The sequence below is a fragment of the Taudactylus pleione genome, unplaced genomic scaffold (assembly GCF_031769625.1).
Source record: "Taudactylus pleione unplaced genomic scaffold, aTauple2 ptg000012l, whole genome shotgun sequence".
In the NCBI taxonomy this organism is placed as follows: domain Eukaryota; kingdom Metazoa; phylum Chordata; class Amphibia; order Anura; family Myobatrachidae; genus Taudactylus; species Taudactylus pleione.
Window position 1 is genome coordinate 19,174,992 of NW_028284415.1, and position 72,089 is coordinate 19,247,080.

General features: G+C 44.9%; 1 protein-coding gene across 1 annotated transcript; it reads left to right on the forward strand.

The window, feature by feature from the left end:
* The first annotated feature begins 6,547 nt into the window (after positions 1–6,547).
* On the forward strand, positions 6,548–47,411 carry LOC148542508 (bMERB domain-containing protein 1-like). The gene is made up of 6 exons (XM_088468473.1): positions 6,548–6,777; positions 21,903–22,023; positions 35,749–35,822; positions 37,806–37,920; positions 39,589–39,662; positions 45,592–47,411. Exons 1-6 carry the CDS (start codon positions 6,699–6,701, stop codon positions 45,714–45,716), a joined length of 588 nt encoding a protein of 195 aa, XP_088324599.1. The 5' UTR covers positions 6,548–6,698; the 3' UTR covers positions 45,717–47,411.
* The last annotated feature ends 24,678 nt before the right edge of the window (positions 47,412–72,089 follow it).

A 72,089-nucleotide genomic window follows, 5' to 3' on the forward strand; every position in this document is an offset into this window, starting at 1 on the left:
AGTTCTCTGGCCTGATTGGTCCTCGGACCATTAGGTGAGAGGCTGCCAGGTGGCTTGGGTTCCTGTTCCAATTCTAGTATCCTTGCATTGCTCCGGTCCATGATTCCTAGTGTTTCTAATCTGCCAGTACCTGTATTACCTATGAGTCGTGGTATCTTGAAGCCTCCCCATGTCCTGCACTCTTCAGTTAATACCCTGGGCCCCGTGCCAGATCTACAGAATACCAGAACCGGGACAAAAACATGACATTGGCATCTATCTTAAATGTTCAAAATATGAACTATTACCTCATACTTATATTTTGCTAGATATAAGACATATTTGCAATAGTAAGGACAAGCTATGACAAAATCGGTCTTTATTTTATTTGTAAAGTACTTTTTTTTTTAAATTTATTGCTGGAGCAGGGTAATTCTATTTTTATATACATACATATGCAATACTTGCCCACTTTTCTAGAATGCTGAGAGACTCGTACATTTTTATTGAGTCCCATGAACTCCCAGAAGTGTGGGGCACCTCCCACTTCTTAGTGAAATGGGTGCAATGGGGAAGGTGGATTGCGTCATCATAGCATGTCCCACAAGCGTGATGTTTGTTTTTTTTGCATTGTGTTCTCAAATGTCTACTCTCCTTCATTCACATTACATATCCATACACACCTAAGTTCCTGTATAACACACAGAAAGGTAAATAAGATGGATGGTGTGTTAATAAGCTATTGATTGAACAGATGGAATGAATTATAATGATCTGTTAATGGCTCTTCAGTTTTCAATCACAGCCAGCTAGCCATGTAGATACTCTCACTATAATAACCAATTTAAAAGCATGAATTATAACAAGGGAATTTCATCTTCATACAATACGGTTTCTAAAGCATTTGCAACTGTGCCGTAAGAATTAGCCTGTTAATAAATCAGTATCTACTTGCAGCTCTATAAATCATACTTTAAAGCAGTTCTTTTTAGAAAAGAGCCTCCATAAACATGCAGATATTGTATTATTATTATTATCCTCATTCATATGTATATATTTTTCTAACTTACTTGGTGTCTGGATGGGTGCAACACATTGATGATATCATCACTCTCCGCCCACCATGGAGGAACATTGGGGTGAAGGATATGTTCTACAAGCAAATGGCTGGCTCTCTCCAGCTGACTGATGGATATTTGAGCAGCTGTGAGCTCGAGGGTAAGGGCCATGCTGATTTACTGGAGGTGTGTGCTCTATGACAGGGCAAATGCTGTATTACAGGGGATCTGTGCCCAAGGATGTGTGCTGCATTACAGGGGATGGCTGACGAATTCAATTAACCTGGTGGAAGGGAGAGGGGTCATTCAAGAGGCTCGAAAATTTAATTTACGACCGTAATGCGGATGTTTTACTGTGTAGCTACAGGTTACATGCGGTAACATGGCATTACTTTTTATCTTTCAAATCTGCATCAGACATATTTATAGACCACTAAGTTTTGACCACATCACAGGCTCCGAAACTGGAAGTGTTAAATACATTGGGCCATACAGAGGTAAAAACATCCACAATTACCTAGTACTAATTTTGATAAACCCCAGGTTACCCACTTTCTGGATCCAATTAATCACTCAACTGTACTTCAGCTGACACGGTTGCATACTATCCTGTGATTAGGGAGGCTCTCCACAGGGATTGCGCTGATTGGTTCCTGCTTCTGATAAATTTCAGCCAGCCCTACACTTCCTGCCAGTGATATTGTCTGACTTCCAGAGTATGTATTTGTCCCTGTGCTCAGAAGCCTGAGTTTTAGCCGGTCTCGCCTTGCTCTGCATTTCCTGTGTTCTGTTCCTGAACCTGTGGTCCTGATTCAGAAGTCGTCCTCGTTTATTGTGCTGTTGTTTCACCTGCTCATGTTCTTGCTATTGGTATCACCCAGAGCAATGACTTCTGCAGCCGCAGCCTATCTCTCCGCAGCCCGCTGCATTTCCACAACCTTGTTTAAGACACGTATGTGATCAGTTGCATCAAGCCAGCCATGTCATCCACCTCGCTGCCTCAGGCTTGTGTTCTGCAGCCCGCGGCATTTCCACATTACAGCCTAAGTCTTAGCCGTGTCAGTCGGTGTTCAGCCGCTTCATGCCAGCAGTGTTCTCCACATTGCTGCCTCCAGCTTGTGTTTAAAGCCATACCTCATTTGGTAGCTTGTCGCACCTCAGCTTTCAAAGCCGCACTGTGTTGTTCCTGTCGCACCTTGGCCCTCAAGGCCGCACCGTGTTGTTCCTGTCGCACCTTGGCCCTCAAGGCCGCACTGTGTTGTTCCTGTCGCACCTTGGCCCTCAAGGCCGCACCGTGTTGTTCCTGTCGCACCTTGGCCCTCAAGGCCGCACCGTGTTGTTCCTGTCGCACCTTGGCCCTCAAGGCCGCACTGTGTTGTTCCTGTCGCACCTTGGCCCTCAAGGCCGCACCGTGTTGTTCCTGTCGGACCTCGGCCCTCAAGGCCGCACTATGTTGTTCATGTCGCACCTCGGCCCTCAAGGCCGCACCGTGTTGTTCTTGCCACACCAGAAATCTTGTCTGTCAAGTTCTTGTCCATAAACCCTGCATTACCACTGTCCAGATCACTCCTGCTGCACAGCTTGTACTGGTTGTCTACCCGTTTCATGCCTGGCAACCCAGCTGCACCATAGTCCCTAGATATACCTGAGATCACAGTCTGCCGCTGCTAGTGTACCTTGTCCATTACTTCTGTACAAGTAACCATCCGCCTGCAGTCTCACTCCAGCTAGTTCTAGTAGTGGGACAGCCACTTCTCAGTTCTGCCTTGATTCTATTTAGCAGTCCTGCGTTCTCTCGTCAGTTGTATAAGCCTCTACTGCTGGAGGTTTAAATCCAGGCGGCCACCTAAGTACCATTGTGAGTATAAATCACTAAGGGAACAACGGATTGCTGTTATTGATGGAAGATCCTCTTGTTGGCTCTAGAGTTCTTACACAACCGTGCGAGAACCGTAACAAACGGTATCTTATAAATGGGCAGATCTAGGCTTATGTTTAGTGCGAGTGTACTATTTATCTGTATAATGTAAGTATATTAACTTCAATCATGTTAAAATTACACACACACACACACATATGATAGGGTGAGTATATGTTATGGAGATTTGGCACTTCACAGTTGCTCTAGATTTTAAAAAGGTGTTTTTGGATCATCAAAATAAGGTATTGTGACGTATTGCCAGAGATGGCGCTGTTGAACAGCAGATTCTGTGTGGGGCACAAGAGATCCACCTCACACAGAGGAGAAAAGGAGTGTGGGAACACACCTAGAGGTGCGACCCTTTGCACAGACAGAACTCATTCTGCTAGTAAGTCATTTAGGGTGAGGAGGCATGAGCCTAGACCTGTGGGAGACAGGGAAGGCCATCAAACTCTGGGACTCAGCCATGTGAATGCGAATAGGCTGGAGCCTATGTTACCTGCAAGGAAGCAGGCCAGATTGTGAGGTTGTACATGTGAGCAGCTGTGGCAGCCAAAGCCAAGCCAGGCTGGCGCCTGTGATATACAGTACTTGTGAGAGACAGGACTGGAGAGACTTTGAGCAACTTTATGTTTACAGATTAGCTGCTCAAGGAAAGTGAGGGCTCAAGAAGTGAGATAGTTGCCCTGAGTGAGGACTAGGTTTTTGTTGTTTTGTTTTCTGTTTGATTCAAGCTGATGCCAGTAAAGCAATATATTTGAAATAACAAAAAGTAATCACCCAGCACTTAGAGTGAAATCAGCAATAAGATTTTAAAAACTACATGGTGGTAGATAATTCCGAGATCTCAGTTGCATATATTTTCAAAAATATGGCTAAGCCTGCAGGCCGCGTCACGGCGTCTCTGATACTGGAGATCCCTATTAATTGGTCTGGGGTGCAGAACCCCAAAAACGCTGGCGAAGGTCAGCCATCTAAAGCAATATATTTACCTGGAAAGATGTGTGTGGACCCTCCCAACCTCACTTGCCTCCAGGCGACTGGGATGAACTTACGCCCCTGTCAGATCTCGATAACATTGAGGAGTTAATTGAGCCCCCTTTATTACCTATGACAGTAGACCACGCAGAGCATTATGAATGAACTGGCTGCTTAACTTATGATTGATGATATAAAGATCCAGATCAGTACTGGAGTAGTTGTGCCTTTATGTAAAATCGGTAGTCAGAAAAGCCATAATTTAAATTATAGCTCTTACTATAAAAGCTTTTATTACCCATTCACTCTATGGTCTCATTCAGTATTTCTGAAGAATTTGGATGAGCTTTAAAGAAAATACAATGCAAGCACATTGCTCTGAAAATCTTGCATGTATTAGGATCAATAATGTTGAAAAGAGTGGCAGTATAATCTACAGGTCAGCCCTGAGCGTTGGATTTTCTATGACCTGGTATTCATCGAAACAGCAAATATATGCAGACACTATGACTACTTAACTTTCTGCCTGCACAATTTGCACAGCTACTTCATTATATTCTGCTCCACATGGTGTGCTGCATAAGCTAATTTGGTAACCCTGAAGAAACCCTTAACTTTAGTTAATAATTTTATCATTATATTAATAATGGCTGTTTGTTGGAAGATAAAGAGCTAAAGATTGTAAGTTGTACTTATAGTATAATTGACATTATGGTATTAAAGCTGCAATATCATCAGATTTTATTTCTTTGTATAAAAAGTTAGGTACAATATAAGCATGCATCTTACAGTCACGGGTGTAGCTATATAGGGGCATATTCAACTAGGTGTGAGAGTAGCAAAAATCCCGCACTTGCAGGGTTTTCCTGTAGATGCAGGATTTTTGTTATTCAGTTAGGTGCAGGGTTTTTCATTTTTTGAGCGGCGGAAGTTTTTTTTTCTTGCAGTCCCAGAGTATGACCAATTTTTCTTAAAATCCCAATTTTTAGGAAAAAACGGTCAAGAATTGCTGTCAGCTCTGGGACCCCCGTGCCCCCCCCCAATGAATAATTATGCAACTGAAGTTTTCAATTAGCTTAGTCAGTAATTACTCACCTTTCAAAGTGGTGTATTCCTCCAGCGTCAGACTTCTGCAGCAGCGGTGTATGTAAGTATGTGTGACTGTAGTATGTATGAGTGTTTGTAGTTTGCGTGAGTGTCTGTAACTATGAGTGTGTGACACCCGGGTGTGTGTAACTCCCTGGAGGCAGCAGCAGGGAGAACTACATCTCCCAGCAGCCCCCTCCCCTTCCAGCAGCCCCTTCGCCTCGCAACAGCCATCTCCCTAGTGCAAGGATGGAGGGGATCTTTTTTATTTCTTGCACTTCAGGGTTTTCTAAGCATATTAGGTATGATGTCCACAAAGGTTTTTGCGGTTCAAGCCTCGCTCGCAATTAAATATGCCCAATTGTGGGTGCAGGGGAGTTATCAGTGGAAACAGTTAACACATTTATCAGTGAAAATGGCACACTCTAAAATTAGCCCATAATTGTTTTTAAATGATGGTAAAATGGGGGTAGTATAAGAAATAGACAGTAATTAGATAGACAATGTCTAGGTAGACACCAGATGTTACAGTCAATAGTTAAGGTGCCCACACACATAGCAATATTTTACCCGATCTGGCAGATTCCGACGCATTGGAATGACAGATCGTGTAAAATATGCCAAAATCGTGAGGAAATCGTGTGCCCCCTCTCACGATCACGATGCGCGTCCCCGCTGGTCGCACTTCGCATCGACAGATCTGACGTGCTGTAGGGCAGATCTGACAATCTAGGAGGCGATGCACTGTGAAAGTCTGGATACAGGAGAGGTCGTATGAAGATTGGACACCAAATTGTGTGCAGATCATGTGGAGATCGTGTGCAGAGCTGCCGGGGAGAGTTTCAAGGGAAATCGTACACAAATCGTACACATCGGCTGATCGTGTGCACATCGGTATGTGTGTGGGCACCATTAGACAGACAAAGGGTCGACAGGGACAAAAGTCAGACACACTAAAGTTCGACATGTAAGAAAGAAGGTCGACAGGTACAAGAGTTGACACGGTCAAAAGTTTGACATGAAAATGGTAGACACAAAGATGATTGACATTTTTTTTTTAGCCCTAATCTTAACCATAACCCTCTCCTTGGTGCTTAACCCTACCCCTCCCTTCTGGTGCCTAACCTTAACCATGGGGGTAAGTGTTTACCCCTCCAGTAGATGCCTAACCCTAAAAAAAAATGTGTTGACCATTTTGTTTCGAACTTTTGACCATGTCGACCTTTTGTACCTATCGACCTTCTTACATGTCGAAATTTAGTGTGTCTGACTTTTGTCCCTGTCTAACTATTGACTGTCTAACATCAGGGGTCTATCTAGACATTGTCTATCTAATTACTGTCTATCTATAGTCCAGAACCCTGGTAAAAGTCCTCTCTGTTACTGCAATATAAACAGTTCTTTACGCAGACTGTCAGCAGGTGCATTGAATGCCCACTAGAGGGAGCCTACGAGACACCAGCATCTGGTGCTTAGCATCCCTCAGTATCGCACAGCTGCTAAATCTCCAATGGTTTGGCAGCAGCCAAGCAAATGTCAGCACTGTCCCCCTCCTCCTTACTTATTCACTCTGTCCTTCTGCCATGTAGTTATTTGTCTCCTTCCAGTGATGCTCTGTCCAGGGGACCTCTGACTACATACCACATAGATATAATCGGGGGAAGCCATTGCTGAAAATGGAGAAGGAATGCAAGGCATCAAAGCAGTACGGATCACTAGAATCCACTGTTTGGAAACCCAGTGAGCAAGCCACAGGTAAGAAGCACGTGCCTGTCATTACCTGTACCTGTATCATTTCCTATCCCACCCTATGCCTCACTGCAGATGAATTGTGATTGCATGCCCTTTGCACTGCCTTGTCTCAACGCAATTCCTGCATGTCAGACTTCTTTTGAATGTTTAAAACAATATATCTGAAGTATATATTTAAAAAAGTACAATATGATGATAGATGCTTTTTACTTGACGTAGTAAAATAAACATAACCTATAAACACGTATCAAGCCTTTGTTACATACCCAACATATATGCATAAAAGTCACCCAAAAAATATTTTGATGTAATGAGTGGAGTTGTCCTTACATGGCGTGGATGTCCTACTGAGTAGTTCAAGCCAAGCATTTAGCATCTGAAGCCAGTCAGCTCTGCACAACTGCATTCATTCATAAAAGCGCTCTACAGCACTCCCTGGTCACGTGCAGTCATCTCATGAATGAGGAAGAATGGATGGACAGAATTGTAATGCTGGTATTTACCCAGTGATTCAGTATCTGGAAGACTTGCTGCAGATTATAGCAATATAAAGCACAGCATAGTATTGGCTATAAGAGACTTGGTAATGCTTTTATTTATGCTAATGTGTGATTGTCACTGCTATTTGTTTTTATGTTCACGTACTTTCATTTATAGGAGTAGCAATATTTTCATTTTCGTACAGAGGCCATGTTAATAAACAGCCAGCCCTTATATGAGGGGCTCCTATAAACCTACACATTTTGCTCAGTAACAGCATTGAAAATGCCAACTGTGATACAATGGTGCACACTATGTAAATAATATAGAACTCAGAATAAACCATTCTCCTATTAGGGCAACCTGAATTTGGCTAATGGGGATAACAGGACACTTACATGTCTGCTGCGATATTTTTGGTTGCAATACATGCAGCTTCTAACCTGGTGTATAGGTTAATTGGTGCACAGATATGGACATCTTTATCATCTCGGAAACTTGTACCAGAACGATGGGATTTGCTTATGTCTCCTAAAAGTTGTATTTTACATATAGGTATGAGTCAGAATCAAATGCATCTCTAAGGACTTAACCCTTTGACTGTAAGAGCCCACACATGCTACTTCAATGCCCTTAGTGCCAGTTGCGGTCACTGCATCTTAATCTGCGGTCAAAATAAAGATCTCTATAGTGAGAACAATATCAGTCCTTGCTGACACTTTCCTGGCTGCTCAGTGGACTATGAACACCAGTGGCAAACACAGGATTTCTAGAGGGGGGTTTCCAAATGCTTGATTTTAGAGCAAGTGTGGCCAGTCTATGAAGATTGCAGAATTAGTACTTACCCAGCTTTAATATGTTACATACAAAATATATTGTGTGTCTTAATTCCAGCATATACAGGACCAGTGATCACAGTAACCCATTATATGTCAAACAGTGTATTGTGTGTCATAATTCCAGCATATACAGGGCCAGTGATCACAATAACCCATTATATGTGTCATACATAGTGTATTGTGTGTCATAATTCCAGCATATATAGGACCAGCGACCACAGTAACCCATTATATGTCATACACAGTGTATTGTGTGTCTTAATTCCAGCATATACAGGACCAGTGATCACAGTAACCCATTATATGTCAAACAGTGTATTGTGTGTCATAATTCCAGCATATACAGGGCCAGTGATCACAATAACCCATTACATGTGTCATACATAGTGTATTGTGTGTCATAATTCCAGCATATACAGGACCAGCGATCACAGTAAGCCATTATATGTGTCATACATAGTGTATTGTGTGTCATAATTCCAGCATATATAGGACCAGCGATCACAGTAAGCCATTATATGTCATACATAGTGTATTGTGTGCCATAATTCCAGCATATATAGGACCAGCGATCACAGTAAGCCATTATATGTCATACATAGTGTATTGTGTGTCATAATTCCAGCATATACAGGGCCAGTGATCACAGTAACCCATTATATGTGTCATACACAGTGTATTGTGTGTCATAATTCCAGCATATACAGGACCAGTGATCACAGTAACCCATTATATGTGTCATACATAGTGTATTCTGTGTCATAATTCCAGCATATACAGGACCAGCGATCACAGTAAGCCATTATATGTGTCATACATAGTGTATTGTGTGTCATAATTCCAGCATATACAGGACCAGCTATCACAGTAACCCATTATATGTGTCATATATAGTGTATTGTGTGTCATAATTCCAGCATATACAGGACCAGCGATCACAGTAAGCCATTAGATGTGGCAGTAGGTCTATCCTGTCTGAGCCGAATGTTTCTCTTCAGATGTGGGCACCATTCCAGAGCAGTGGAGCAAGTCCGGGAGTGTGGGGGAGCGGCAGAAGAACCTAGCACTGCCCTGGACATATATGTACATATTGGTCTCCTTATGTATTATATAGTGTATTATTATACAGTATTAATAATTAACCCTATTGATGGTCTATAGCAGTGCACCCCTAACAGAGCATGTTTTCCACATGACCTAGTTGTTGCACGGGTATATTTATTACTAGCTGACACATTTTAAAAGATCCACAGGTGGTGCTAATCATTTCATTTGTGATACTGAGAAGAACATGCAGCGCTAGTAACATTCTATTATATTACTATTTCTATTGTGGTCATGGTGTGTGCTGGGGAGGGGGGTTTCCAGGCAGACAGAACCCCCCCCCCCCCCCTGCGTTTGACTATGAACACTTCTTGTTTATAGTGTTAGGGCATACTAACAGCACATTTTCCATCTTTGGTTTGACAACAGTTAGAGCTGCACTGCATAACCATTCACCATAATATGATCAAGGGTTATTTCTCAGATGATAATGCATGATATTTGCAAAAAGGTGATTTGTTTCCCATTCTAAATGGTTTTATGAGTCACTGTAGGGGTCCCTGGCTCTAGTGACCCTTTCCAACCTCCTCGAAGTAGAACTTGACTAGGACTATTGAACACTCCTGGCATACAAAATACACCAGCCAAAAATTGGGTTTTGTCTCAAAGCCACAAGTTTTTTGACCAGTCTAATGATGCCACAAAGGTCTCCATACTCACTGAGGGTCTCATTCTGACCTGCTCGCAAGTGCCTATGCGCTCGCAAGCGGGTCGATGTTGAGGCCCTGCGCACTTGCAGCGGCCGCACTGCTCGTGCGCAAGCCCCGGAGCGAGAAATTCTCTCGCTCCGGGGCTCACTACAAAAGGGGCGGCTGTCGATGGTGATCGACAGCTCGCTCCGTTTTGTAAGCGGGGTGGGGGGTGGCTGGCCAAACGGAGGCGTTCCCGAAGGAACTCTATTAGAGCCGAAAGCTCACTGGGGTTTGCGGCAGACAAGACCCTACCACAAGGGTCTCGTTGCAAGCACCGTTGGTCTCGACCATCGCGACCATCAACCTGGTCACTCGCTAAAGCTGTGGGTGGTCACCCACAGCTTAGCGAGCGGCCAGGAGGCCGGATTTTAAATGTGAAGCGGCCGCCCTCATTCAGAGCAAGCGCTCGCATTTTGCAAGCGGCTCTGAATCAGGCCCTGAGTGTCTTACTATTTTTTTTTTTTGTTTGTTTTGATACAAGCTGGAAAAGAAAACCATGTTAATCAGTCTGGAAACTAGTGTCACCCCACAGATTCTTTCAGACACAGTCTTTTATGGCAAAAGCCAAAATTTCCAGCCTGCCAATTTTTCATACATGAAATACTGTTGAACTCATCTCTAGGTTTTAGTATGCATATGTGCAGAGAAAGAAAGTCCATCATTGGTGAAATATAGAGACTAATTACATGACGATTGCAGAGATGATGGGTAATAGGTGTAGTCAGGGCCTAATTCAGCAAGGAACGCACGGATGCAGACGCATGCACCCGTCCGCTGCGAGTATATGCTAATAAATGACCGCAGCACAAGTTGCAGATGCCCAGCCCCATACTAAGCCGCCCATCTCCCTTTACTAACAGCCTGATCAGTACGCAAGATAGCGTAAACATCAGTAACATCGAGAACCATCGGTGACATTAGCATAGTAGTGGTTGACCTGATCTGCCGCATGGATTTGTCCGCTTCCTGCGTACAGCATACGGTATGGCTGCGTATGCCGCCGTACTGCCTTAATTCTGCACACCCCTATAACGGCGTTATAATGCCTGTGTTCGCCTGACCATCCCCTGTCACCACCCACAAACAGCACTACCTGTCAATCAATATCGGAAAGGTCTGCGTACCATAACCCGATTGCACTGGCTAGTTCACGCAAGTGCATTGCAATGCATGCGCAATGCGAAAACATCGGCCAAGTGCGTGCGTTCTCTCCTGTGTGTTCCTTGCTGAATCAGGCCCTCAGTACTAACTCTTTTTCCCTGAGGTTTTGGCATTTAGATTATAGCAAATTTTGGATGGGTTTCTGGTTAAGTGGTTTTGGTGGTTGTTAGTAGGTTTTGGTGGTTGTTTGTAAGCTTAAAGATTGAATGAAGTTTTGGAAGTGCCCTGCAGATACAGGGACAAGTGCTGGATTAACAGTGGGGTGAATGAGGTCCCCACACAGGGTTAGACTGATCCCTGGTGGGCCCCACTGCTTTCTGTGTCTTGGAAAGAGCAGCTCCCAAGTTCCTTTAGCATTACGTCATGTCCTAGGAGCAGAGCCGGATTTAGGGCCTGATTCAGACCCGCTCGCAAGCACAAGTGCTATGCGCTCGCGAGCGGGTCGATGTTAGTCCACTGCGTATGCGCACTCCGGAGCCATCTCCGACGTGCACATGCGTGAGACCCGGCTAGCGACGGGCGCTTCGTCGCTCCGGGTCTCGCACCAAAAGGGGGCGGCTGACGATTTTGATCGACAGCTCGCACCGGTTTGGAGGCGTGGCGTGGGGGTGGCTTCACAAACGGAGGCGTTCCCATGCGAACGCCTGCCATTTGTGGGCAGCCCCACTGACATCACCAGTGATGTCAGTGGGAGAGCTTCCGGCTCTATTAGAGCCAGAAGCTCTCTGGGGCTTGTGGCCACGAGACCCTACCACAAGGGTCTCGTCGCAAGCCCGATGGTCTTGACCATCATCCTGGCCACTCGCAATAGCTGTGGGTGGTCACCCACAGCTATGCGAGTGGCCAGGAGGCCGCTCCAAAGAAGGAAAAAAAACGCCCTGATTCAGAGCGAGCACTCTTTTAGAGCGTTCAGCTCTGAATCAGGGCCTTAGACCTCATGGGTCCCTAGGCAAAATACCAGTTTGGGGCCCCCTCCCTCAAATAATCCATAGCACAATACCTTGGCGTGTGTGCATTGCAATCACGGTCCGTACACAGTGTACCGATAATCGCTCAGCCAATAATTATTAACTATTCAATTTTAAATCAGATTGCACAGCATAAAAATGCCATAAATCCATCTATAGTAGTACTATAGATTGATTTAATTTGTTTTTATGTTGTGCAATCTAATTTAAAATTGAATAGTTAATAATCATGGGCTGAGCGATTATGGAGTAATTTCAGAATAAGGCCGGCTACGAACTTGCACGATATTGGCCCGATTTGACGAAATCGTAATGACAAATCGGAAATATCGTGCAGTGTTTGCCCGAATTGCGCGCTCCCGTGGTCGCATGCAATATCGTGTCATTGGCTGTGCTGAACAGCTAATCACACGATATCACATACGGCGCCATACATATTGATGAAGGACGGAACAAGTGATCATTCCGTCGTTCATTAACTCGTGTAGTGTGTACCAGCAATCGATGCCCAGGGTGAAGGCAAATCGCCATGAACATTGGCACGATTGCTGGTCGCTCAGTTGTGTACCCACCCTAATACAGTACCCTACCTGGCTGGCTACTGTGCTTCCCGGAGATACGGGTCCTTTTGAAGCTCTGCCTGTCCCTCTGGCCTCTGCGTGCTGCTGGTGGGCGGTAGCAAGCCCGATGTTGGAGCTGTGCAGAGGCTGATGTGCATGCTGGGGCAAGCCGGGGCCCAGGGTCAAACGCAGCATTTTCCTGGGTGGGTTTCTAAATATATATATATATATATATATATATATATATCATACAAATTGACACATACACATAAACAGTCTACACACACATATATACAAATTAACATATATATTCACTAAAATATTCACAGTATACACACACTATCACATATACACAATAACACATAGACACTATGACATGAATACATACATACACATAACACATACATATACACTAAAATATACACACACTAATACATATACACAATAACATTCATAGACACTAACACATGAATACATACATACACATAACACATACATATATACTAAAATATACACAGTATGCACACACTAACACATACACAATAACATACATAGACACTAACAAATGAATACATACACACTAAAAGAGTACACATACATAAATTACTTACACTCAACAATACAGGTTGCTAATGGGACAGACACTAGACAGTCCAGACAAGCTTCATTAGGCCCCGTCCCCTTGTGAGGGAATGCCACGATTTGGGGCGGAGCTTGTATTGGCTCCGCAGATATTGTGCCAGTCAGACGGGAATAACTGTGTGGTCCGGACTCTGGAGCTAGCTGAAGCTGGGCAGCGGACCCGGTGACCATCCTCCTCCCCCCTGTCACACACAGTCCCTCTGTGACAGTGCAGGCAGTGAGACGCCCTGAAAATCAGGCGGGACCGTGTGACATCATGACGTCACGTGGTACTCGCGCTGTGCTCCTCTGGGAGCATTTTGACAGGTCAGATTTCTTGGGCCAAAGGGGCCTGTCCACGGGCCCCTTGGATCCTGCCGGGCCCTAGGCGAGCGCCTAGGTTGCCTGGTGGGAAATCCGGCCCTGCCTAGGAGCAGTGCAAAGTCAGCAGCATGAGCTGCACAACAGTTTGTGGCATAATATGAACTGGTAGGTACTAAGTTTATTACATTATGCCTTGGGGCCCCCACAACCCTTCATCCAGTCCTCAGAGGAATATTGCTCCAGGACCTAGTAGTGTCTAATTCAGTCCCTAGCCAATTAGGGATCTGGGCCCCTAGTCAGGCCACTTCAACAAGAAATAATAATTGGTAACATTACCCCCTCTCAATGCCCCTGGTATCAAGCCTTGAAGAGAGCTAAAATGGAAAACTTGTGCGAAGTAAATAATCAGCTTCTAACTTCCATTTATCTAGCACAGTCTTTGAAATAACAGACGCTGATTGGTTGCTTTGGGCAACTATCCCTCTCTATTCATCATCACTTAATTTATACAAAAGCAGGTGACAAATTATACAAAATTAGGTGAAATTGTTATTTAAGTGTCAGCCCCATTCATCAATCATGTAACGCAGGAGATATCACAGATGTCTCCTGGTTACAATTGTGCCTCGATAATTTCCACAATCCCATACTTTAGTATGGGGATGTGGAAATTATGGTATTCATCAGATTCCGAAAATTATGAATTTTCGGAATTTGATGGAGGTACTATCCGCCACTGTGAGGTGGCGAATAGCAGGTGAAACTTACCTGCTTCCAGCTGGACAGGTCCCCCGGCGACTCCCTCCGGCGGTCTGGTGCATCCTCTGGCTCAGGAGGCTGGTCGGACACTGGGCCTGATTCAGACCCACTCGCGAGCGGCTGTCCGCTCGCAAGTGGGTCGATGGTGTGCACTCAGCATGCGCACGACGGAGGGAGCTCCGTCGTGCGCATGCGCGAGACGCGACGAGCGAAGGACTTTCCTTCACTCGTTGTGTCTGATCAAAGGGGGCGTGCTGTCGATGTTGATTGACAGCACGCCCCCTTTGGTGGGCGTGCCGGGGGCGTGCCTCCCAGACGGGGGCGTTCCAAAGGGAACGCCTACCGTCAGAAGCCGGCCCACTGACATCACTAGTGATGTCAGTGGGAGTGATTTTGGCTCTGATAGAGCCAAAATCACTCCAGGGCTTGTGGTCGAAAAACCCGAGGGTGGTGACCCACAGCTATACGAGCGTCCAGGAGGACGCTCCATTTTTATGGAGGACGGCCCTCATTCAGAGCGAGCGCTCTGCTCAGAGCGTCCGGCTATGAATGAGGGCCACTGTGTTCTCCCAGCAGAACACAATAAAGATTGGAAAAAAACTTTTTTTTTTTTTTTTTTTTAATCTGTACTGTGGTCTGCTGGGAGACCATGTGACAGACCAGCAGGATGGAGCCGGAGGCTGCTGCGCGGACAGGTAAGTGCTGAAGGGGGGGGAGGTGAGCGGAGGGGGAGGACACAAACTTACCGCATGTGTAGGCAGTGCTGCGCATGCGCTGGGTTAACGCATTTAACAGCGCATGCACAGCACTGTTTCCAGCTGCGGTAAGTTATACTGGGCATACGCGGCCAGATAAAATGCCTGTCAGACCGACAGACATTTTATCTGGCAGCCGCAGATGTCGCCGGCATACACTGTGAGATTTTTCTCACAGTGTATCAGCCCGACATCCGCGCTCCGCCCCCGGGGGAAGAGACATTTCCCTGTCTGTCTGTTGGCCGCGGCTGGGCATACACTGCCCGATGCGGCCCACAGTTTACCGGGAAATATCGCATCCTACGGGCATGCTGGACAATCCGGCATGCCCGACCGAGCAATATTTAACACTCGGTCGCCCCCCCACACGCTACAATTATCGGGGCGATCCGCCTGATATCGGCGGATCTCCCCGATAATTGTAGCGTGTATGGCCAGCATTAGTGTAGACAGGGATAACTATCTATTTCCTGAAAAGCTGTCATCGCAAAAATGACAGCTTTTCAGAATAGATACTTATGGAGAGGAGGAATGATGAATTCCTCCTGTAATTAGGTAGAACTCCATGCGAATTCTAAACCTAATTACCTCCGGGGAAAGTTTAGTTATGATGAATAGGCCCCTTTGTCACTTTACAATCGTGAAAAAAAGTAAACAAATGACACTATAAAAGACTAATGCAGGGTACATACTGGCAGACATATTGGCACTTCAATTGAATGGCCGATATATCGTGTGCACGTCGACCAGTGAGTACAGACAATATGTCTGTGAACAATGTTGTTCATATATATATTGCGTAGGTTGTGCAGCACAGCCGATGGCAGACATATCTGCTCATCATGCTGTGTGTATGAGCGGTTAGCTGACCGCCCTTACACTTGCTGCAAAGGCCACCGACGCGACCCCCGGCCAGCGGTACTACAGTGATGGTTATTCAGTGTGTGTGTGAACAACCATCATCTGCAGATCAGTTGATCTGCATATATATCTTTCTGGTATGTACCCACTTTAAGAGGTAAGAGGGCCCTGCTCGCAAGCCTGCAATCTATAGGGAATAGAAATGTCAGGTAGGAGGACAAGTGCTATATATTGCAATTTGGTTCAGTCAGATCACTGAGGTTCTTGGTGGGCTATATGACCCAATCACAGTGACATTTATATGTGGACTCTGTGGGTAATTGGGTAGAATAGGTTATGGGACTTGATAAGCTGGTGAAGTGGTTTGTCTTAATTAGCACTTCGATTATTTTGATTTAACCATCTGTGCTCAAGCATGGATATCACTAAAACCAGGACTGTTAAGCTGGCCACACACTAGACCAACTTACAGCCAACCAGCCAACTTGTTAATTGGTTGGAATGAAAATCTGGTAACGTATGGGCGTAAATGATGATCAGCAATTTGCTCCTAAATGCCAGAAAACAGATGAAAATGGTCGTTCAGACAAATTTGTTAAATGTTTTATCTAAACAACTTGTTCAAACAAGTTTTTGCCCATTTTCCAGCATTTGGGAGCAAATTGCTGATTGTCATTTGCTTTCATACCTTACCAGATTTTCAATCCGACCAATCAACTAGTTGGCCGGTTGGACAGATAATCTTTAGATGTGTGGCCAGCTTTAGTGTGCCTTGAGGACCGAGGTTGGGAAACACTGGTATAGACCTTATGGAGAGGTCACATGACTGCCCAAAGTAGAAGTATTACATATTGTTTATCAACAACATGGACCAAGGCTGATAATCATGTGAGGTGAAAAGTACTGATACAATAAAGAGAAACAGAGAGTAGAAAGTGCTCAGATAAAAACATATCACAGCACCATAGGCAAAAAAATGACAACCTATCTAATTATGGGACATACACCATAAACAAATGGTACAGCTTGAATATGTAGCAATAGATAACTTTTTTTGTGAGTCAGGCCTGTTGCTGGTTTTTACTTTGTGCAAGTTAATTGCAGTGAACAGTAAATGAATGAATACCTTGTTCTACTTGCAAATGAGAAACAGTCAAGCAACTGCTATTGAGACAGTGTCTAAGGAAGCCAAGCAGGAATGCAGATGAGTGTCTGCTGAGAGTACAATAATGGCGCATACACACGGGACAATCGTCAATGATAATGATATCGTTGAACGATCTGCCGGGTGTGCTGGATGATCGATATCAATTATCCAGCACACCACCAACGATGGTTGATCACGGGTCCCTATAGTAACCTGGTCGATATCGACCAGGTTGGCCTGCATGCACGGTCAATGGATGATATCTTTATCGTCCATTTGTGCCTGTGCATCGCAGGTCGTTGGTGGGTTGGAGGCAACGAAAAATGCATGATATGTACGATAACGATATGATCGATATCGTGCATTTTAATCGTACCATGTGTACGCACCATAAGAGTACTGTGAAATAAAGAGTGTACCTGGTGGTTCCAGTGAATTACAGGCAGGACAGGGCCATGGCCTGTGGGGACCTGTTTGTTGCTAATGAGATCCCACAGGAGGTGATAAGAAACATTTTACTGGAGATTGATCACAAGTCAATTTGCGTCCAACCACTTGTCAAATTCTTGGATATTAGATAGAAGTGACCTTTGTCTCCAGCAGTGCCCTATGCTGCTCCTCTTTTTTTCTTTTATATTTTTTATTTTAGTGGGGGTAAGACGTCGTTTCCGGCCAAATCAGAACGTCATATCGGCCACATCGCTCGGTGTGTACAGCCAATATACCCGCTTGCGATATCTTCCGGTCGGCCTTGCTGAACATCCAGCCGGACGTTATCGCAAGCGGCCCCATTGCAGGTAATGAAGGACGGAACAAGGTATCGTTCCATCGTTCATTGCCTCGTTCTGATGTGTACCCAGGATCCGATATGTCGGCCCATTGGCTGGGTACACTTCGCTCAGTGTGTGCCCAGCTTTAGGGTCTGAATCAGAGATAGACGCAGTTAGCTGTGCTAAAATATGCAAAAGCCGCAGGTGTCCTAAGTTAAGATACACCCATTAACTTCGTCTGAGGATGCAGCATCAGATCAACTGTGTGACCATCGGACATCTGAGTAACTCAGATAGCTCAGGATATCCGCTTAAATCACACAGCCGGGGACAGTGAAGCTGCGTCCACTGATTTCAGCATGCCTAGAAAACGGGACGGACATGCTCCCGTTTTGTAACGCTTCCTGTTGCCACCCCTAAATGCCAGTAGCATGTCTGTTGTGCTGCGGAGTTTGGGGCAGAGATGTGTGTGTAAACAACAGGTTTATGTACGTCTCTGATTTAGGTCCTGATTCAGAGTTGTACGCTAATCCTGTTACCACTGCGTCTTTTGACGTAGATTCTGTCAGATAATATGCAAATGTTGCAGCTGCCAGGAAAAGTCACAGCATCTGCACACAAAGAAACGGCATCGGTCACAGATCAGATGATCAACGGCCTTCTGAGTAACCCTATGGATACTCACAATGGCCGACTGAACTAAGACGCAGTCGCTGGATGCGAAACTCCTATAAAACTGTTGCGACGTGCTTGCAGTTTTCTAACCACCCCTCCACTACCACCCACACACTAACTGTGAATCACTCTGCGTCTAATTCCTCTCTGCAAGCGACATTGCAGAGGCACCTGGAAGAATGCGCCGTGCGACTTAGATGAATGTGCTGTGCTTCTTCTCACCTCCTGCAGTCTCCCTGGCATCCAGTTTGGTGCAGTGGAATCACAAGGGAGTGTGGGCCACACCGGGTGACACCCTCCAAGGGGGTGACACCAAAAGCCACACTCATACCCCCGCCCTCCCTGCCACCACAATCCTGCCCGCTTACACTTCCACCACCATGCTCATGCCTGCACCCACCCGCCAGTCCGCTCCCAAACCCTCCGCAGGGGTCAAGTCCATCTTCTCTACCCAGAATGCAGGGTGCCACCATGACAGCCTGAATCAGGTGACACTCCATCCACCAACAGGAGACCAGTATGCTATCATGTGACACCTTCAGCCAATCCCTGACTAGCCAGGGTTGTATAAGGATTCTCCCAGCACTAAGCATTTGTCAGTGCAATGTTGTCTAAATTCATAGCCTAGCTGTGTGCTAATTCAGTGAGCTCCTGCAGATTTCTAATCTCAGCCCAGAAACTCCAATTGTATTTTCCACCTTGCTGCACTACTGGCTCCAGTACTCTGGTCCCATTATGGTGATCCAGTATTCCAGTCATATTCTGGTGTTCCAGCAATCTGGTCCCTTTCCAGTGTTCCAGCATTCCGGTCCTATTCTGGTGATCCTGCAATCCAGTCCCATTCTAGTGTTCCATAAATCCGGTCCCATTCCAGTGCTCCTAATGGTTCTAGCCTGGTTGACATACCGAAGCTCATCCTATCAAGTCTATCTGCACGTGTGCCTCAAGCGCCTGTCATCTGGTTCTAATCAAGCTGGCTTTCCCGCAAGTGCCTTTAGTCTCCGGCAGCCATATCTTTCCTACCCGTAACACACAAGTGCACCCCATACACTTCATATTTCTGTCCAAATCATGAGCAGGAACCAGGCTCGTATCCAGGGGTGTTCGAGCGGTGCGGCAGCACCGCTCACCCACAGCTCCTGCATCTGGCTAGCTGGGTGCATGTAATGGCACCCTGTTGCCAGAATCTCTGCAGCAGTGCCGCCTGGAACGTCCTTAGGATGCTCCAGACGGTCACAACGCTGCACTTACAGCATTGCTGTAATAATCCGCTCCCGGGTGCAGGCCACGCCCCCTCCACATTATGTCATATGGAGGGGGCGTGGCCAGCACCGGGCACACTAGCTACGGCACTTGCAGTAACTATTTAAGGCCTCTCAGGTTTTAGGCGCTCGCCCCAGATCCCATTCCAGCCCAGAACTCCAGTCCAGTTCCAAGAACAAACACAAACGTGACAGTACACGATTAGCAAAGTAAGATGCAAAATTCAGGAAAAAGTACGTGATCTGGGTGAAAAGGCAAAAGGCAGGGGTCCTATAGTGTAGGACCTCTCTCTATTGCCTTTTTACCCAGACTACCTACTTGTTCCTGAATTTTGGATCTTAATTTGCTAATAGTGTACTAAGAGCCTGATTCCGAGATGGATGCAAAGTTGGTTTTTGCAAATGGGCAATGGTTTTTCTTCTGCGAACACATCGGAGTCACATTGCGCATGTGCCACTATGGTCCAGTGATGGTAATCGCAGAGCAAATTTGCAAAGTGATGGACAGCCAGGGATCGTTTGTGGGCGGTAATGGGGGTGGTAGCAACTTAAACACAGGTGTGTTGCGACCGTTTCAGGGGGATCGGGGTGTCGCACGCAGTTGTTAAGGTGTCTTAAATCCGTCGGCCGTTCTGCGTGGCTATAGGGTTACTCAGAAGGTTGATGATCGACCAATGTACGTTCGATGGTTGCGTCTTTGTACATAAGCGGTAGACTTCAGATGCAGCAAGTGGGCATCTCAATACAAATCCAAGCGGCTGTGACATCTGCATATTTTAATACAGCAGCTGAGTACGGGTTCGCAGCAGCGATGGCATTTTGCGTCCATCTCTGAATCAGGCCCTAAGTCACTAAAACTGGGCCTGAATCAGACCCGGTCGCAAGCGCTGTGTGCTCGCAACCGGGTCGATGGTGGGCCAGTGCGCATGCGCACGATGGAGCCGGCTCCGTCATGCGCATGCGCGAGACCCGGATAGTGACAGGCACTCTGTCGCTTCAGGTTTCGCAACAAAGGGGGCGAGCTGTCGATGTTGAGTGACAGCTCGTCCCCTTTGGTGGGCGGGCCGGGGGAGTGGCTCCCCAAACGGAGGAGTTCCCATGTGAACGCCTCCGTTTGGGGGCGGCCCCACTGACATCACGAGCCAAAATCTCTCTGGGGCTTGAGGCAACGAGACCCTACCACAAGGGTCTCGTCGCAAGCACGATGGTTGCGATGGTCTTGACCATCACGATCATCTTCCTGGCCGCTCGCTATAGCTGTGGGTGGTCACCCACAGCTATGCGAGCGGCCAGGAGGCAGTTCTAAAAAAAAATAGCCCAGCCCTGATTCAGAGCGAGCGCTCTGTGCACTGTTCATGGAATTGAATGCTATGGAGTTGAACGATTATCAGTAAACTGCGCATGTGTCTAAATCGCACTGCGCATGTACATTACTGTAGTTGCTTGCAGCAACAATCTACTCTCAGTATGATTGACAGTCAGGGAGCGTTTGGGGGAGGTAACGGGGAGTGGCGGCAAAGAATGCATGCATGTTGCAACCATTTTGGGGGCGTGTCACACCCTGCGACTGCGATCCTGTACGGAAGAAATATGACTCAGTTCCCACAGCCATTCTGCGGGACCATATGCTTACTCAGGGCTCAGATAATCAAATGATCTGTGACTGATGCTGCGTCTTTGTACGCAGATGTCGCCACTTTTTATGCAGATGCTAGTTTGCTAATACATCTTCTGGCGGCTGCAACATTTGCATATGTTCGCATAGCTGCAGCGTACAAAAATGCAGCAGTGGCAACAATAGCGTACATCTCTGAATCAGGTCCTAAGTACTTAGCGACTGAGTGAGAGATGTACTATAAGAAAAAGTGGCATGGCGTGGCTCAGTCGCAGAGTCTGTTGTGTGCCCAATGGTGCTATACTGTATTGTGCGATTTCAGGATAGGTTTATGTGGCTACATCTGTAACATCACTCATTTTCCTTTGTACCCCATAGAGGAGTGCAGGAAAATGAGTGGATATTCCCTAACATAATAAGCCATAATGGGTGCAGCTGGACATAAAGGATGATTTAATTGCCACAAATGTATACAATAAAATTATATCAATTGTGATAGTGCCATGTTTTTCTGCCCTAATACCTCTTTTCCCAGGTGAAGACGTTATATCAATGGCAGATTCCACAACCACCGTAGATGATATTGAAGATGAGCTGTTTAAGATTGAGAGGATCCGGGAGATTTTGGTCAGGAGAGAGTCTGAACTTCGATACATGTGAGTACAGTCTAGTTTGCAGAAATAGAGATTGTATAGAGAGTCTTCCGGATGAGGACCTAGCTACTAATTAAGGTAAAGCAAATTCCCACATTTCCCAGGCGTGCTGGTAGAAGAAGGCCACAAAAGTATTTGCAATGTTATGTATGAGAACAGTGTTTCTCAACTTCAGTCCGCAGGAAACCCTATCAATGCATGTTTTCCAGGTCTCGTCATTAAATCACAAGTGAATTGATTTGTAACACCTGTAGATCTTTTAAAATGCTTCAGTCAGTAATGAATGCACTTACGCTTCAGCATGGAGTATGGAATATCATGCACTGTTATTGTTCCCTGAGAGCCAGAGTGTTACATACAGTGGCTTGCAAAAGTAATGCCCTAAAAAGTCAACAAATGTATCTGTATTATAAATGACACACATGGGTATATTTACTAAAGTGCGGGTGTTTAGGAGGGGAGTTGTTGCCCATAGCAATTTTTATTGTCACATTACTAGGCTTTAAACTTGCGATTGGAGAGCAGGGATCTACTGTGGCTCTAGATCAGCCCTGGCAGTCCTCTCTGGGCGCGCGCCTCAGGAGCGTGTGCTAGGGTAAAATGGGTGTGACCTCATCTTCCGTGGTTAAATCTCACAGGGGCGTCCTGTAGGTCACAGGGGCCTGGCCTTGTGGCACGCCCCCGTCTCTCAGTATACCAGAACGCAGGTAGACAGAGCTGCTCGGCCATGCTTTAAGACCGGACTGATCCATCGGCCCTTCTGGCATTTGCCAGAAGTGCCCCAGTCCAGCCCTGACTGAGGGCAAGGTTTAGGCACTAGGGGGAGAGTTATATACAGATATATCTGCAGATGATGGTCGTTCATACACAATGAACGACCATCATCTGCTTGTGGCCCCGGGTCCCGCTGGCCAGGGGGCGGGGGCATGTCTGCCCACCTCCCCACAGCTGCCGTTGCTTGTGTACGGGCGATCTGCGGATATATCTGTCCATCAGCTGTGCAGCACAGCCGACACGATATGTCTGTGAACGACGTCGTTCACAGACATATCGCTGGTACACACTGGCTGAAGGGCACCAGATATATTGGCTGATCAATTGATCGGCCAGTGTGTACCCAGCTGTAGGCTGCGGGGGGGGGGGGGGGGGTTAGAGTTAGGCTGCAGGAAAGGTGTGTTAGAGTTAAGGGGAGGGTTAGGAGCTAGGTAGGGGGACTTACCTGCAGGCATCAAGATTCTGACTGTCGGGATGCCGCTGTCAGTTTTCTGACCGCCAGGATCCCGTACCCAACCCTAGAAAAATAATACACACATTTGCTTTTAGTATACATTCTTGCAATTTCAATAAATAATAAATAACATGTTTGCATATTTTGGGTAGATTCTGATTGCCATGTGAGGAGAACTATGTACACTAATACTAGTTTCTATGAATTCAAAAATATAAATTGTGTGGGTACTGCAAGAATAATTACTGATATTGATGTTAGAATATGACCAGCCAAAATAGGCTCAGCAGCAAAGGGGTTAAATCATTTCACAAGAAAAAAATCACAGGAAATAAAAATTGCATTTTTTTTTCTTGTGAACCAAACTGTATAATTCTATTTAAAATATATTTTTCAACAATATATCATACATCACTACAGCAGCTTCTAGTGACTTTATCAGATAAGACCGAATATGATATACTACCAGTGTAATTATTTCAGATGTTTGTGCCTCAGGGCTTAATAATGGCAGGGAAGGGGTTAAATGGGCATCCTTCATTCTGTTAGAAGCTCAGGAACGCAGGTGTGAGTCACCGCGAGATGAGTCACTGTTCGCCCATCTCCAGAGGTTGCCTAGCAACAGGCGGGATGCAGAGCAATGAGGACCTGTCCTGCTTTAACAGCACACCACTAACTAGTCTTGTTAGGGCGGCATGTGTTAGGGTTTAAATTGAAGATGTCCTACAGACAGCTCTGCGGATGATCTCTGTTCCAGGTGTATGCATCTTTTTCAGACTAATTATAATCTATCCTTATTGGGAAGTGCAGTGTCTTTTGCTGCACTGCAGATGAAACCAGTCGTTATTAAGCAGTCTATCACAATAGGAAGCAACAAGGGTGGAATGTGCTAACAAGCCACAAAGGAATAAGCTGCTTGTTCAAAAATGATGTGCTTAAATTCTAAAAAAAGGCAGATTGGGTGACACTTCTACTGCAGCATACTAATTTGTACCCCGTGGAGATAAAAGATAGGTTTCTCATACTGATTAAGCCTGTCACATGTAAGCTGTGAAAAGGTACTGTGATGTAGGGGGAAAGTGGCGTTTTCCTAGCAACAAGCCATCACTCTATTCTCCTCAGCAATTCATAAGCAGCAGAAATATGCAGCATTAGCAGCCAAATAGTGAGAGCACATTTCAATCTCAAATATGCCAATATATAATCTATTAAAGTAAAATAATTGTGAAGCCCGCTCAGCTTACTCTGAGTTCCAAAGTCCAGAAGATTTATTTGCACAAAGAAATAAAAAGAGTACCGCCCCTTACAATGTGCATGCGTGGTTGGCACAACACAAGGCTTCAATTCTGAATGCACTGACTTCCAAAGGTCACTACAGTACAATTTATAGGTTCACATTCAAATAGTCATTAGGGAATAACATCATTGGGTACAGGCAGGGATCTGTGTGTACTCCACGTTGGATAGGTCAGGACCTTCTACTTTGTGTGTGCGGCCGGATCTTCATAAAGCCTGATGACTATCCCATGCTGGATTTCCTTTGTTTTATAGTATCATGGCGAGGGGAAATAGAGTCTCAGGGGCAGCATATTACATTGCTTAACTGCAAATAAAGGGATCTAGAACATTACATCAATAATATTAAATTTATATTTACAGCAGAGATTCAGTATTTATCTATAAAACAATACATATCAATGCTGATTAAAATAAGACTAAACATCAATATACAGTTATACAAATTGGATAGAAAACAGATAATTACACTTATAATGAAAATAATATTTACAATAACATACAGAAAGTGTTGTATTTTATTGTACTTCATTCAGTTTCAGTATTTTAGCTTTGACAGTCAACTCTTTTCAATAAACTATCACTCTTTTCAGAATTTCAATGTAGGATCATATTGTAGATTGTCCAGTTCTGTGTTGTTATACTTTATTGGAACCCTAACATCTATTTCTATACCAGGGTGATTAGTTTGGTTGTTGATGCCCGTGAACATATTTCTAACACACCTTAAAATGATATAGTTTTAAGAAAAATATATAATCAATATGATTGATGTAGGCATTACGTCTTTTACCCACATGCTAAAAGTATTTTGCAGGATACAACCAAGAGAACCAGCCTGCTATGTCTTCTCCCACCTGTGCCAATGAAGCATTATGAGTTCTCCTAAAATCTCATTTCATTTGTGCAACATTTTGTCCCAAATTTTGTCTCTAAGGTAATACAATATCCACCATTCACTGATGTTAGGTAATTCAGTACCATTCAGTGTTGGATTAGTTTTAAATTAAATGATCAGTATTAATGTACCTTTTATGAGACATAGGGCCTGATTCAGACCCACTCGCAAGCGGCTGTCCGCTCGCAAGTGGGTCGATGTTGTGCACTGCGCATGCGCACGACGGCGGGAGCTCCGTCGTGCGCATGCGCCAGACACGACGAGCGAAGGACTTTCCTTCGCTCGTTGTGTCTGATCAAAGGGGGCGTGCTGTCGATGTTGATTGACAGCACGCCCCCTTTGGTGGGCGTGCCTCCCTGACGGGGGCGTTCCCAAGGGAACGCCTACCGTCAGAAGCCGGCCCACTGACATCACTAGTGATGTCAGTGGGAGTGATTTTGGCTCTGATAGAGCCAAAATCACTCCGGGCCTCGCTGTTGAAAACCTCAACCGCAGGCTCCGGCACGCAGTGGCGATGGTCGCGATGGTCAAGACCATCGCGGCCATCAAACTGCACGCTCGTATAGGCTGTGGGTGGTGACCCACAGCTATACGAGTGTCCAGGAGGACGCTCCATAATTATGGAGGCCGGCCCTCATTCAGAGCGTGCGCTCTGCTCAGAGCGTACAGCTCTGAATGAGGGCCATAATGTCATCGCATTCAATGATACCTTCTCTTTTACAACACTCCTTCAGAGTTTGGGGAAAAGCACAACCACTCATAATATACTTCAGACAAATATAATACCTTGATTATCCAAAAATTATACACAATATACCTATTGGTTGCTAACACCCTTATCTGCTGACAGCATGTTCCCTTCTACATCAATACTTAGATTATACCTGTTCCTCTGGTATCCTCTGTTGTAATCTAAGTCCCATTCTTCCAAAACCAAACATGTTGTACACTTTATTTACTAATATTTTCCTGATTTATGTACCGTTTTCTTAGTTATAAGTTGAGTTCGGTCATGGCCTGATCTTGTGTACCTCTCCATGTATTTTCCCATGAAATCTTTATCAGAGCCACCTCCAGGACGTTCCACTTTGGTGTCAGATCAAAAATGGTGCCAGCTAAAAAGAACAAAAAACAAAACAAAAAAAAGTACACAGAAGAGACAGGAAAACGTTCATGCTGTAATGGTTATTCTTCATATTTAGTTCAGTTGCTTTGCCCTCATGCAAGTTTAAGTTGCTGGGAAAAGAATCTCAAATAGTGAGAGCACTTCTCCCTTTTCTTGTTCTTATTCTCCTTTTGTTCGGATTCACTCGGATCCAGGTGTCTCTTTCAGCAACTCTCAATGAAGTAGTAGTGGTCATCAACACCTGTTATGGTCCTTCTTAATAATCTGTTAAGCAACCAGAACTCAAGAAATTTCTTAACTATTACCTTCTTTTCCAGGAACACTGACATGACCGTTAGTGCCCAACATGATCAAAGCCAGAAGATTTAAACTCATCTGTTATCGTCTTGTTTGCTTTCTCACAACACCCATGGTGTACCTGACAGTCATTTCATTATCACAGTTCAAGGTTGTCTGTCCAACAAAAATAAAATATATCCAATGGTGACAGGTTAAGGTTTGGCCTAGGGGTGGTTCTGATACTTTTGTAATACTAGTGGCAATGCTTCTTGCCATACTTACCCTGTCTCAGTCATCACCTCACTCAACTTATCTTTCTATAACCCAATTAAAACAAATTCATCCAAACAAACACAAATTTCAAATTTTCACATTATACTACTTGAATGAAGTCGATTTGTATTACCTGGGCCAGAATGAGTCCCCTGTGATAACACAAATCTTGCATATTAATCAGTTTCAGTATGCTGAGGGGGCGATTCAATTGTTCTGCCGGTGGATTTTTTTTTTAGACGCCTGACAGAGCAATTCAATTGTTGCTCTGTCGGGACGCGATAGCCGCCGGTGCGGAATTTCTGCACTCACTCAGGAGTGTGCGAGCAGAAATGTGACTGAAACACCCTGGTTAGGGCGCGCTAACCGCAGATAGTGCACCCTAACCAGGAATTAAGACGGGTTTAGCCGTTTTAGATGGCTAAACCTTGTCTTTTAGTCGGCGTAGAGGGCGATAATTAATGAGCGCCCAGAACATTTGAATAGCAAACTGGGCGCTCATTAATTTAGCACGCCCCCAAAAAACAATTGAATCGCCCCCTGAGAGTCTAAAAAGAAACATTAAATCGGTTGCCTGGATTCTTGGCAACTGAGCTATAGGTGAGGCTGCCGCTCTCTTTGCAACCTCATCAGCTCTCCTTGTCCTAATAAATGTAATCCCTATACAGTATATACAAGTGCTTAGACAATTTATATCTGTCGCTGCCAGTGGCAGTTGTATGGTTGTCAGCAGGGCCGGTTCATAGTGAAGGGCGCCTCAGCTGCGTACCATGCGGGCCGCGGGCAGACTGTGTCTCTGTGACACAGCTGCACCACGCGTGTAGCGCTGACCGGACGGAGTTCGGTCAGCGCTACACAGCACAAACACAGCCGCCGGCGCCGGCAGCTGTGTGTTTGCTTTAGCAGCTGATGAGAGTCAGACAGACTCTCATCGGCTGCTGCTCCCACTGCCAGAGCCGGACATCTTCCGGCTCTCGCAGTGGGTAATGGGAGTGATGTCATGACGTGACATCACTCCCATAATGCAAAGCGGCGGACGGAGGAGCTGATATCGGCGGCGGGACCAGGAGTAGAAGCGGGTTTCAGGTAAGTGGTTTGTTTTTTATTTTTACTACGTCTTTACTGCGGGGGGCGGGGGAAGGTGGAATACTACAAGGGGGGATTACTAGGGGGGGAATACTACTGGGGACACTACAGGGGGTAATACTACTGGGGGCACTACAAGGAGAGATTACTACTGGGAGCACTACAGGGGGGGGAAATACTACTGGGGGCACTACAAGGGGGGGGAAATACTACTGGGGGCACTACAAGGGGGGAATACTACTGGGGGCACTACAAGGGGGGATTACTACTGGGGGCACTAAAAGGGGGGATTACTACTGGGGGCACTACAAGGGGGGGACTACTTCTAGGGGCACTAAGTAAAGGGCACTGCATAGGGGGTACCACTACTGGGGGCACTGCATAAAGGGGGAGTACTACTGGGGCACTATATAAGGGGAATACTACTGGGGGCACTGCACAGGGGGGACCACTACTGGGGGCACTGTAAAAGGGGCACTGCATAGGGGGACTACTACTGGGGGCACAAGGGGCACTGCACAGGGGTGACCACTACCGGTGGCACTGTAAAAGGGGCACTGCATAGGGGGGCGCCAAAAAATATACTTGCTTACCAAAAAATTTGGGCTAGGGCCGCCCCCTGGTTGTCAGTAGTCCTTTGTGTGGTGTTCTACTGGTTTGTCATAAAAATAAAACAAGATTGTAATCTGTCATAGGACCGCAACTTCATATATGACATCAAAGCTTATCTTTTAGTTGGCATTAGTATTGTCTTCTGCCAACCCACATCATCTATAATAGTGCTATCAGATCACTGTGTCTTTCCTATATCCTGCCTGGTGTCAAGTGTCTCGTCCCCTGGGTCAGACATGTCCCAAATATTTCTCCATTGACCGGCATGACTGTAGCTTATCCTTATACCTTGTGTCCTCCTTGCAAGAGATAAAACAATTGTTTTAGCGTTAGGCAAGAAAGACAATAATGATCATAACAATAACTCATCCATATGACTAAGGATGGATACATAACTTGATAAAAAGAATTAAAACAGTAATTTCCCTTTGATTCACATGATCTTTTATGTCAGATATTCCTGTATACTTGGCCATACCCAACAAAGCTGTATGGAAATACTCTAAAGCATTTTCATTATCTTTTTGCTTTATGGAGAAAATCTTATGCCAATCAACAACTACAGGGAAGTACATTTTTAACTGGGTGTCAATGCGAATAATTTTTGCCTGATTATTCTCATCAGTTAAATGTTTGTCTTCCCCCAGTTGACTATCCTCAATAAAATGTTGCACATTAATTGTGGGAGGAAGACATGCCCTTACTACTACTCTCAAATCTTTATTTGTGGGTTCATGGGCATTACCCAAATCCTTAATACTTTTTTTTTTTTTACAATTTGTTAGATCTTTCCAAGGATCTGGGAATTCAGTAATAATTGACCTTGATTCAGACCTACTCCAAGGTAGGGATGTGCAGGCTCGGATTTTCCCGCCAAGTTCGGATTTTTTTGGCCAAAAATCAGGTCTCAGAAAGAGGCAAAACGTCATCTTTCATGGACAAACATCATCATTCCTGGACAAAAGTCCATGAAAGATGAAGTTTTGCCTCTTTCTGAGACCCGATTTTTGGCAGGAAAAATCCGAACTTGGCAAGAAAATCTAAACTAACCCGAGCCTGCACATCCCTACTCCAAGTACAATGCATAGCTGCATTTGTAACTGGGATCACACCCTCCTTGTCCACCTTACCATTAGGAACAACTATTGTGCATACAGTGTGTAGTCCTGCAGGTCTACTATTGTTTATGCTAATTGCAGGGACTATTGTTTTAGTAGCATGAATGCTCCTTGGTTTATTAGCATCTGAGAGCACCTCATGAACCCCAACAATGGCCTCTGAAGCAAAACTACCCCTCCCCTCCTGTGTGGGCACTCCTGTAACTGAATGACATGAGAAACAGCAGAAATGAAAGCGGGTTCATTGTCTTCATCAAAATCATTATATTTTTCTTTTTCCAACACCAGATACAAATTACATTTAACTTTCTTATCAACGGTACTTAAGCCATCATCTGCATATGGCAGAGGTGGTGCACTTGTGACTTTTGTAACCAACTGCGTCAGTTCATACCAGTATGGCACCATATACTGCCCTCATGTAGCCACAAATTGAAACACGTATCATTTTTAAGTTGCAACTTCAGCAATCTTAACATACAAATCTTATCTTTAACTGAGCTCAATATTTCTGGGTCAAAGCTACCAACATTAGGAAATGGTTTCACACATTTTGCAGTCAGTTTCATTCGCTTATCACAGTACAGTGTTGCATTCACACCATACTTTTTATTCATAATATACCTTGCTGACCCTAATTCGACGTGTACATCGGTCACAATTTGTCCCTGCTGCGTCTTCTTCGCTCCCATAGCGGAAGATACTATTCCTGCCGTATGCAAACAGACCACGGTGCACGTCTGCGGGCTCACATTACATTATTAAGCGACGTGTCCTCCACTCTTCACAACTGGGTGCAAACCAAGCCAACTTCAAGGTGCTTTCCAGCGTGGTCCCTGACACACCCTGTTAAAGACTGGTACAGTCAGTCAGTTACAATTTCTTGTCTCTGAGCCAGACCAATCACCTGCTTTCGTTGGTACTATTTACTGCAAGCTTTGATGATTGTTGTAAACAATTCAAGCCGATTAAAACACTTTCCTTAACCACTTGCGTTTCTGAAATATGCTTTCAAGCTAATCTAACCTCACAACACAACAAAAATACTTCTAATCCATACAGTATCTTGTGTATTTAAAAAACTAAATGCCTCTTCCCTGGGCATTCAGCTCAATACCTCACATGGGTATCCCACGTTTCTAAAGCGACGTGACCTCCACTTTTAACAATATCTCCAACACACTTTTCTTAATTCACATACACACTTTTTTTTTGCTGGTAGCTAATTCCCATAAACTTCTAACAATTTACTTCAGTATACTATACTATAGCAGAACAAATATAAACGTTTGAATTTAGTGGCAAACAGTAAATGCAGTATATACGTAACTTAAAGATTCAGCCGCTTACGCTTGAACATCACCATGCAATTTAAGTACACAACCTCTTCACATAAAAATAATAGGACTTATGTAAAACACATTTTTACCTTTGTCCCAGGTTCACATCAGCATCCTTTCCCACAAGCAGGAATTTGGCTTGCCAGCACCAGATGCACTTTAAGAGAACGATTTAGATTCTTACCTTAAAGTTGCTCCCACCCTTGTGCTGAGAAACCGTCAGATATCTTTTCTATTCAAAAGATATACTGACAAAGATAAAAATTAAACTATGAGTCAGTTTCAGTCTCTTATGCTGGGTACACACGGACAGATCAATTGATCGGCCAATATATCTGCTGCCCGTCGGTAGACATATCTGTCCATCGGCAAGTGTATACGGGCGGTCTACACACACAGCGGCAGCCGCAAGGAGGGGGACGGGACCCGCAGCCAGACACGGATGATGGCCGTTTAGTGTGTATGAGCTACCATCATTTGCAGATATATCTGCAGATCACTTGATCTGCAGATATATCTGTATAGTGTGTGCCCACCTTTAGAAGGCCACATATTCTATTGTCTGTGTCCTGGCTCAATGTTTTCATGTGCTTATTAACTTGCCTAGCAAGTCTGCACAGGAACAATAAATGGTGGAATTTGAAACACTGAGCTACTGTATACAATTCTGATGGCAACGTAACTATGAGGCAGAAAATTATTTTAAAATACAGCAAATATCTACGCAGACTATGCAATTTATTTTACCTTCTTCCCGAATTCTTCTCTGCATCTTCTCAACTCACAAAGCAGGAATTTGGTGTATCAACACAGATGGTTTAAGATATAGAACAAATTGTTCTTACCTTTTGTGATGTGTCTTCCACCCTTTTTGATACTTCAAATTCCATTCGTCTATGACAGGGAAGGGGAACCTCAGGCCCGGGTGCCATATAAGGCCCACGGAATAATTTTGTCTAGCCCTCTCAGCTTTTATCTGCTAGCCTCATCTGGCTTACAGGGTGCCTAGAATGGTACCCTGCCACTAGAATCTATGCAGCAGTGACGCCTGGAGCATCCTTAGGAAGCTTCAGACGGTCACATCACTGCACTTACAGCTCCCCGGAGCATCCTCAGGATGCTCCGGGCATTGCTGTAATCACTGGTGATTGTGGCCCTGCCCCATGTGACATCACACGTTGGGGGTGTGGCCTGCACCAAACGGCAAATAATGTTGTGTATATATATATATATATATATATATATATATATATATATATATGTATAATATATATATATAGATGGCCCTCAGCAGAAAAAAGGTTCCCCACCCCTGGTCTATGAGTAGATTTGATGAGATACCTTTCCTAGAGCCCCCAATTATTAAAAGCAAAATAATTGTGAAGTCCGCTCAGCTTACTTGGAGTTCCAAAGTCCAAAAGATTTATTTACACAAAGAAATAAAGAGTACCACCCCTTACAATGCGTATGCGCGGTTCAGCATATGCAATCTGCTGATCACGCATGTGTGAGCAGGGAGGAATCCGGAGGATCCCTCTTTGGTACTTTTTCTGTAAGGAAGTCTATAGGCTGCAAAGGCTAATGCCATCTGAAGATTTCACTAACTGCCAGGGCCAAGCTCCGGAACGAGCGTGGTAAATCTGACAGTATAGCAGCCCCATTGAAATTTATGTGGACTGCTTTTCTGGTCAGAAAGGGACCACCTCTAATATCTGCGATACAGTATCTGCTGTTGTCCCTCCAAGATAAATTCTGGGGCTCTTTAATAATTGTGGGTATCCCCGAAAATGGCTTTTTTTAAGCGGCTATCCTTCAAATACTCTTTACTAAATATGCCCCATAGTCCTGAAGTTGTATTTTATTTAAATGTGGCAAAGGTGGTGAATGGGGCAAAGAAACTCTGGCATGCAGATGGCCTGCCTGTCCAGATAAAAGAAGCAGGTTGTCAAATAAGAGTACTTTCACCTATTTTGGGAGGAGTCAGGGTAACCTATGACTCTCCATGGATCAGAAAGTTACGTGAATACCAAGGTTCATAGATATGGGAAATTAATGCATTGTAGCTTTTGGGAGTTCTGAGTTTTCTATTGGGGGGGGGGGTCAGATGTTCTATTCTCTGGGGATTTGGGACATACATTGCGGGTTTGTAATAGTAGTAGTAATCTCTATTTGGTCTTACTGAGTGCTTTTATGGGATAAGACCGTAACATAACAAGAGGGAATCACAGTGCCAAGAAGTAGTATTATGTGATCTGCAATTTTATATCAAAAGCTTGCAATCTGAAAATAGTCCCGCCACACATTCACTAATATACCAATTACTCTGCAGCATCTCCAACACAGGTTGGATGTTGTGGTAAAGATTTTCTGTAGTTTACAGGGGACTAAATACCACCTTGTATACATTTTGGAAAGTGTTTTCTCTGAGAGCCACTTTAACAGACAATTTGGCAACATCTTGTCTGGTGAGTGATCATCCCTCCTGATAAAGTGGTATCCAAATCCTGCTCTCCGGCATCTGCAAATGTTTCCAGGGGCTGGGCTTATGGGGGGCAGCGTGGTATGATAAAGTAAGAGATTGTTCCACTGAGTATATGCACTTCCATTCAAAAGGAGTGAGAGGCCAGAGCTTGGAGGTTTTATTATGAGCTTGAATAAACATATATGTTAGAACTGGAATTGGAAGGAAAGGGGGAGATCATATATGTCATAGCAGTCAGGAAAGGACCGCTGAGTAATGTCCCTTAAGATATGCATAAACCTGATAATACCCGCACGTTTCCAGGGCAAGACAAATTTGACCCCATTCCCTTTGGCACAGTTTCCCAAACTCTGCCATTACAGTCCAGGTTTTAAGGATAACCATGCTTGAGTCCAGATGGTTAAATCAAATTGGCAGGTACTAATTAAGTCACCTGTGCTCAAGCATGGATATCCTAAAACCTTGACTGAAATTTCCGAGTTGGGAACCTGTGCACTATGGGAAAGAGCATAAATTAACAGAAGGCACACACCTAGCATATAACCAAACATGTAAAGGATGCTGAAGAAAAGTATATATCAGTACACAATGGAGCTCATTCAGACCCGCTCGCTAGCAAGCGGCCGCTCGTTGCAGATGATGTTCTCTAATATGCGCATGCGTGTAGTTCGCAATGCACGTGTGCTAACTAATACAAGCGATTGGATTTTGCTCGCTCGCCCTGCAAAGACAGCCCAGTGGAAGGAGAGGCCGTTTATGGGTGGTAACAGGGGCAGGGCAGTAGTAACGGGGGAGTGGAGTTGCGGACGCAGGCGTGCCAGAGTTTCCACGCCGTTTCTGGTGCGTGCATAATTAACAGGCAGTGTCATAGTACACATTACCTGGTTGAAAAATACACTGAAGTGCTCTCAGTACTTGCGGTAGGGTACAGTCAACCGCAAGCGCTGCGGCCAGATCCGATGTAACCCGATGTACCGATGGTTGAATATACTTCCTGGAGATGACATACGCAAGTGGGTGGCTAAAGACAGGCTGGTGGGTGTCTTTAAACACAAAGTGATCGCTCGCCAAGACATAGTGGGAGTGCTTATGCCTTGCCAAGCGAGCGGCTGCCTTGACGTCACTTTGCAAAATTTAAATACGCTGCGAGCGAGCAGGTCTGAATGAGCTCCAATTGTCAGTTAATTGGGGAAGCATATAATACTGTGTGTATTTGGGCTAGGCAGACTGCTGGTGTGCCCAATTAAATGAAACCAACAAAGATATACTTGGGTGAAGAGGTGAAAGAAGGAGAGGGGGGGCAATCACCATTAAGAGTTGAGAACATTCAGAAGAGATGGAATCACATGGACACAGAATACAGCTCCAACAAATTGCAAAGCATGTATCCAGGAAAAAGAGAGAATGTCCCCAAGCGCAATACCTGAGCTGCCCAGCGTGGACCAAATCCTCAGGTTTTAACTAATCTAGAAAAATGAATACACAATCAAGGCGCTACAGAAATGTCCCAACAGATGTCATAGATGCCTGAAATCCTTGATATTTATAATCCTCGTATATCTATTGCAGTTTACAATTTTTTTCACAAAATTAGTAATTCATTGCTATAGGCTTAGTATGGGTTTGGTACGGGATGCCTGATTCCGGTGCCAGCAACACGACTGTCAGAATTTTTACCAGATCCTGCTTAGTACATGTCCGTATGTACCAGATCTTCTATATGCACCCAAAAGTGGTGATAATTATCGCATATTTCATTGTTCATGAATGGGCCAAACAAGTACAGGTACCATCAAGTACATTTAACAAATGGGAGAAATTGCAATCTGCTAGGTAATTATAAAGAAAATTAATACTTTTTTCATGGCTAAAAGCCTACAAGGACAAATTGTAGAAAATGAGGACTACTGTATGCATATGTGTTTAGGTAGCCAAATTAAATACATCTCTTTAATGTTTCTGTATTACTGTGTCTCATGTTTGTGCATAGGATGGATGATTTTCAGCTGTGTCAAGAAATTACTCGTCTGAAGAAAGAGCTTCAGAAATTGGTCTCCAAACAAGGTAGGGTTGAATAAAAATGTGGTAATTCTAGTTAATACCAGATAGATAGGCAAACTGTGGCTCTCTGAGTCCCAGCATACCATACCACCAGCCATTGGAGCTAGAAAGAAGTCTACTGAAATCTGGTGTTTGGGGCACAACAGGTAGACTGAGGCCCCCACAGAAATAGTGCCAGAAACAAATTGCCTTTCTTCCTTTACTAGAAATATACAATATATTATGCTACAAATATATACTATATTACCTGTTACTGTTGCAACAGTTAATTATTTGTTAGAAGATGGAATAAAAGTAGCTTTTTTTTCTTTTGTATGTGGTTGAAGGAAAGTAAGTTGTCATTTCCAGATATAGGTCATTGATGCTACAAATCCTGTACTGAGTATACATGTACAGCCATGGCCAAAAGTTTTGAGAATGACACAAGTATTGGTTTTCAAAAAGTTTGCTTCTTCAGTGGTTTTAGACCTTTTTGTCAGATGTTACTATGGTATACTGAAGTAAAATTACAAGCATTTCATAAGTGTCAAAGACTTTTATTGACAATTACATTAAGTTTATGCAAAGAGTCAATATTTGCATTGTCGACCCTCTTATTTCAAGACCTCTGCAATTCGCCCTGGCATGCTGTCAATCAAATGATGGGCCACATACTGACTGATGGCCGCCCATTCTTGCCTAATCAATGCTTGGAGTTAGTCAGAATTTGTGGGTTTTTGTCAACCCGCCTCTTGAGGATTGACCACAAGTTATCAATGGGATTGAGGCCTGAGGAGTTTGCTGGTCATGGACCCAAAATTTCGATGTTTTGTTCCCCAAGCCACTTAGTTATCACTTTTGCCTTATGGCAAGGTGCTCCATCATGCTGGAAAAGGCATTGTTTGTCGCCAAACTCATGGAGGATGTTTTGGTACCATTATTTATTCATGGCTGTGTTCTTAGGCAAAATGGTGAGTGAGCCCACTCCCTTGGCTGAGAAGCAACCCCACATATGAATGGTCTCATGATGCTTAACTGTTGGCATGACACAGGACTGATGGTAGCGCTCACCTTTCCTTCTCTGGACAAGCATTTTTCCAGATACCCCAAACAATATGAAAGGGTATTCATCAGAGAAGATAACTTTACTCCAGTCCTCAGCAGTCCAATCCCTGTAGCTTTTGCAGAATATCAATCTGTCCCTGATGTTTTTCCTGGAGAGAAGTGGCTTCTTTGCTGCCCTTTTTGACACCAGGCCATCCTCCAAAAGTCTTCCCCCCCACTGTGCGTGAAGATGCACTCACACCTGCCTGCTGCCATTCCTTCGCAAGCTCTGCACTGGTGGTGTCCCGATCCCACAGCTGAATCAACTTTAGAAGATGGTCCTGGTGCTTGCTATACATTCTTGGGCGCCCTGAAGCCTTCTTCACAACTATTGAACCTCTCTGATCCGATAAATGGTTGATTTAGGTGCAATATCCTTGCCTGTGAAGCCCTTTTTGTGCAAAGCAATGATGACTGCACGTGTTTCCTTGCAGGTAACCATGGTTAACAGAGGAAGAACAATGATTTCAAGCTCCACCCTCCTTTTAAAGCTTCCAGACTGTTATTCTAACTCAGTCAGCATGACAGAGTGATCTCCAGCCTTGTACTCGTCAACACTCACCTGTGTTGACAAGAGAATCACTGACCTGATGTCAGCTGGTCCTTTTGTGGCAGGGCTGAAATGCAGTGGAAATGTTTTTGGGATTAAGTTCATTGTCATGGCAAAGAGGGACTTTGCAATTAATTGCAATTCATGTGATCACTCTTCATGACATTCTGGAGTATATGCAAATTGCCATCATAAAAACTGAAGCAGCAGACTTTGTGAAAACCAATACTTGTGTCATTCTCAAAACTTTTGGCCATGGCTGTATACAGAAAAACTATTACCAGTCACTTTAGAAAATGAAGGAGTGAGAGGAAATGGATAATACTTTACCTTGAAAATTTTCCTTATTGTAGAGAAGGAGAAGACTCGGGAAGACCGGCAGAAAGAGGAGGAGCTCCTGCATCGTATCCACAAACTGGTGGAGACTCGAGATTTCTTAGTAGATGACGTTGAGTTTGAGAGGTTACGGTAAATGACTTTATAAAATCCTAGCTCTTAAATGGGCTTTACAACTAAATACATTTAACAGACAGAGGAGCCTCACAATGTGCTGTAACAGAGAGCAACTAGACATGTTATTACTGTAATTCTTCATGCACAGCTCAGAAAATGAAAGCAAAAGGTGTTATTAGTTGCTATGGGTTACATTCCTATGTTTACATTTCACCAAGTTATTGAATAAGACCCATAATTAAAGTTAAGAGATAAACCAAGGTTTTAAAACTGTTCCACGGAATGAGGTGAATATTCTGATTTGGACTTTCATATGATTCTATGGTGGAAGGTGGTTTTAAGCATTCTGTATGGAATATCCTACTGGTATATCAAACACCCAACAGATCAGAATTGACACCATTTTCATTCCAGCTGTTTATAGACTAAAAATTCAGCTAAATTTAGGACTACAGTGTGGAATGATAAATCAGAACATTGTGTTGCTGGAACTTTAGCATCGGAGAAGCCGGCTCTGCAACAAAATTCCACACAGCTTCACTCTAGTTCCATTATATGTTACAAACCTACCTGCTAATACCTGTTTATATACTCATCTCTAGCCCCAGTGCTGTAAGAAGGCGGTTGTCCTGCTGGTACAGTAGCTTGTGATTGTTGCCAGCGCAACATTTGGGCGCGTAATTAATTTAGTTGGCGAGCAACAGTGGAATTGAAACCTTCACAGTATTACTGTGTTCAGCAGCGGGAGCTTTGAGTGCAGAAAGATTGGCAGGTGCCTTTCTTCCTCCCAGCCAAATCTATTCAGGGGAACAGAGAGGGCCTCTCTGGGGGGCTATATTATAACATGCCAAAATTGTACAAGACCGTGAGCTGTCCTCATATTTAACATCAAAGTATGTTCTCAGACACAAGCAGTTTAGGAAAAAGTATCTTGCTATAGTACCTTTTTTAGGAGGGTGCAGGTTTTTCTTAGCTGTTCTTATAATGTCTTCTTCTTTGCTCTTTATATCACTTTCTTCTGTCTGTTCTAACAAGGGTTGTATTCACATTTATGTTCTTGCACAAATGCACCTGTTTTTTATGGGGAAGCATATGGATTTGCAGGATGAGATGGTGCTCTGGGTGGATCGGGAGAGCACTTTTGCTGTTTGTAGGTTAGACTGAATGTTCCCATATGGAAAATGTTGTTTTGCGAGATTAGATAATTTTAATAAGAATGATGGGGGTGTTAAAGATACATGTAGAGGGATGTTCACAGGATTTTAATTTGTACTCAGGGGGTGTCTGTAATCCGTGGCCATCCAATACTTTCCATGGAACACAATAAGCACCTTTCAGTTGAACGTCTGCAGGAATGTACATTTCTAGCTGCATTTAGACCAGAGTAATATAAACAACATTCAAACACACAAAAGTGACACAAGTAGCCTCCAGTGGGATGTGGATGTACACATATGAGAGTACTAGGCTGACAACCCTAGGAGCCAGTTCAGCGCCAGCACCCCAATATTTGTCTATGCATTACATTTTTCAGTTATATGGGAGTTGTGGTGGTCGGGTAATGAGAGAACAAAAATAATTTTTAAAAGTTAGCTCTTATGCTGACAATTAGGCACATTTGTGTAAGCAGAGTAGCTATTTAGTACTTTGTTAAATTTCCTTTTATGTCTCCTCTCTCCTCAGGGAGAGAGAGGAGGACAAAGAAATGGCAGAATTTCTACAGAGTAAACTTTCCAAAAGTTATCTGAAGAAAGCAGGTAAGACTGGTGACATTATTATTATTATCGTTTATTTATATGGCGCTACAAGTGTACCGCAGCACCTTACAAAGTACATAAACAAATAGGTTGATTTACATCCACTTACAGTACAGTACAATACAGGGCATGGATAATATACATTGCTACATTCGCGACCATAACACCCAGATAAGCAACAATGCAAAGCAACCAAGTGTTAGGTGCCCTGGTAAAGAGTAAGAAGTAGATAAAGTTAGAGTAAGGAGAAGCACAAGAGGGTAGAGGACACTGCTCATAGGAGCTTACATTCTAAAGGGGAGGGGCAGACAAACAGGAGTGACACAGATGGGGTAGGCAGGGAGGAAGGAGTATGTAGCAGCAAGTTAAGATGAGAGCTGGAAGGCTTTGATGAAATAGTGGGTCTTGAGAGCCCGTTTGAAGGATTGAAGAGAGGTGGAGAGTCTGATGGGAAGCGGGAGAGAGTTCCAAAGGTGGGGAGCAGCGCAGGCAAAATCTAGGAGGCGGGAGTGGCACGAAGTAATCAATTGGCACGAGAGGCGGCATGCATTTGTTGAACGAAGAGGGCGGACAGGAGAGTGAAGGGAGATGAGATCAGAGATGTAAATGGGAGAGGAATGGCTGAGGACTTTGTAAGTGAGTGTGAGAACCTTAAATTGGGTTCTAAAAGGGAAGGGGAGCCAGTGGAGAGCTTGTAGGAGAGGGGAGGCAGATGCAGAGCATTTTGAGAGGAAGATGAGCCGAGCACCAGCATTGAGGACAGACTGGAGAGGGGAGAGAAGGGAGTTGGAGAGGCCAGATAGGAGGAGGTTACAGTAGTCCAATCTGGAGATGACCAATGAGTTTATGAGGGTTTTAGTGGCATCCTGGGTGAGAAAGGGTCTAATCTTGGAAATATTTTTAAGATGAAAACGACAGGACTGTGAGAGATTCTGGATATGTGGTTTGAAGGAGAGGGAGGAGTCCAGGATAACTCCAAGACAGCGCACTTTGGGGCTAGAGGAGATAGTTGTGCCATCAATTGATAAAGAAATGGCAGGAAGTTTGGTTATGTAGGGGGTGGGAAGATAATTAACTCAGTCTTAGACATATTAAGTTTAAGAAATCGCTGGGACATCCAGGAAGAGATGGCAGAGAGACAGTTGGAGACACGAGTGAGGAGGGAGAGAGTCAGGGGAGGAAAGGTAGATCTGAATATCATCAGCATAGAGATGATATTGAAGGTTAAAAGAGTTGACGAGTTCACCTAGTGAGGATGTATAGAGTGAGAAAAGGAGAGGTCCAAGAACAGAACCTTGGGGAACACCTACTGCAAGAGGCTGTGGGGGAGAAGAGGAGTCATGAGAGGAGACAGAGAAGGATCGGACAGAGAGGTATGAGGATAGCCAGGACAGGGCAGTGTCACGTAGACCAAGGGAGTGAAGGATTTGCAGAAGGAGAGGGTGGTCCACAGTGTCAAAAGCAGCAAAGAGGTCAAGGAGAATGAGTAGAGAGTAGTGGCCCTTGGATTTAGCAGCAAGGAGGTCAATGCTGACTTTTGTGAGGGCAGTTTCAGTGGAGTGAAGAGAACGGAAGCCAGACTGAAAAGGGTCAAGGAGGGAGTGGGAGGAAAGAAAGGTGGTAAGGCGGTTGTAAACAACATGCTCAAGGAGCTTGGAGGCAAAAGGGAGGAGATAGGACGGTAGTTGGAGAGAGTGTTAGAATCAAGGGTAGGTTTTTTTAGTATGGGGGAGACAAGGGCATGTTTGAATGCAGATGGGACAGTGCCTGATGATAGGGAGAGTTTAAGGAGGTGGGAGCAGGCACAAGGAGAGAGGTAGCGGAGGAGACGTGAAGGGATAGGGTCAAGGGGAAAGGTGGAAGGTGGGGGGGAGGACTGGATGAGGGACATTACTTCCTCTCCAGATACAGGGGAGAAGAAAGTTAGAGTCGGTAAAATGGAAGGAGTGGGGCGATCTGGGAAAGGAGGAGGTGGATAGCAGTGGGACTGGTGGGATATTATGTCCTGACGTATGGAGTAAATTTTAGATGTAAAGTAAGTAGAAAAGTCAAGGGCAAAGAGCGAGGAGGGGGTGGGCGGAGGAGGGAGTTGAAGGTGGTGAAGAGACGTTGGGGATTTGAGGACTGAGAGGAAATGAGGTTCTTGAAATATGACTGTTTAGCGAGGGAGAGGGCAGCACTGTATGATGAGAGCATAAATTTGAAATGGAGAAAATTAGCCTTAGAGCGTGATCTTCTCCACTGTCGGTCGGCAGTTCGTGAACACTTTTGCAGGTGCCTGGTGCATTTGGAATGCCAGGGTTGAGGTGTAAATCTGCGAGGGTGAATAGTGATTGCCGGAGCAACAGAGTCCAAAGCAGAAGTAAGGGAGGTATTGTTTAGGGAAATGGCTTGTTCAGGGCAGGAGAGAGACAGGATAGGGGAGAGAAGTGAGACAAGCTGGGAAGAAAAAGAAATGGTGTTAATAGCCTCAATGTTGCGCTTAGTGATGGTGGCCTTAGGAGGTAGAGGAAGGGAAAGAGAAAGGGATAGGTTAAAAGAGAGAAGGTGATGGTCAGAGAGGGGGAATGGGGAATTGGAGTAATCAGAAATATCACAACGGTGAGTGAAGACCAAGTCAAGCGAGTGCCCACTCACATGGGAGGGTGAGGAGGTCCATTGGGAGAGACCAAATGAAGATGTGAGGGTAAGGAGTTTAGAGGCAGAGGCTTCTGTGGGGATATCAATAGGACTATTGAAGTCACCTAGGATAATAGAGGGAAGGTCAGAGGAGAGAAAGTGAGTGAGCCAGGAAGTAAAGTTGTCAATGAATTTGAAAGGAGGGCCAGGGGGGGCGGTAGATGACAGCTACTCTAAGGTGAACTGGTTGGAAGAGGTGTATAGCATGAACCTCAAATGTAGAGAAAGTAAGAGATGGTTCAGAGGGTGGGAGTTTGTAGGAGTAACCGGGGGATAGAAGGACCCCTACCCCACCACCATGACGACCCCCAGGCTGAGGGGTATGAGAGAAGATGAGGCCCCCAGAGGAGAGAGTAGCAGGGGAAGTGGTGTCAGAGGGTGAAATCCAGGTTTCAGTAATGGCAGGGAGATGCAAGTTTTTAGAGATGAAAAGGTTGTGGGTGGGTACGAGTTTGTTACATACTGATCTGGCATTCCAGAGGGCACAGGATAGAGGGGCAGTGTTTGTGGGAGAGATGTGAATTAGATTATTTGGGTTGCTATAGCGAGAAGGTGAGTTTAATATGGGTGGTCGAGATGAATGTAGTAGAGAGATTGTGCGGGGACCACTGCTGGGACGGAACCTGTAGGTGGTTGGCAGGGAGGGAGTATAATATGATGGGGGTGGGGAGCGGTGACATGGAGAGAAGGTTTTGGAGGAGGGATTATCAGTGGGGTAGTAGGACATAGGAGGGGTAGAAGAGAATGAAAGTATAGTAGTGGGAGAGGAGAGGGAGGACGGCAGACAGACGAGGGGAGATGAAGGAGGAGGTGGAGGAGACAAGGGGGAAATGATATAAGTGGAAAAAGGGGGTAGAGCAGAGGATTAGGTAGACAATGAGTGGATGATAGTGGTGTGGATGAGTTGAATAGGGGGAGGAAAACTAGATGTAGGAATAAAGTATGAGTGTTAGAGACAGTACAAGAGATTTGCAGAGAAACAGGTAATAGTACAATGGAGGAAAATGTGCCTGCAAAATTCCAAACTATTATTGAGCAGAGGAAAAGAGGAGAAATGGAATATTAAAGTAAACTGAATTAGAAGACTGATGACAGGCTAGGGAAGGAAAAGAGGTGAGAAGACATTATTTCTAAGAAATAAACTGAAATTGGCACTGAATACAGTAAGATATGAGTTGTTTGTGAAACGAGCGAGTCAGTACAAATATTAGCAAGTGTAAGTTCTTATAGTGAGCAAGCAGAGGCCAGTGAAGATTGTTCAGGTGATGCAGACAGCAGTTGCTTGTAGTGTAGATATTGTGAACTTACATTTGTTGATTATACTTTGTCTATTTGTTCTTGTTAATGAATGGTTTAAGGATAGAGTGGTCTCCTGCTAAGATGCAGTACACTTTGCAAATTATTTAAAACTAGATGATCTGCAGCAATGATGAGGTTACCTGCTAAGATGCAGTACACTGCAAATTATTTAAAACTAGATGATCTGCAGCAGTGATGAGGTTAACTGCCAATTAAGAAAATAGGTGTCAGTTCTCAGTCCAAATCAGCTGAAGATGTCATCTAATAATGCCGGTATAATGCCAAATTTGGTAAGAAATGCACTTTTACAAATTATGTACTGCAGATAGCCATAAAGTACAGGTTGAGTCTCCCATATCCAAATATTCCGAAATACAGAATATTTTTAGCATGACTGAGATAATGAAATCTTTTCTTTTTGATGGTTCAATGTACACAAACTTTGTTTAAGGCACAAAATTATAAAAAAATAAAGTATAAAATGACCTATAGGCTGTGTAGAAGGTGTATATGAAACAAATTAATTTCATGTATGTACACAAACTTTGTTTGAGCCACAAAATTATTAAAAGTATTATATAACATTTCCTTCAGGCTGTGTATAAGGTGTATATGAATCATAAATGCATTCTGTGTTTAGATTTGGGCCCTATTCCTAAAACATTTCAATATGGTATAGAAATATTCCAAAATAGGGAATATTCCGATATCCAAAATACCCCTGGTCCCAAGCATTTTGGATATGGGAGACTTAACCTGTACTTTATATAGAACTTTCCCATTTACAGTGAGTTTCCTTTTTTCCACTGGCCCAAAACAACTTTTACTTACCTGCAAACAATAGAGGCAGAAATTATGTGGATTGAAGAAATATTTATTAAAATGCTGCCTGTCAGTTATCTAGGAATCTTTCTGCATCAGGACGCAGCCTCACATCGCACACTGTGCTGTTGGAGGACCTTGCTTCTTCCACCATCTAAATCTGTTTGTGGCTTCTGAATTCCACCTCTGACATTGTGGCACAAACCCTGTTAAATATAAGAATGCCCTCACTAATACAATCAGAAGTTTACAGGTCAATGTCTCCTGTAAGATCATTGATTATTTCTTCAAAAATTATGTACAGCTGTGAACATTGTAATTATTTTATTGGCTACATGTTGTTATGATCTTACCCACTTCAAATCCAGGGACAAGAGATGAAAGTTGAATACAATAAGGTGCTCACACCCTAGCCAAATGCACCTAAAGGTGGGTACACATTAGACAATATGTCGCCCGATCTGGTGGATCGGGCCGACATATGGTCCACATAGGCAAGTGTGTATGCACTATGTCGGACCATGTGCACTCCCGTCATTCATCACATCGTCAGATCGAGCGTACATGCTGCTCAATCTGTCAATTTCACCAGATCTTGAGGTGTGTACAGACTACACGATATGTCATCCGTTGCATCATAGGTCGGCTGGGTAGACAGGTCGTCTAAAGTGTACCCAGCTTTAAATATCCATTCTGCTTCCAGTAGTCATTTGCCCCTATAATGAATAGCTCAAACTCAGATGGTGACTTAAGGTGCCCATACACGGAGCAATAAAGCAGCTGATCTGACGGATTGGTACGATTTGGCTGCTCTATCGTACTATGTATGGGCATGATATCGGACAGAGCGCGCACCCGTGGGATCTTACATCGCACCCCCAGATCTTACTGATCTGATGCGATGTGCGATCCCATGCAGCGCTATGTGGGTGTGGGATGGGGGAGCCGGCATATCGGGCTTTCAGCCACCCGATCGCACCTTGTGTGGGTACTGCCCGGTATGTCGGACCCCCCATCGCGTCGCATGGTGCATATCGCACCGTGTATGGCCAGCTTAACTTTGTTTATGAAAGCTGTTTATCTTATAGATTGTTATGTATTTTAATCAGGAATAACTATTCCATTTCAGTCCACAGAAAGGAAAAGCTGTCAGCTTTGACCTCTCGTACCCAGCAAACCTCCAACCCTTACGTCACAAAGACCGGATTAACGCTCCTAAAAGAGTGCTGTGGATTCACCTGCTCCATTATGTAACACTGTCATGTTACTCTCACTCAAGCTAAAGATTCAAGCAGAGCCCTGTTCTGATTGACTGGAACACTAAAGGTGACCTGAGTGCCAATGGCCATGTTTTTTTGCCTTTCTAAACATACTAAACTATTTTGCAGAGAGGACCTGCAAAGATTTTTATTGTGGGCATGGAGAGCCCCTGGCAGCAGTTATGTGTATATCCTAAATTGATTTAATTAAAAAAAGGGTCTTTTAATCTGACGATACAATGTTTTTTCTTATGATTTATTTTTGTATACACACATAGTCATGCAAAGCCTCTTTTATTAGGGGTGTACACAGAAAATTGTACAATTTCTTTCTTTTTGAGGTGAACATTCATCCATTAACCCCTCATCCTCCATGAATCATTAATTCCTTATCATTATCCATTAAAATGCTTCCTTAATTAATCATAAACACCTCATCCTAAATCATCATCTTACTCAACCTCATATGAGGCCACTGACCACGATTGCCATGGTCCAGAGAGGAACTGATCATACAGTACATCAGTTCCTCGCTCAGTACTTCAATGCCAAAACCCTCACCTGCTGCTGCTTGATTAGAGATAAAATAATCACATCTCTGAGCAACTTTCAAATTGCCACACCTTGTAATATATTAAGCAGCTGACAAAGCACACTTAAGCGGCAGCTTTTCACAGCCACCGTTCTTTGGCCATGTGATTTATGAGGGTAATGATATTACATGTAAAATACTCCTGGATTTGCATTTAATATTATGTCCCCTTTTAATCACATGACCAAAACCTCCGACAAGTGGTGACTTTGAAAAGCTGCCATTTAGCAAATATACCCCTTAAATTAGACAGAAATGTAAGAAGTCATATGTATTAAATTTGCTAATGGACCCACACTATAGTGTGACCCCACAGAGACTGAAGCAACAAACTGTCACCATGTGTCTAAAGCAGAGGTTCCCAAACTCTGTCCTCGAGGCACCCTAACAGTCCAGGTTTTAAGGATATCCATGCTTGATCACAAGTGGTTTAATTAGCACCTCAGTCAATTTGATTTAACCACCTGTGCCCAACCATTGATATCTCTATGACCTGCACTGTTGGGGTGCCTTGAGGACCGCTTTTGGGGACCTCTGGTCTAAAGTGTTATTTGAGAAAAACAGCAACTGTAACACTGAGCCTTTGTAGGTCATACAATGTCAAATCAACTAGAAAAACATGAGGGTTTGGCAATACCAAATATGTTTTGAGCAGGTCTGGTGTCTAATCAAATAATGCCTTCACCACACTGTTTACTAGCCAAACAAATGCAGCTCTGCTAGTATAGTAGAACTGGAAGAGAAGGAGAGACAATAGCACAAGGAATGGACATGGGACTGGATGGGGAGTGTCAGCAGAGGATGATGTGCCCCATCTATCGTAACTGCACCTACATGCCATAGCACTAATACCTCGTACAAGTTGTCCTCCCAAAATAGCATAATACCACAGTTGTCATTAGAAAATACCATTATATAAAATCAGATTTTTTTTATTTGGTTGCTTCACATTGAATGACCCTTGACCCCTTTGCACTGCCTTTGTTTGTTTTCGGATACACTGCATTATTAGATATGTATGTATTTGTACAGACTTATTTGCATCTCTTGTATGTTAGAACATGTTTTGTCAATACTTGTTGGTAAAAATAAACATACAGTAGCCTTATCTATGAGTTTTCTAACATGTATTTCCTGAATGACACCTTTATGTAATATGCCTCTTTCAAATGTAATAGAATGATTCAGTCTGTGAATAGATTTATATCCTATAAATGTCAGCTACTGCACACACATGGGCTGAGCATATAGCCACTGTTCATCAATGTGTATATGTGAGGTCTCAGAGGATGGCTGTCAGACACGTACCAGTGCGTGTTGGTCAGCCTGTCTGCAGATGTCCTGTGGGCTCTCCTGGATCTTCGCTGCTGCCATCAGTGCACTCCGCTTCCTCCAGCGTGCTTCCCGCAGTCTTTTCCACCACCTCTGACTGCTGCCATACTGGCCACGATCAGCTGTCTGCTCCAACAGCGACTCCAGTTTCAGACCGTTGACTCTCTCCACCGGTCATAGCACAGCAGGACTTCCTATTTCTCCAACAAGTTGACAGAGCAACATTGCTACTTCAGCTGCTTCCCTAAGCTCCAGACTTCTGTTCCCAGAAGCTCTGTTCTGCTGTACCCTGAGTACTACTGGTTATTGTATTGCCTGTACTATTGTGCTTCTATCATTCTGATTGCGGCCATTCTACTATATTACATTTGGAGGTCTGTTCGCAGCCTGTTCCAATCCGGCCAGTCCCAGTCCGGTCCAGAGGCAATAGCCAGTCCCAGCCTGACTCCTGTTTCTATCCAATATCCAGCTGGTCCAGATACCTTAGCCAGTCCAAGCCTGACTCCTGTTCTTATCCAACTAGCCTGTTCATTATCTATTAATTTCCTGCATCCATGTACTCCTGCCTCAACCTTACCTAATGCGCAAGAGCTACCAACACCAACCCAGTTTCCTGCACACAGCGTCCTCTACTGAACCACCTCTAATGTCATCCCCGAGTACACAAGTATATACTGATCTGACAGCATAGTAATTTGCCCATCATCATAACAGGTCACTTGTGGTTAAACTAAGCTGCTTGGACCAAGCATAAAGCGTCAGGTTCGGTTCAAAATTTGACCTTGCCACTCATGCATTAAAGTTATCTGCTGAAATTTTGTAGCACCCCAGTGGCTTTGGCGACACACACGTATCATTCAATTGGGCCTTTTTACCATTATTTGTTCCACTATAGCTGCATGTGACCAGTAAATGTGTTTGGCTGTCCATCTTCTCAATATGTATGCAATGTTCTCTCTGTTGCTGGGTTTATCAGTCTATCCCTTCTGTCTTTCTATCCCTACGCAAGACTGTCAGTTGCTGTCTGAGATTGTCCTCTTGTCAGACAATCATCACATTTTAAATGATCATACACAGAGAATAACATACTGAAGATTGTCTATATTTCAACAAATCCAGTGCAGGATCCCCAGAGACAAGGCTGTTGCAATCTAGTCACTTCCAGAGCCCCCCCACCAGCCTGCATGTGCTGCCTCAGCATTGGCCATTTTTGTGAGCGCAACCTAAGAGGGGGTGACCACCTGGGCCAATAGGAAAGCTACTCAAGTGCAGACACTTTCCCATATACACAATCCACCCCCTCCATAATTGCCCTCAATAGTATGTCCTGTACGAAACAGGAGAGCCTGTAAATTGTTTAGCAGTGCTGTCACAGTGGCTTTGGGAACGTCTCTATACATCACCAAGAAGCAGCAGGTTTTTGGAACTTTCTAATGCTTCAATATATTTTATATGTCATGCAAGGATAAAATTACAGCAATGGTTCATGTCACTTGATATGAAAATGATCATATTACCACATGCGGGGGATTATTTCAGGCGACTGGTCCTGTACAAGCATAATCACAAACAATATGATTAAAGTATGGCTGGTAAGTAGCAGACTAGCAGTGGAGTGGTTTACTAAAGTGCCCAGCAACCTTTCAACCAGTTATTTAAAATATACACTTTAGCATATTAATGTAATGGTATGACCTGTGCTGCTATTGCTATGTACAATTCTTGTGTATATTGCATTTATTTCCTGTCCTCTGTCAGTGCTCTACAGCACTTTTAACTGGCTCTCTGTGCTCTTGTCACAGCAGGTGAGCCTGAGTCTCTAATTTGTTATGAAATGCAATTCTCCAGCAGAAGCAAAGCTTTAATCTTCCACTGACAAGGAATTAGATATCTGAGAGCGTGCCTATGAGCAGGCGGCTGGGTGAGTCATCAGAGCAGACTGTGGCGAATGTTAATGCTGCCAGAGTACCAGTCTAGGTCCTATAACTCTCTCCGGAAACATGGAGTAAACCTCACAATGGCAGACAATTTGCCAACGCTAATTATTACAAAACCGCTAAAAGCAGACCTATGTTATTAACCTTGTACAACCTTTCTAAGAACAAATGATATTGAAACAATAGCAATTGTTTAGTGTAACATTTGAGTCCATATGTTGGTGCCAGGATAAGATGGAAGCCATCAAAACAACTTTTCCATAGAAACAAAGCAACAAAATCATGACTTTTCTAATGCTGGGTACATACTAGACTATGGGGGCTATGTACTAAGCAGTGAAAAGTGATAAGAAAGTGATAAGGTGCCAGTCAATCAGCTCCCAACTGTCATCTCGCAGGCTGTGTTTGAAAAATGACAGTTGGGAGCTGACTGGCTGGCACCTTATCACTTTTCACTCTGTCTCTTATCACTGCTTAGTACATAGACCCCTATAATATGTGTGTACCCAGCGATGGCAGATGCAACGGCACCATATAACCAGCGATCTGTACACACACTGCACGATCTACCGCCCCATACATCAGCATCCAGAGGTATGGTGTCAGCCTCCGGATCTTCTGATCTGCCGTGCATGCACAGCAGATCAGAAGATGCGACCAACGATGCTTGTGTGTACGCGATAGTGCGTACATACTGAGCGATGTGGCCGATATATCGTTCCGATATTCTGATATATTGCTTACAGTGTACCTAACTTAAGGGCTGTGTAAATGGCTGTATGTTGCCACTTCCTTTATCATGTTTGTATATAGTTGTCTGACGTCTTTGGAAGACAAGATATCAGTGGTTCCTAAGTAGGGGCAACTAAGTCAAGTGGAATGGGTAAAAAATAATTATAAAAAACATCCCGAGCCTTAAAAGTCTGGTTTGCAAAGTAAGCAAGTATGGGGTAATCTCTAACCAGAGACCTTGATTAAGTTCTAAAATGATGTGCAGTCTCCACTGAGCTCTAGTGTCACCTCCCCAGACACTACAAGTGTAGGACCACACAGCAACATCTGATCCAATGGAAACATAACAAAATGTTTTATTCTGTGCTGCTGTTTTGAGAACCGTTTAGGTACATTTGACACAGTTGCAAATTCCCTGTGCATAGGAGATATGGGACATCACTAATGTATTAAAGACATTCCATAAAAGGGATTTAGAAGTGGGGAGTTCATTCTTTAATTATTTTTCTCCTCAAACTTTAACTTTGTATTGATTTATTATTTTAGCAAGAGGAGGCTCTATTAGCTAGAGAGTAAAATATATTATTGAATGTTGCTTTGACACACTACTATAGCTCAGTAAAAAGGGATTTCAGACAAAGTCATCTCCCATATCATCGGATACAGGATAAAAAGCTAAAATTACAGCACATAGAATTTGACAGCAGATAAGAACCACTTGGCCCATCTAGTCTGTCCCTTTTAATGTATAATTTTGGCAACCTGAACCCTATTTGCTCCTTACGCCTCTCTTAAAGATATTCTTATGCCTATCCCAAGCGTGTTTAAATTGTTCCACTGTCTTCAACCACATCTGATGGGAGGCTATTCCACTTATCGACTACCCTTTCTGTGAAGTAATTTTTCCTCAAATTTCCTCTGAGCCTCCCTCATTCCAGTCTCAGTGCATGTCCTCGTGTTCCAGTACATCTCTTCCTATGAAGAATGCTTCCCTCCTGTACCTTGTTAAAACCCTTCATGTCTTTGAAAGTTTCTATCATGTCCCCCCTTTCCCTTCTCTGTTCCAAAGTATACATATTAAGATATTTTAGTAATTCCGGGTAAGTTCTGTGGTGTAGACCTTGCACCATTTTAGTTGCCCTTCTTTGTACCATCTCTAATGTGTCTATATCCTTCCGGATATAGACACTTGTGCCATTACAGGCCCTTATGAAGGTAGCAAGCAAAACAATTAGGGCCCTATTCATCCTGATAATAATATGCCCAGTGATAATTAAGGATTTAACTATTTGCAAGTTCGATCTCAGTATCGAATGCATTCATCATGCCTCCTATAATTAATAGTCACTTCCGCAAAGTTGCTCTTTTTGCAGAGACAGCTTTTCGGAGCTGCAACCACCGCCGGAGGTAAGAGAACAAAATAGGGAGGGATCCCTCTGCTGCATCGGGTGCTGTACGCCATCTCAGAATGGCTTGAACTTGATGCACATAATTTCCACATCCCCATACTATAGTATAGGTACTGTGGAAATTATCAGAGGACAATTGTAACCAGCCGATATCAGTGATGATAAATAACTCTGACACGTCTTAATTTTCACCTGCTGGTGTAGAAATTAAGTGATGATGAATAGACCCCGTAATTTCTGCATAGCAGGTTTGCACCCACACTCTTCAGGCTCTGATAGAAAAGCACCTTCTTCCATACATGGGAGCCTGCTGTAAAAGAGGGTATGGTGGACTTATTTAGTTAAGTACTGTATAATGGAAAAAATTCAGGTTTTTCATATTCATATTTGACGTTGGTATCTGCTTAGTTGTGTTATTTGTCCAATATGGCAGCATGTGTGTAGTGAAAATGAGAGTGATGCCCAGTAACAATATATCCAAGTTGGATCTCATCCAATCTGGCTATTACAGTATGTGTGTGGATAATTTGACATTGGTCTTGTCGCCTTGTACTTGCACCAAATGGCAGGATTGGTCTGTGTGGGGCCATAAGAAACCCTCATACAGCAGAAATTAAAATGATATGGATTCTTCAGGCTTTTGAGCAGATATTTTTGCACACCTGCTTCTCCACTCCCAACAGAAACACGCATCAAGTAACTGATAAAACTAATATAAGTTTTTTAATTAGAAATCGTTTTTTAATTGTTCTTTTATACATTTGATTCCTATTTGTCTTACGGATGACAAGTAGAATATGTTTTCAGCTGTAATTAATGCAAAATGTTACTTGCAGCTATGTTACAGTGCACATGGCTAAATGAGTAAAGCTGCGGCTATCATTTTTATTTTAAAGAATAGCATCAGTTTGATGGCTGAAATTGTATACATACAATTAACGAGTTTTCGTGATTATCCCATCATTTGCTCTTGCTCTCACTCCCCCACGGTCATAACCCACCCTCCCCCTCATTCCCAGCATTGTTAAATCTTAATGCACATGAGTCATACGGCAATATACTGTACAGTCTGTGACAAGCAGCGCAGCACAAGGACAGAGAGCGGGAAGCATTTGTGATACTGTTGTCAAGGTGACAGCTATAGAAACAGAAGTAGCACAGTATATTCTTATGTAGCACCATTAAGCACCCTAACAATCCATTTCTAAGCAGAAGATATACTTTATGTATCACACATCTGCTGTACAGACCACCAAAACAAACAATATTTAATGAAGAGTAAAATCTGCATTTGTAGTTAGTTGTAGGATTTTTGGCTTCATCTTGTATCTGGACATACAGGCTAAGAAGAACCTCAGTTCAAACCACAGTCCCAACCAATTACTCTGTGGTCAACTGCTCAAGACAGGACCACAGTGGAGATGATGTGACAACCTGCTGTAAAATCCACAACAAACTACTTAGGGCCTACCCAGTGCAAATAACTTGTTTATTTGTTTCCATATACCTTCCCATTAAGTACCCCACCCTTCCCTCCAAGGATAAACATTTTCACACCTTGGCCAAATCTAATCTGCACAATGAAAGCTCAAGGCCTGGCACAAGTTATTCCCACTACTATGCATATACACTTGATCTTGTTTTCCATTGTCAGTTAGTTGATCAGACCACCAACCCGTTTGGTTCTTATTCGTAACCATTCAAAATAGAACTTCACTCATGGAGATGAGCGTGCAACATCCTAAGAGAGGTATTATTCCCCAAGCTCTAAGAACATGTCTGGATTTCTTTAGTGCAATGGTTCTCAACTGTAGTCCTCAAGTAACCCCAACCCAACAGGTCATGTTATCAGGATTTCTATCTGTGGAAACAGGTGGGATAATCACCGACCAAGCAAAACAGATTAAACCAACTGTGCATCATGATTAAGGCACACAACCCCCCCCCCACCCACCCACCAGAAAACATAACGTGGTCATGGAAGTGATTGAGTACTGGAGTTGAGAACCACTGCTCTAGTGCAACAGGTTTCTTTGAGAGTCCTTGTTTTCTTGTCCACTACTATAATGGTGATGTGAAAGCCGCAATATATACTAGTATTGCTCCTGTTCCTATACAAACCTGTGCCACACTGCCAGAATACCTTGGTTTGGCAATAATATTAGGAAGCTGAACAACAGGGATGGCAGATGAAGGAAAAGAGTAGGAACTTAAACTAATCATGCATACTGAATAATACCATTTACAATCACCTGTAAGAAGTCAAAGTTCCTGGCAAGTTCGATTATGGCAGCAAACAACAGCCCACTTCAGCTTTTCCGTACAGTGGAGAGGTTTTGCAGATCTGTATTTCTTCAGGTGGTTGCAACCCTCTCCAGGTCAAGGTGCTAGAAGTTTGCAATGTTCTTTGCAGATAAGGTATACTCCATCCAGGCCTGAATCCCAACAGTGCCGTGAAATGAGTGGCAAACTTCCAAGCTTGTGAATGTGGGATATCTGGCCTCTTGAACTTGCTTTGATCCCCCTGGAAGTGAACTACCCCTTTAAATTAAGACATGCCCAAGACCAGCAATAGACACACTCTGAATATTAGATCTTACCAAAAAATACCATGATATTACTCACAAAGTAATATCATGGCAAACAACCTAATATAACCAATAAATTGGTAAGGGAAGTTTCTTGTGGTTCACGGCCAACAGATTACATCTTTGGTGCTCCAGTCAATAAATCTAATTTCACACATTGATGTTCAAACAAAAAAAAAGCTCTACCATGTCTTCCAAGTGGAAATGAAAGCTTACAGTCCTTACATCTGTCAGGTAAACAGTCAGGCTCAAGGTACTTTGTAACCGGGCAAGATGCTTGCCTATATAACACAGTCTATTACTGTCACCATGGCAACTAGATCAGCCTGACACAAATAGATCCCTCTCTAACTAGAGTTTGTGGTGCAGCAAAAGGGTGTCAATGTGACTTACAAACTCATTGTGTACCACTATTTCATAGTAACAAAGTAGGGGGAAGGAAGCAATATGATAAATAAATCCATTATAACTGAAATCAGTATAAACAAATCGTAATTTGTTGTCATTAAGGGGCCTATTCATCATCACATTTGGGTCTGTTACAGAAGTTTTTGTAACTGTTAGGGGCCCGATAAAGCTGCCTAGTATTCAAAGTCCGAAAAGCCTGTCTGCAGGAATCAACGCCGGTGTTTGTCCCGGCCCCCACTCCGTCCTATGGGAAGGATGTCCAGGGTTGCGAAGAGAGATCCAAGTGAATCCCACCACCACACTGACCACCCAGCAGCTGTGTGCATGCATGACCTCAGGTCACGCATGTGCATTCGGACAGGCAACGGTAAGTTTCACTTCAACTTCTGTAGCAGTGTTACTGTTAACAGGGACAGCTGCTTTTCAGAGCAGCTGTCCCCATACTGTATTGCTTTGGTAATTAAGTATCTACTGCCACAAGTCGCGGCAAGTTGGATACTTAATCATCGGCCCCTAAATGTGGTATCATTACCAATAAAGATATTTTGTAGGCTAAACCAATTGTGATAATGCAGCTTTCAAGTTACTGGGACCTAGTGGCATCACTGAGGAATGAAGCACACACCTCAAAACAAGAAATAAGTTCATAATCGTTGTAAATATTAATGGTTGCCAGGCTGCTCTGGGTCTGAAAGTGTGATGTCACCCCATTACTGCATCTCTCATAAGGCAGTCGTGTGTGTCTTGTGACTAAGGGCCTGATTCTGAGTTGGTAGTAAAGCATGAAAGAGCAAAAATCATATTGCACTGCAGGAGGAGCAGAGGTAAAATGTGCAGAGATTTAGTCCAAACTAAAATCTAAATTGCAGCGTAAATATAAAGCTGTCCAACATTTTTGTGCTACATGTAACAGCAGCCAGTATTTACCCCACATGCAAAAAAAAAATAATGTACTTGCACCCTTGCATTGCTACATGGTTTGTCCATCTTTCTTGCTTTATTCCCAACTCAGAATCAGGCAAACCTTACTTGTATGTGGAACGCAGTACATGTCCAACTGAAGCTACCTGGCTTCTCCTGAACTTTCCACCCTGTTGCTTGGCCATCCCAATCATCTGCTACTCCTGTCTCTTACATATCCCCTTGCAGCACATCTGTTAAAAACTGCAGCTATGCATATCTAAAGATTGCAATTCAGCCATGGAAGATGAGTACTTTAAAATACCTACTCAAGGCATGATCTAATCAGACGGTTGCCCAGGGGTGCAAGATGTAGTAGGCACCAACTCGGCCTCAACATTTGATTAAAGTTAATAAAATTAAACTATCAAAATGAAATTGCCTAGGCACCAGCATCCTTTGCCATATTTCCAGCACTCTTCATTTGGAGCTGGTTTGTGCCAGAACTATTCCTAAGTTGCTAGTTGCTGGGCCACAGCATTACCCTCTTCTACTCTACCTGTGCATGGAAGATGAACTGAGGGCTAATAAAGTATGTCTACACAGAGACATAACTAGACTTTTTGGTGTCCTGGACCAGAAAGCGCATTGGCACCCCCCCCCTTGCCATTTTTCATATAGGGGCATAAGACTTGCATCCGAAAAAGGGGCGTGGCCTAACAGGGAAGGATCATGACAAATCTGTCCCGTGCGATGATGAAGGGGTACAGATCCTGTTGTACCACTAATATTCAGGTGTCACTGCCAAATACAGTGATAATACAATGGCTGCATGATACACAATAATTATGCAGTATAACTCAGCAGTATAGATTACCGACTGAAGGTATAGAAAGAACGCTACTTGTAGTGTATATGCAGCAAATATCAGCAGCGGGGAGTTCTGTGTATGTACCCTGTGCCGGCAGCTGAACTCACTGGCAAGAATACTCAAGGTGTGCTGGTAACATCTGGGACGGGAATCGGTGGCTGTGTTCAAGGCTGCCATCAGAAATTGTGGGGCAGATAGCTCCATGTGTAAGGTGTCTGACTGCAATGTGAGAGGTGATAGGTTTGAGTGTGTGTGTTAAATAAAAGAGGGTGTGACTGAAAGTACTTGGTGATATGGCGAAATGGAGGGAGAGTTGGATATGGAGGAGATACAGTAGGATGGGCAGTAGATGCAGGGGATAAAAAAGGAAGCATGACTATAAACAGAAAATTGACAGGCCCGAACATCGCCCCCCGCAGTGCCCTGTGCAGTGGTATATGTAGCACCACCCTGGTTACGGCCCTGTGTTTACATAAACACATCACTGACACCTGTTATTTGTCACTTTTCTAGGGGATACCATTCTGTCATTATTCTACCAGCGTCAATCTTACCTTTGCTCACATCTATGCCAGTTTCTCTTCCTGTTTGTGCCAGTCTCTCTGCCATTCACCTGTCTGTGACAGTCTATCTCATGGTCACCTGCTTGTGATGGTCTCTCTCCCCTTTCAGTCAGTGGCAGTCTCTTAACACCTTCTCCTGTCTGTGCCAGTTTGTCTCTGGGTCTGTCTCTACTTGGTGTATTTCCTTTCTTTATCCACCATTATGTCGGTCTGTACTCCATCATACCTATCCCCCAGTCTTCTATAATTTGCCCCACACCACCTTTTCCACTGTGCGCAACACAACTCACTTTTCCTCTTGTTCTGAACCTTCTGCCACTTCACCCCTCATCACCCCTAACCTTCCTCCCAGGGGCAGATCTACCCCGTGGCCAGGATGGCACTTGACAGGGGAGCTGGCCGAAGGGGGCGCTGTCCAGCGGAGCCACATGCGGCCAGGGGGTAGAATCAAGACGGGACTGCCAAGACTGGAGTCCTGGGTACGACCCTGGTTCTTAGATGTCCAGGGCTGGGGAGAACTAATAAAGTTGTTTTTTAGACAATGTGCCACATTGCTGCACTGAGGAGCCGGCTACAGCCGCAGCCAAAAGATGGTTAGTATCTGTGTGCTGCGGGGGGGGCCAGGGGCTGGACCTGGGAAGACATGAGGGGGATGGCTGGGAAGACAGAAGGGGGGCTGGCTGGGGAGACTTTATAAGTACAGAGTGTAATCATTCAGAAAATATGGGGACGCCAGACCATTACTTTGCCTGGGGCACTCATAGGCCGTCTGCCTGGAAACCCCCCTCCCCAGCACACACATGACCACAGTAGAAATAGTAATATAATAGAATTTGGCTAGTGTTGCATGTTCTTCTCAGTATCACAAATGAAATAATTAGCGTCACCTATGGATCTTTTAACATGTATCAGACAGTAATAAATAGCCTGTGCGCCAACTATTAGATCTGGAAAACATGCACTATTAGGGATGCACTGCTATAGAGCCCAATATGTACGTATATGTCCAGGGCAGTGCTAGGTTCTTCTGCTGCTCCTCCAGATTCCCGGACTTGCTCCAATAGTCTGGAATGGTGCACACAACTAAAATAAAAACATTCAGCTCAGGAAGGATGGCCCTACTGCCGCATCTAATGGCTTATTGTGATCGCTGGTCCTGTATATGCTGGAATTATGATACACAATACACTTTGTATGACGCATATTTAACACTGGTTGAGTACTAAGTCTGCCCTCTTCATGGAATGGCCACACTCGCTCTAAAATCAAGCATTTGGAAACCCCCCTCTAGAAATCCTGCGTTTGCCACTGGCACTTGGACCCCTAGATACACCCCTGTGTCCTCCTCCACTCCTGAAGTTCACAAGAGAGCCCTGTTGGCTACCAATCAGAAGCAGTGTAGACAAACAAAGGCACAACAGTGTCCAACACCACAATTGTTTTTTACTTTTATGGGGGAGGCTCCAAAGGCCCTTTTTGCCCTGGGCTTCATATTGTCTGGAACTGACCCTGGGACTCAAATGCTACTATATAACTGCTGTATTTGACTAAATGACCACGAGTCAGTAAAATGGTGCCAGGTGATGTGATCATACATCTCATGTACAATCAAGTGCCTCTCTCTTTGGCCCAGACTAACCCTGCTCCTTTCAGATGACTATTTCTATGAATAAATATACATAACAAAACAAAATTGTGATGTTTGTGGCCATTAAACAGAAAAAGACTATTATGAATAATTAGACTACTATGACTAAGATTGTTTGTTCCAATGTCAAAATAAAAATCAGATTCTGATAAGATAAATTATAATGATGTCAATGTAGGTAGGTGTGATTTGTTTATCACTATTCACAAATGATCAAGGTAGAATGATGATGAAATAATATATATTGCATAATTTATAATCTATGAAGCTGCAATGACAACAGCCAATTGATTTGCCATATGGTATGGTAGGAGCTGGGAACACTGAAGGATAAATTCCTTGCAAATAGTTTGTAAAACCGGTTTTGAACATTTTGCCAATCTCTAATGTGCACGTACAGTATCTGTGATATACTATTTTAACACCAATACAAATCGACATGTAATCTTAATTTTGGCCTCTAGATGGTGCAAATGTTATAATAACCTGTCACTTTTAGTTTTATCGTGTCTTAGTAATATGTTCTCTGCATGCTTATTTCATGTGTACAGGAGCAAATTGAATAAGTGGTAAAATATCAACTCAAGGATTTCATAAACTCGCTGCTGAATGTCAGCATTTAAACATTACATTCCTCAAAGTTTTATATATAAAGTAGAAGTGCTCATAAACTGGAGAATACAGTGTTTGTCAGCAATTTTACCTCTTGTTTATAATCACTACTGTATCAAGATTAACACCACTTTTACCTCTATTTTACAAATCTGACATAGTAATGATTATAAACTGGAGATAAAATGGTGATGATACACTCAAGATAAAAGCGATAAACTGGAGATGACACCTGTTATAATTTATAGGTATAAGTGGTGATAAACTGGAGATGATACCTGTTATAATTTATAGAGATAAGTGGTGATAAACTGGAGATGATACTGATGGATGATATACTAGGAGATATAAGTAGTGATTAACTGGAGAGGACACCTGTTATAATTTATAGAGATAAGTGGTGATAAACTGGAGATGATACTGATGGATGATATACTAGGAGATATAAGTAGTGATTAACTAGAGAGGATACTGATGGATGATATACTAGGAGATATAAGTAGTAATTAACTGGAGATGATACTGATGGATGATATACTAGGAGATATAAGTAGTGATTAACTGGAGATGACACCTGTTATAATTTATAGAGATAAGTGGTGATAAACTGGAGATGATACTGATGGATGATATACTAGGATATATATAAGTAGTGATTAACTAGAGAGGATACTGATGGATGATATACTAGGAGATATAAGTAGTAATTAACTGGAGATGATACTGATGGATGATATACTAGGAGATATAAGTAGTGATTAACTGGAAATGACACCTGTTATAATTTATAGGTGCAAGTGGTGATAAACTGGAGATGATACTGATGGATGATATACTAGGAGATATAAGTAGTGATTAACTGGAGATGACACCTGTTATAATTTATAGAGATAAGTGGTGATAAACTGGAGATGATACTGATGGATGATATACTAGGAGATATAAGTAGTGATTAACTGGAGATGACACCTGTTATAATTTATAGAGATAAGTGGTGATAAACTGGAGATGATACTGATGGATGATATACTAGGAGATATAAGTAGTGATTAACTGGAGAGGATACCTGTTATAATTTATAGAGATAAGTAGTGATAAACTGGAGATGATACTGATGGATGATATACTAGGAGATATAAGTAGTGATTAACTAGAGAGGATACTGATGGATGATATACTAGGAGATATAAGTAGTGATTAACTGGAGATGACACCTGTTATAATTTATAGAGATAAGTGGTGATAAACTGGAGATGATACTGATGGATGATATACTAGGAGATATAAGTAGTGATTAACTGGAGAGGATACCTGTTATAATTTATAGAGATAAGTAGTGATAAACTGGAGATGATACTGATGGATGATATACTGGGAGGTAAAAGTAGTGATAAATTAGAAGCAAACCAGAATCTCCACATTTTAATTTTTACCTCAAATTAAATATTTGTAACATGCAAAAGTCCAAGATACTCCAGTGATTTGTCAAACCTTTGAATACATCAACAAACTAATCTGAGTATCAAGCACCTTCAATGATATTTTATCAAGTTAACATATTTAAAATCCCTATATTCAAAGATACGTAAATACAATAAATGTTCATTTCTGGCATTACTTTTAAGTATGTAGAGCAATCCATGCAAAGGCTATAGACAATATCAGGACTGTCGCCACTACAGGGCCGTAATAAGGTTTATGGGGACTAACTAAATTGTGGGGACCCCAACCAATAAAATTGTCAATAAGATATGGTAGTGATGGTATTACAAACTATAATGTGTAAATACTCTCAGCACCACAAATGTGTTAACACACTGTAGTGCCCCCTATTCACATTATGCTACACAGAACACCTAGTTCACATATGCCACAGTGCCCCCCACGCTGGTGATCTATCTATGTGTGTGGGCCCCTAGGCAGGGCTGTAGAGAGCTGGAATGGGCCCCGACACTTTTTGGGGGCATGGCCTATTGATGGAAGGTGTGGCCATGCCCCCTTTGAAAAAGAAATAAAAAAAAGCGCAGTGAGCCCCTCAGCTAGGAGCAAATCCAGAGGGTGGGGTGGAGGGCGATCAGTGTACATTGCTACCCACATAGAGGCAGAGGAGACTGTTGATCAGCAGCAGCAGCCGCCCTGGCACCACTGCAGCTCAGCACACAGCAGTGTGCCCTGGGCAGGGAAGAGAGGCTGCTGCTGCTACTGACAGGTAAATTGGAGGGTGGAGTGGCAGACCCGGGACCCTCCAGCAAGCCCGGCCCTGAGTAATTAGTAAATGCCCTCCTCTTCTTGGTGCCCCTGCCCCTAGGTGAATGGATCTGTTGATCTGTCATTAATCCGGCCCTGGCAATGTGTCTGCTATGGAAGGTCGGAGGTGGGAAGTCTAGCAATACTAGGTCACCTTCCCACAACCCAGTCTCTGCTCTCAGAAGAGCGGACAGGGGCTTCTTCTGAGCAGGCACTGGACCTGCACATACAATGGGCCCACACATAGCAGAGGTGGGGCTCCAGGAGGGTGAAGCAGCATTACCAGGCCCTCATCCAAACTTTCCATGGGGCCCATTGATGCAATGTTATACGTGATTACTGAAGTGTAATTTTTCTTGTATAGGATTTCCTAGCAAATAGCCGTAAAATAAAGATGGCCATATGTTTGATACCTTGTGCTCAATGTAATAAAAGGACCCGGTTACCTGTACATCGTGAAGTCAGTCTTCATCTTGTGCTGACAATTTGACTGGGTTGAGGTAAACTGATAAGATGTATTCTCATTACACTTCAGTCACATTGTGCTAGTGTAGTCACTGGTTAATAGTGAATTACTAAGCTACATTATAATGGATGCTTGTGTGGGAGGTCCGGGGCCGCGCGCCCCTCCTCCCACGAAGATGCCGGTAAGGACCGGACCCCGCATTGCCGGACGCGCCCACATGTTGGGGCGTGTCATCACCCGGCAGCGCGGAGGGCCGATGAGGGCCCGCTGCGTCATCAAGCCCAGAAGCCCGCGCGGCGGGTTATTTAAAACCCCGGCATGCGGCCCGGAGGGAGAGCGCGCAGGAGCCTTCGGAGCAGGCGGATCGTCGCTGGAGGGAGTCCCGAACGTGAGCTGGCGGTTCAGGTAAGCCCTCAGTGAGGCCCTTGTATCTTGGTGTTAGGTTATTGTGTACCCACTGTACCACCACCATGCGGCGCTAGGCCGAGACCACTGTACCCTTGTGTTAGGTTATTGTGTACCCACTGTACCACCACCGTGCAGCGCTAGGCCGAGACCACTGTACCCTTGTGTTAGGTTATTGTGTACCCACTGTACCACCACCGTGCGGCGCTAGGCCGAGACTACTGTATCTGTGCTAGGCTACTGCATATCCACTGCACCATCACCGTACGGTGTTAGGCTGCAGGTATTGTTCTTGCGCGGCGCCAGGCAGCCATGCTCTCTTATAGGAGCAGAGACCAGGACTACTCGCCCAGCAAAGGGACAAGGTGTATACCCGGTGAGCGCATTCTGTGTTTGTGTGTCGTAGCATTGTCGTGTGTCATCCCCTCTCCCCTTTTCAGGTGTTTCCATTCGGATTGCACCCATGTGCCTGGCACACGGGTGTAAACCAGTCTGAGGCCACAATTGCCAATGATGACCATCTTCTAGTCCCTGCACACCTGTCCATCAGTCAGTCCTGTGGCACCAAGGTCCGGTCCATAGGCTCAGCGTGTCCGACCTATCTTACAGGTTAGACCGTCCCCGGCTGTGTCGAACCGGAAAGACCCAGGACCGTCGGTAGAAGAAACCAAGGCGGACTGAAGGTGAGAGCCTCGGGGTGTGAGAGGTAAGTGTCCCGCCACACCTGCATGGCAGCAGGCGCACACAGCAGTCCACCCCTTGCCCCTCTTACATTTGGCATAGCTGGCAGGAACCCTTGACGCCAGCTGGAGGACCCCCACGAAGATGACAGACCTTACCACCGCCGCGGGACCACCATCCGAGATGACGGACCCGATTTTCGACCGTCGGGTCACCCCGGCCATTGGAGCCACTGTACAACTCATCCAAAAGTACGATGGACAGAACATGGAACTGGATGGACCAGGTGGAGTCGGTGATCCGTCTGGATCACCTCCCCGCGTCAGTACAGGTAGACTTGGTGCTGCAGGTCATCCTCGGGGAAGCAAAAAAATCTGTCATCAACCACCCTCTCGGGCAGAGGAAGGAACTCCAGGGGGTGTTAAAAATCTTGAAGGCCACTTACGGAGACCGGTCCACACCAACCAAACTCCGGAAATGGCTATTCGCTCGGATCCAGCGCGAGGACAAGTCAATCTCCCAATTTGCCAACGCCCTCCAAAGTTGTGCCGATCGGATACAGGCTTGCCAGGACGCCGACTGGCTGACCGGAAACCCAAACTTGGTGTTATGAGACCTATTCATGGCGGGTCTGAAAAGTAGGCCCCTACGCCACCATTTCCAAGACAAGATCGAAGGGGACCCCCGCCTTCTGTTCCACGAGGTGCTGGAGAAGGCATTGTCCAAGGATCAGGACGAGGAGTTTTGCTCCTGCTCTATGTCTTTCCAACCGACACACCCAGACTCCCACACCCCCAACCCACCCCTAAACCCACTGGAGAATTGCGTCAAGGAGTTGACCAATGCGCTCCTGCTGGTCCAGCAGGAAGTATCCCAGCTAAAGCAGCGAGTGGTGCAGGCAGAAGACCGGCGGGCCAGGGAGGAGACCCGTGCCGAAGGAGAGCAGGCCGAGGCCCCACGTCGGAAGCCTCACGAGCGAGACCCGCCCCAACGCTGGGAGTCAACAGGAACACGCCGATGGGACACCAGGGGTCCAGTCTGCTGGGAGTGCGAACGACCTGGCCATTTCGCCCGCGAATGTCCTGAGGCACGACCCAGCCGAGACACCCGCCGAAGACATTTAAACTAGCGTCCCTCGCGGTTGCGGGCCAAACTGCGAGGAGGGGAGATGACCAGGTGGACATTACCCACTCATCGGATCTCATTGGAGAGTGCCCCACAGTAATAGCCCAGCTGGCGGGGAAGAGCCAGCGCTGTCTTCTGGATACCGGCTCCCAAGTGTCAACCATGTCCCAGCGATGCTTCCAGGAGAACTACTTGGACCAAGCCCTAGAAGGGCCCTAGGGGTGCAGAAACCCGTACAGCAGGCCCTGCAAAGGGTGATGCGGCTGTGCGAGGGACCGTCTCCAGCCGCTGACACAGGCCCCCTGGGAGGGACGGGTCAAGACAGGCCATAACCAACGGGTGAGGATTCCCGCCAGGCAAGAGGTGGTCATGGACTTGCCCATGTGGGCGCAACGGCCCCTGGAGGGCAGGGAAGTCATGATAGAACCCTGCTGGTTTGGCCAAATCGACGCCGGATTGACCGTGGCCCGGGCCTTGGCAGTAGTCAAGCATGAGGTGGTGCCCATCCAGATATGTAGCCTGGGGGACGCCCCGGCCCAGGTTCCCCCCAGGACCATCTTGGCACAGGTAGAGGCTGTGCCCGAGGGCGGCGTCGAGTCAGGACAAAACGTTCTCCTAGAGCCCGACGTGCGAAAACCATGGATGCTGGCCGTGAGGGTGGAGGAGCGGGTAGAGCCCACGGAAGACTGGAACGGGCGAATAATACTCGAACAAATGGACGTGCCCCTAGGAGAACTCGGCCCCGCCGAGGTCAAGAAGCTTGAATGGCTTCTGTGGAGGAGACAACAGGCATTCTCCCGCAGCGAGGAAGACTTCGGTTACACCCGGGCGTTAGAACACGAGATCAACACCGGGGACCAGCCCCCCATCCGGGAGCGATACCGACCCATTCCACCAAAATTGTACCAGGAAGTGAAGGCCATGATCCGCCAGATGCTGGATAACCACGTCATCAAAGAGAGCAAAAGCCCGAGGGCAACGCCGATTGTCCTAGTTAAGAAGGATGGGGCCCTACGTTTCTGTGTGGACTATCGGAAGCTGAACTGTACTGTGCGAGATGCATACCCTCTCCCCCGCATCGAAGAATCATTGGCAGCCCTGGGGAAGTCGCGCTTCTTCTCCACCTTGGACCTGGCCAGCGGCTATTGGCAAGTGCCGGTGGCCGAAAGGGACCAAGCCAAGACGGCCTTCATCACCCCCATGGGCCTATTCGATTTCTGCCGGATGCCCTTTGGACACTCCAATGCGCCAGCTACCTTCCAACGACTCATGGAACGTTGCCTAGGGGATCTAAACTTCGACTCGATTTTGATCTATCTGGACGATATCTTCGTGTTTGCCCCGACGCTGGACGAGCATTTCCGTAGGCTGGATCAAGTACTACAGCGTTTGGAGCAATACAGGCTCAAACTGAAGCCAAGGAAGTGCCACCTTATCCAACCCAGCCTTGAGTACTTGGGGCACGTAGTATCCCAAGACGGGGTGGAACCTACACCCGACAAAATTGCCGCAATTCACCCACCACCGTGACGGAGGTACGAGCCTTTCTTGGACTAGTCGGCTATTACCGCCGGTACATTTGGGGTTTCGTTAAGATAGCCGGACCTCTGCATGAGCTGCTGAGAGGTGTGGCAACGGATGCACGAAAGAGGACTGTGGCGTGGGGCCATGCCCAAGACTCCTTCAACCAACTGAAAGACGCCCTCACCCAAGCCCCAGTACTCGCCTACGCCGACTTCAACAAACCCTTCCTGGTCTACACCGATGGCAGTCACAAAGGACTGGGGGCATCGAGGTCATCACAGACAACAACCCTCTGGTGCACCTGGACACGGCCAAGTTGGGGGCCCTGGAGCAGCGTTGGGTTGCCCGGTTGGCGAAATTTTCCCCTAAGATCAAGTAACGTCCGGGGAAGTACAACACCAACGCCGACGCCCTGTCCAGTTTTCCCGTGGAGGTGCCCAAGGGCCCCTCCGATGAGGACCAAGAAGGCCTAGAAATCCCAGATCTTTCCAAGGTTAGGCCGGACGCGCCCACGTGTTGGGGCGCGTCATCACCCGGCGGCGCCAGGGCCCGCCGCGTCATCAAGCCCAGAAGCCCGCGTGGTGGTTATTTAAAACCCCGGCATGAGGCCCGGAGGGAGAGTGCGCAGGAGCCTTTGGAGCAGGTGGATCTTAGCTGGAGGGAGTCCCGAACGTGAGCTGGCGGTTCAGGTAAGCCCTCAGTGAGGCCCTTGTATCTTGGTGTTAGGTTATTGTGTACCCACTGTACCACCACCGTGCGGCGCTAGGCCGAGACCACTGTACCCTTGTTAGGTTATTGTGTACCCACTGTACCACCACCGTGCGGCGCTAGGCCGAGACCACTGTACCCTTGTGTTAGGTTATTGTGTACCCACTGTACCACCACTGTGCAGCGCTAGGCCACTGTATCTGTGCTAGGCTACTGCATATCCACTGCACCATCACCGTACGGTGTTAGGCTGCAGGTATTGTTCTTGCGCGGCGCCAGGCAGCCATGCTCTCTTATAGGAGCAGAGACCGGGACTACTCGCCCAGCAAAGGGACAAGGGGTATACCCGGTGAGCGTATTCTGTGTTTGTGTGTCGTATCATTGTCGTGTGTCAGCCCCTCTCCCCTTTTCGGGCGTTTCCGTTCGGGTTGCACCCATGTGACTGGCACGCGGGTGTAAACCAGTCTGAGGCCACAAGTGCCAATGATGACCATCTTCTAGTCCCCGCACACCTGTCCATCAGTCAGTCCTGTGGCACCAAGGTCCGGTCCATAGGCTCAGCGTGTCCGACCTATCTTACAGGTTAGACCGTCCTCGGCTGTGTCGAACCGGAAAGACCCAGGACCGTCGGTAGAAGAAACCAAGGCGGCCTGAAGGTGAGAGCCACGGGGTGTGAGAGGTAAGTGTCCCGCCACACCTGCACGGCAGCAGGCGCACACAGCAGTCCACCCCTTGCCCCTCTTACATTTGTTTAGCACACAAAATGGCCATCTTCACTGTGAATCACTTTGGAAACTTGCACCACAGGGGTCAACAATTTACTGTGCTTTGAAACAATTCTCCTTTCATCAACTAGAAGTATTAAAATAGTAATACCATTCTTTTGAAGTATGATAAATGTAGAGCAACGGAAGATATTCAGCCAAATACAATTTTCTTTATATTAACCCCTCCAGGATCAGACCCTCACTGTTCAGGAGATGCTCTTCATCATTAGGCCCCTCTTAACACTGACTTCTCCTTGAGACCATGACAGAATTCTGCAATACAGTGCCTCTTGCATATATTGTAGGCCAATCTTTTACAGTTACTGTAGGAGTAGATCCAGCTAGAGGGTACAAGTTAGCACCTTGGCAAAACTATGGGAACAAATTTCAGTTGGGAGGGAAAAAAGTTGCAAATATATTTGAAAAAAATCATGCAGGGGTGGGCAGGGCCGGTTCTAGACATTGTGGAGCTCAGGGCGGATGGTCTGTTGTGCCCCCCTCCACCCCCCAAAATGTCTTTACAGATGGATTAAAAGGACACTATTTAAAAGCACCAAAAAGTAATATCAATTTATGATTGAAAATGCCCCTTTCTTATACAATATCTAGGCTCAGTGCCAAACATTCCATTTAACAAAAATATATAGGACAGAGACAGACATAATTAGATAGAAGCTGGACGTGCGCAGGGTGTCAGGGAACGGGAAGTGCAGTGATATCGTGAGTAGAGAGAGCCCGGTGGCGCAGATGGTGGGAGAGCTGCTTAAGATGTCATTGGCCCGACTGACGCGGCGCGCATGTAGCGCGTCCCACAGGACCCGGTCATTTTGAAAACTAAGTCCTTCATAGCATGTAAAAATGGGAAGTCTCCATCTGTTCTGATACATGGGGAGGTGGCAGTCTAAATATAAAAAAGTGTTTTAAGCGCAGCCTTCACATATATTTAAAAGACTAGCTGTTGCCCGCGGATTTGCCCACGATGAAATCGCTTCTGCCAACTTTTTGTTTTATTTGAGGTGTTGTAGTTGTATTGCTTTGCATAGGGGCCCTGTCGCAGGGGTGGCCCACGTGACCAGCAGCGCTATACAGACTGGTGGCAGCAGCACGTTCACTCACCACTCACACCAATGTCACTGTGTGCCCTGTCTATTCATTCAAGTGAACGCGGGTCCATACCACCTCTTCCCCCATTTCTTACCAGCCACGTGCATGTTTCCACACCTATCTCTTGAATTGATGTCAATAATCTTTTTTTATGTTATTGCTCAGCTTTAACTTGATGGATGGTGATGAAATGCAGGTTATTTCTAAGAGTTTCCACTACAAACTGATGCAGTTTTCATGAAAATCGGTCCAGTTGTTTTTGTGCCAACTAGGAACAAAGAGACAGACGCCATATTCTTATTATATTAGTATAGATGAATGCATAGCTAGTAACTACAATTATTCCATATACAAGTATGCTTAATTCAACACATTGTTTAAGACTGATGTTATATTTTGGCCTCTCCCACACAGGCCTAATTTTGCCATATATGGATGTCTCTGACACCAAAGCTGCTCACATCAAAATAAAAGGGAAAAAACACAAATGACAAGGAATAATCCTAGATTAGCTAAATTCTTATCCTGAGCAAACAGGAATCAATCATATGGCAGTCAGATATTAATAGCTGCGATATTGGTGCCAAATTCCTGCACAATTATCAGCAACAGCCAAAGTTTATACAGAAATCTGAGTGTTTAGTTCCTATTTAGAATAATGGTGTTTCTTCTCACTGTCACTGAACATAGATCTTGGTCAGAGCAATGCAAGTTAACCTCGGAACCATTTAATGCAGATTGCTCAATGAATACATGCCTTCCCAAACAATTTAAATGAAGGGCGAGGAATTTGGATCATTATTAGGCATTACCCTATATGAGGTCAGAAGGTGACTGCACTCTTTATCTCACGGCTTTGGTGGCTATCTGCCACTTCAATAAGGCCTATATCACTTGGACTTTCTTGTGCATCTGCTTTTTGGGACTTGAAAATATGTGGCAAATAGCTGGATCAATTTGGCCATAGACATTTGTGATGATCCTGTGGCTGGCAATGGAGATGAGGCAAAATAAAAAAAACTTTTGTTTTGCAAATGTACTGTCGGAGCATGGCTAGGAATGAAAGAGGCACAACTCTTAGAGCTATGGGCCTGATTCAGAGCCACTCGTAAGCGGCCGCTCGTTCGTTCCGAGCGATGTTTGCCCAACTGCGCATGCATACGGATCGTAATACGCATGCGCGAACCAGTCAGTGCGGCCGAAAATCGTTTGTTCGCTAAATAGCGAATACCTGCTAATATGAGTGACAGGAGGAGGCGTATGTGGGTGGTAACAGGGGAAGGTGCTTGAAAACGGGGAGTGGAGATCAGAACGCAGGCGTGCTTAAAGGTCAAAACAGGCGTTTTATGGGTGTGCATAATTAATACAGCAGCGTCACTGACCACGTCACTAGGTTATTTTATAGTCAGAACTGCTCGCAAATTTGTGGTAGGAAAAAACAACCACAAGAATAGCGAGCAGTTCATACGCTGGTCGATGTACTCGATTAATCTAATAAATAGCGGACATGACATAGAATGCGAGCGGCCAGGGGGCGTAGTTATCCAAAAAACGACCGCAAGTTTTGTTCGCTCGTTCAGACATAGAGGCGTGAACAGACCGCAAAGAGCGAACGGTTCATTTGAATAGCCACCCCTTTTTTTTGGAACGAACGACCGCAAATAGCGACCGGCTCTGAATCAGGGCCTATGTGTGCAACTGCTAGAAGCTTAGGAGATAATATCCCAAAGCTACTACCAATAGTGGCAAGGGATGATCTGGATTTTGTGGCTATTACAGAGTCATGGTGCAATGAAAAATATGACATAGCTATACCGAGTTATACTCTATATAGAAAGGATATAATGGGATAAATTGGGTAGGAGTAGCAATGTATGTGAAAAACAACATAAAGACTACTTCAATACAATATATTGAAGAAAAAACTGAGGCCCTTTTGGTGACCACAGAAACAGGGGCAGTGATCATGCTGAGCGCAAAAATTTGTGGGTTCCAGGGACCCCTCACTTTAAAAATTGGGGTCCCACTCTATGGTTTCTGGGTCCCATCACATATTATGGGGTGTGAGGGCAGGCAGCAGTTGGGACAGTACTGGGATCAGGTGGCAGCTTGGAGAGTGCTGGGTGTTGGTAGCATGTGGGGTAGAGGGGGTTAAGGGAAAGCAGCAGTTGGGGTACAGCTGAGTTAGAGCCAGGGAGAAGTTGGGGTAGAGCTGGGGGCAGGAAGGGTAAGGTAAGGGCAGGTAAGTGCAGACAGCAGTTAAGGCAGTACTGGGGGGCAAGGAGGGATTAAGGGCAGGCAGCACTGGGGGTAAAGAGGAAGGGTAGATAGCAGCTAAGGCAGTACTGGGGGCAAGGAAGGGGTTAGTGGCAGGCAGTATTGGGGTAGAGAGGGGGTAAGGGTAGATAGCAGCTAGGGCAGTACTGGGGGTGAGGGGTTAGCGGCAAGCAGTACTGGGGGTAGGGAGGGGATAAGGAAGGATTTATAGCAGCAGGGGCAGTACTGGGGGGGTAAGGAGGTGGTTAGCTGCTTACCGTCATGCTGGAATGTCTGTAGCCTGGGAGGCATCACATAATGGGAGGAGGGGCGCAGATGCCGGCAGCCAGACAGGAACTTGAGGCTGCGGGCCAGAGTGGGCCGGGCAGTGGTGCACTGACAGCGTCATCTGCTCAGGACACCGGTGCTATTACCGGCGGCTGGGATTCAGCACAAGTCAAGTTCCCAGTGGCAGCTGCACAGGAATGACCCTTGCACCGGTCCTGCATGACGAGACATTGCAGGGCCCATTACAATGCAGCCGCTTGTCATCTATGTAATCCCCTCCCAGAGTTCACTTACCGGAGAGAAGGCAGCAGTGTCCGCAATCGTAATAATATCGTAGCAGCTGTCGGGGGGGGGGGTGGAAGATTGGAGGTACAAGTTGAGATCCCAGTGGCAGCCGCACTGGAACAGCCCTCGCGCCGGCCCTGCGTGACCAGGCAATGCAGCCGCGGGTCATAAAGGTAGTCCCCTCCCAAAATTGGCTTACCAGAGAGGAGAGAGGCAGCAGTCCCTGCAATTACCAGCTCTAGCACGGGATCTAAATATTTTAGCAGTCGCCGTTACGAGGCAGTAGGGGGTGGTCGGCAGGGCTCGGGCAGCGATTGGATGAGCGCTGCTGGCTGTGATTGTTTGGGGAGACACTGAAAACTGTTATTTGCTGCTGAGGCGAGTACATGTACCGCGTAAAAACATGCTAAAGCGCGTATTTTGCGATCACTGAGGGGACAACGACATTATTCATACTGGGGTAATTTACAGACCACCAGGTCAGGTGGAGGAACTAGACAGGAACCTTTTGCAGGACATCACTAAAATGGCTTTAAAAGGAGAGGTAATAATCATGGGAGACTTTAATCCATCTGTTGTAAACTGGGAGAGGTCTTTTGCAAGTTCCACTAGAAGTGGTGACTTTCTAAATGCCTTGCAGGGAGCATCCCTCAAGCAACTGGTAAGGGAGCCCACTCGCAAGATTCTAGACATAATGATCACAAATGGTGACAGAATATCAGATGTAAATGTTGGAGAGAACCTAGGATCCAGTGATCACCGAACAGTATGGTTTAGTATAAAGACAGGGTCCCACTCATGCCACACAAAAACAAAGGTGTTAGATTTTAGGAAGACTGATTTTGCAGAGATGGGGAGATGTGTAAGCAATTCATTGGCAGATTGGAGGAACTTGGAAAGAGTACAGGAGAGGTGGGAAA

Coding starts and splice junctions, on each gene's coding strand:
- LOC148542508 (XM_088468473.1), top strand. CDS start 6,699: ATGGAGAAGGAATGCAAGGCATCAAAGCAGTACGGATCACTAGAATCC. Junction 37,921..39,588: donor GTTGAGTTTGAGAGGTTACG/GTAAATGACTTT, acceptor CTCTCTCCTCAG/GGAGAGAGAGGAGGACAAAG. Junction 39,663..45,591: donor AAGTTATCTGAAGAAAGCAG/GTAAGACTGGTG, acceptor ATTCCATTTCAG/TCCACAGAAAGGAAAAGCTG.